A 63,009-nucleotide genomic window follows, 5' to 3' on the forward strand; every position below is an offset into this window, starting at 1 on the left:
TACGAAGTTTCTATCGCTTGCCTAGCCGCTACATATTATGAATCTTATGTAATTCTATGCAATAACTTCTATACCTGGGGTCACGATGAGAAAAGTGATGTCGGGTTCAGCTCCCCAATTCAGATTGTACGTAAAGTGCGGCTCTGAGGAGGGCCTTCTAACGCCCTTGCTCCCTTCCATTGAAACTTCATATCTGTAATCCACCAGTACCGCAAAAGCTTTCATTACCCAATTTCTTCACTTGTCTGTTGACCGGTTAAAAGACATAATCAACAGATCATTATACTGCAGCTCGGTCAAAAGACATAATCAACAGATCATTATACTGCAGCTCCAAGCCTCCAATATAAGAGGTTGAAAGATAGATTTAACAGACAGTTCTAAGGCATTGAGCAGTAAACGCTATATTCGGATCCACTCCCAAACCCCATCGTGCGTCTTATTTTGGTATCTCAGACTTTAGACTTTAAAGGTACTACTTCAATTAGTTCGCTTCTGATTGGCAGCTATACGTGGATGAATTCGGATAATGAGGATTCTATTAGTGGTTTTGTGTATAGTATTAAGGCTACCAAGTCACTATCCGTAGTAGCGTCTTTCTTTCTCCGCCGTGGATTCAATATTGCGGATACCAGGAAAGCTCATATTTAGATAATGAGACTCAAGGAACTCGATCTTCGGCTTATTCAGCTGGTATTCTTATCACTTCACTTCACTAGCCATCTTCTAACAATGATATTTTTTAGGTGGAAGTTATATCTACCCTCGAAATGGCGGGAGGCCTCCCTGGTTAATACGGATGGTGTGGTAGATCCGAATCTTTGACTAGCGCATATCACACATAATACTACAGTATTTCTACTATACCAAGGAATTGCATACCTATATCCCCGCTCGCAAAATTGCCCTATCAAGCTACTATGTATATCATGGGCGGAAACATGCGTAGAGGCAGCGTCCAAGATCGCTACAATCGGACAACAATCTTTATCATTCTCTCCTATATTCATAAATCCTCAACTACCATTCCGCCTCCCTCGCCCATGCGCGATACAATCAAGTTCCTGATCCGCCAGCTTTCGATACCTTGATCGCCAGCCTTCGCGATATTTTCCCCGATGGATTGGTAGTGATAACCCCGCAAGCTCGATTGGTAATAACTTCACCTCAAGCCGAGCAAAGCGGCTCATAGACGCCCAGAATAACTTGGGTGCTGCTCCTCGCCCCAGTCTGGATATCGGGAAGACGGCATACTCAGAAAGCCCTAGAGAGCACAACTTCCGATTGGCATCTCGCTATCTAAAACTTGTCCTTTTCAGTCTGCAGCTGCCCATCTAGTACCCCTGATGAGTACATGACTACACAGAAAATTCATGAATCAGACGGTCTGTATCAATTCAGTCTGGCCTTCCCGCCACTTCGACCCTCCTTCGAGCAGGAATTTCTTGTTTCCTATCGATCGGATCGGCCCTCAGCATATACATAATCTGGTGATCATCAAGCAACCCCATCGTTGGGGATCCAGTCAAACAACCAGCAGTTTAATGTGTGGGAAGCTACTAATACTCCCTACGGAAATAACGTTCTTAGCTCCTAGGACGATTTCTCGCATATTTTTAACCATACCCTAAGTCCTGGACAGAGAATTAGTCACTATGGTGGAACGCATCTTGAGAGCAAAGACGGAAACGGTGTTCCATGTAACCCATTGGGGGGTGGAGAGACGAAATGCGCCACAATCTTGATTCCAAATTGGGAACCGTTTCGTTTTATTTAAATATATTCATATCCTATATTGCGTCGAAAGTAGCACTCTCTGGTATAGCCTTGTACTGGATATATACAACGGGGCCGCGATGGTGACTAGATAGATGGTTAAGCTAGTAAAGACAGAGGGCTTGCTGTTGACAGCTTCCACAAAGTCAACGTGGGCGCACTGATGCGTGGTCTTACCTGCTGGACAGGCCCAATACATTATTTGGGCATACCGTATCAATCTCTCGAATGAACGCGGGCCAAGGCGCTGTTCTAGACGAACCTGTAGACAAAATATATTCAACTAGCGAATCCTCTTCGAATTGGATCAATTTATAACTATTTACGCGTGTCTCATCCCGATCCAGCTAGCCGACGCGTTAGCGGGGAGATGTAGTCTCTGATATCCTAAATAGAGCTGCTGCCTGGCAAATAGACGCGATCTTATCGGTCTCAATAGATTTGATAGCTAAGATAACTAATAAGATACAAGCCTCTTGACCTGCTGATTCTAGAGAGGCTTCGATGTGTTTAGGTGTGGTAGTAGGCAATTGATAGGTAAAGGTAAATTCGCGTGGATATGTGTTGTCTAGTGGAGTTTGCCACTCAGTAGGGTGCGCTATCCGGTGGTGTGTTACATTAATCACCTCTATTTCCAGAAGATACTGTAGAACTATAATAAGCAACATATATCATTTAATCTGTATCAATTAAATAATGATTTCACTGAGCTTTATTTGAAGTATACAATTGTAACAATATTGCATACTTGGTCGGCTAAGCGCTCCCATAGCATACTTGTCTTATTCAGTCTTTAAGCTAAATAGCTGATACTGTTACTTTCGTCCCTAATGATGCCAGCAGCTAGCCACTAGGTGCTCATAATCACAGACACTTGTTGCCGACTGAAAGGCGGTTCCCGGGCCGCAAGTCTTCAAGACAGGCTTCCCACCCACAGGGCATTCATAGAATCGATGACAGTCTTTGGGGTCGGCCCATGCCACAGCACCGGCGGCGGTCTCAGAGGCCGGCGCAGCAGTAACTGAGGTAAAGAGCATGAAAGCCGCAAAAGCGTTCATCATTTGGTAGGTAACCTGCATGGTGTAGGCTATTTATGGATTAGTCAGAGTGTTAGACAAGCATTGAAAGGGTGTTTTAGATATACTCACTTGTATTTGGAGAAAAAGGAGCAAAAATAAATTGTGGGTAGTAAGGCTGAAGGGCTGGTAAGTCCTAAGAACTGCTGGTCGTGGTAAATGATAGTGTGGTGAGGTCAGTCTCAGGCTTTATAGGTTTTGAGCCATTCTATATCGGTTAATTCTACCCCGTAAAATCTCATGACCTACTACATAATTTACTTTCCCCCTTATATCTAAGAGATATGGGCGGGAAACCCCTAGTATTGATGTTACAAGAAGGTAACATTCCTGGGCTCGGTTAAGGGTACCCCTTAAGGTATCACGGGAGAGAAGTATGCCCCATCAAGCGAAATTATACCCTAACATACCTCGCCCTTTTTACTAGAAGAATTTGAAATTTATGTAGCCACTGTTCTGTCTTGCCCTTTCATTCCCTTTTATTTTAGTCATCCTTTAGTGTAGTGGCTTTAAGAGAACCTCCATTGGCGGATATCATCGCTAAATCATGCTCTATCATTACTTCACTCCCTGAATATTCCACCTCCTGAATATTCCACCCTCCGCCAAATCATGTATTATGTAACCTTAGAGTAGTACCAGGAAAGCAGTCTAAACGCAACGTAAATTGTTATTTTCAAGAGTTCTAGATCGGTTTCTGTAAAACCATTGTAGAGAGGGTTGGGCCAAAGGCAAGCGCTTTAGTACAGTCGCTCCAAATATGTCTGAATAGCCCCCGCTTGGTCATTTAACCCTTGCCCGCAAGAGTTGCCATTGTAGCCATGTAGCTATGCCAATATATACGCATTTCTTAGTATGTAGTATACTAGCCTTCTGCCTCAATAATTGCCTACACATGCCTAGGCGTACTCTCTAATAGTCTCTAAAAGATCTCTTGATCGATATAAGACCACATAGTATATGCTCCTAATATTAGAAACAACCATATTCCTTTATCATTAGGCATATAGCTTAGGAAATATCTTCAATAGCTTGTCTTTTAGCAACGCCTACAGATCTTTAACTTGAATCAAATATAGCGAATATAGTAGCTATTCCATAACAATATATCTTTATTATTGTAGGCAACTTTGTACACAGTGTGTTGTAGTATACATCGGAGTATTATCGTATATAAAGATAGCCTTGGATCAGTCGAGATAAGACCTTCCCACAATAGTGTCTTTCCTGCGCAAGTTAGCGCATGTCTAGTAAAAGAGATCATCACGTACTAGTTTTGGTATAGTTCTTGGAACGCATATGTTACCATCCAATCTCTCACCTAGCCAGGAGAGATGCCAAGAGAGACGACCCGTCCAGAGGCCAAGTATACTGCGAGTGTGCTTGCCTGGTTCTCGAGTAGCTCGTATGCTAGCTGCTGATTCGCTGAGGCCATGGGCTGTCATCTTCGCAAGTCGGCGTCAAGATGCATTCCTCGAAGATGTCAGGTGTGAGAACCCAGATATAAGAGTCGATGTACGAAGTGAGTAGGTGATGGAGGCACAGAAGTCTAAACTTAGCGAAGACCATCTCGACACGCTGAGGAGCATGGCTAATCTTGCCTTTGCCTGGGAATATACTTGAAAGGCGGCAAATGCAATCAAGTTGCTGAGAGATTGCTTACCAAAGCAAAAACCCATCATTAGACCTAGTAATCCCCGTACAATGTCCACTATCGAAATCCTGCTGAGATGGGAAACGGAACAGCTGGAAAATTGAGGCAATATAACTGAAGTTTGTGATATTTCCTCTTCGTCCTTATTGTCTTCTTTGTTAGAGCTTTGCTCGATCTTGGGGGAAGTTTCTTGGACTTTTGGTAGGCATTTGGATTATCTGGTGATGTTCCTCCATCTTCCCACGCCAGCTTCGCTGAACATTGTGGACTATTAGATGAATCATGGATCCCTGGATGCGTCTCTTACTGCGATTTATATATAAGGGCCAGATATCGTCCCATTCCATGCAAAAGTTGTGTAAGCACCCTGACAAGGCTGCTTCAAAAGGGCGCACAATGGAAACTAAGGACCAGACTCATGTTTGCATCATTAAGTTGTTGGCACCGAATAGGCGGCTAGAACCCTAACCTTCATTGAACACCAAGTGGGGTCAAGCGACGGAGAACCGGAGGAATGGCCGGAGTCTCTCCCATAGCTCTTTCCCCACGCCACTTTCAATGTGTGAACCAGCAGCTATCGCTACCAGTTAGCGGATCCGGCTTTCCGGACAATATGTCGCCTGACTGAACAGACCTGACTGATGTACCTCGTCTCCGGCGCCAAGCCGACACTTGCACCGATCGCGTTGTGGCGCTAGGAATTTTAAACCTCCATGGCCTCATAGCCTGGTTCCTCCTTGTGCTACCCGACGTTCTGCACGTGGAGATAGCGGAGAGCCAACCCTGCGGCGAGCCACCTCTCCTAGGTGAATCCCCTGAGCTTCTCACCATAATATAAAACCTTGGTCGAATCCCTTCAAGGACCAGCTTACTCGTCATTGGAATGGGATAATCACCAGAGAAGATAGCCTCCTAAAGCACACAAGTTTCTGCATCCTTCCTTTCCTCATTTACCGAGCTACTATCTCCAAGCCGCCAAGATGTCAGCAGCTACAGATCCGAAACAGGATCTGGGTGACCTCGATGAGTTCGACGGCTTTGTCCTGGCAGATGTTACCCCAAAACTCGAAAAATGGTGGTTTCAGTATCCACACCTACTCAAACTGAATCTTCTACTAGTTTGTGCCTTCTTAGCTCAGTTTACATGTGGGTTCGACGGGAGCATGATCAACGGCATGCAGTCCTTGCCTTCGTGGAAAGCTGCGTTTGGTAACCCGGTAAGGTCAGCCTGTCTTCTCGTGCCTCGACTTGACTGCTAATTCCAAGGACAGACGGGTGCAAAGCTAGGCACTCTGGTTAACGCTATCAACATTGGCGTTTTGCTTTCCGCACTTTTCTCCTCCCAGCTGTGCGAGATCCTTGGACGCAAAAAACCCATCACCATTGGTACTGCCTTGATTACGATTGGCTCTGTTCTTCAGGGTGCAGCGCACAGCTTGGGAATGTTCATTGCTGGCCGCCTTATCATCGGTTTGGGTACGGGGATCGTGGCCGTCGCTGCTCCTCAGCTGATGACGGAGGCCGCGTACCCAACCCATCGTGGAAAGATCGTTTCTCTTTATATGACACAGTGGGTCGTGGTGAGTCTCGCTATTTTCTGGACGACAAGCTGAGTTCAATTGTAGTTCTATCAAGGTTAGCAAAGCTAACTAATTACCTCTACTTAGGGCTACTTGATAGCGGCTTGGACTACGTTCGGCACGTTCAAGATGGATTCTTCGTGGAGCTGGAGACTACCTAGTCTCTTGCAGGGTGTTCCGTCGCTCCTACAGCTAGTGATCAGTATCTTTGCACCAGAATCTCCTCGTTGGCTTGTTTTCAAGGACCGACAGGAAGAGGCTATGAATATGCTCGCCAAATATCATGCGGGTGGCGATCGTAACTCGCGACTTATCCGCTTCGAAATGCTTGAAATTCAAGCGACGTTGGAAGAGGAAAAGAAAAAGAATGCTATCCAGTGGGTCGAGTTTATTCGTACCAAGGGAAACCGCAAGCGTCTATGGATTTTGTTATTCATTGGCTACGCTGCCCAGTTGTCAGGCCTTGGTCTGACCGGATACTACCTCTCCAAGATCCTTGATAGTGTCGGCATCACAGATGCACGAACTCAGCTCCTCATTAACGCTATAGCTGCTATCTGGCAGCTATGCTGCTCAGTCTTCTTCGCTATGCTTATCGACCGTTTTGGCAGACGAGGATCGATCACTTTCGGCATGACTGTCATGCTTCTTGTCTTTATTATTTGGACGATTTGCTCGGCTATTAACGAGCAGAAGAACTTTACAGATCACCCTCTTGCACTGGCTGTTGTCGCTATGATTTTCCTGTTTCAGGTTGGCTATCAACCTTTTGCTATTGCCACAGTGCCCTATGTTGTGGAGTGTTCTCTTTTCTCTCTCCGATCCAAAACAGCTATGATTTTCCAATTCTGTGGATACACAGCTAGCTTTTTTACAGGATATGTGAACCCTATCGCCATAGACAGCATTGGTTGGCGCTACTACATAGTCGCCTGCGTCGTTCTGGGTCTTGAATGCGCCTTTGCGTGGTGGTATTTGCCAGAGACCAAGGGCAAGGGCCTTGAGGAAATTGGCGAGATATTTGATGGCGACGAGCTCTTGACGGGTGTCCAGGCAATTAGCAAACATCGCAAGGAGCAGCACGCCGCTGCCAATCTCCGCGAGAGGAAGACTTTTGTGGATCACGTCGAAGTCAGCAACAACCCCTAAGGGCCGAGGAAAATGACGAATAATGGATGCGATGAGCAGGGTGCTCTAGGTTCCGGGCCTAAAAATCATTCCAATTCTATGTCCTGCTCGGAAAGCTTTCGAGGGCTCAGGTTCGAGTTTGGTTGAACATGGGGTTTGAGAGTTCCATCTTCGGCAAACGATCTTAGTTCAATACGACACTCATGGGGGGAGTCTACGGCGGCCGATAGCGGCCACTGGGAAAGTGCACAATTATGCATATTCTAAGACCGGCAGAAAGATTTAGATACCTGAATTACTATTACAACGCCCATATTAAATCATGTACAACTATCTTAACGGCCATTTACCTCGCTGTCGCTATAATGAAGCTATTTTTATGGTGTATCTTGGCCATTTCCGCTGATATCAGGTGGTGAGGTGCTATCTCAACAGCCATTTACCTCGCTGTCGCTATACTGAAGCTATTTTTATGGTGTATCTTGGCCATTTCCGCTGATATTAGGTGGTAAGGTGCTATCTCAACGGTCATTTACCTCACTGTCGCTATAATGATGATATTGAAACTATTTTTATGGTGTATCTTGGTCTATATTCGTCTACCATCGCCGCCGCCGCCTAAGCCGCTGGCTTCGTTGTGATAGAGAAGCTGCTCGCTTCCTCGATAAGGAAGATACTGTAAGAGATATAGTACCCTCTGCTACTACTATAGGAGTAGTATCCTCTACTGCTACTATTGTAGTAGTATCCTCTGCTGCTACTATAGAAGTAGCACCCTGATCCGTATTGTAGTTAAAGAGCCGCTCTATAAATAGCTTATCCTCCTCCTCTTATTGTAGCGCTACCTGTTCGGAGGACCGTAGGATTATAACGTATATCTAATATTTTCCCTTCTCTATCCGGAAGCGCTAGTAAAGTTTACTAAGGCTTCTAAATAGGAAGAGATTCTGTTTAGAGAGAAAGTGTACGATTAACGGCCTTTTCCCTCTATCTTGATGTGTAATATCCTCGGCTAGAAGGAACTAATCTCGTAGCCTCGTTTAGTATCCTAATTACTAGAGTACGTTCCGATCGAGCTTTAAGACGAGGTCTCTTGCGAAGGATAGGATATCGACGATGGTCTCGGAGGAGGGAGAAATGTGAGAAACCGATACTAATAGATGAAATATAGGTTAGCTAGCTCCTTCTAGTAGTAGTAGTACTTACCCTGTAGCCGCTCTATCTCTTTTAGGCTCTCCTAGAGATAGAAGGACGTAGAGATATGAATCTCTTATAGTAGCGGCGGCGGCGGCGGCGGTAGTAGTAGTAGTAGAGGGTGTCTTTCTCGTTAACGTAGATATAAGCTCCTAGCTACGCTTACTGTACTAGAAAGAGAGGAAAAGCGTATATTTAGCTACGCTGGTGCTATAGTTACTAGTAAAACTATAGTTACTAGTAAAGCTATAGCTACTAGTGTTAAAGGTATCGGTGTTAATAGTATAGGTGTTAGAGTTACTACTATTAAGGAAGCTACTATTACCGTTAAAGAAGATAATATAGCTAGGATAGCAGTAGCTATAGCGTCCTATAGGGAGGATTATAGAGATACTATTTCGAAGTGAGATTCGAGATTGATCGGGGCTTTTAATAAGCTGCTCGAGGCCTTTAAGCTTAATATAAGATATAAATTTAATTTTGAACTATATCTTAGCTATCTTAGCTGTCTTAGCTATCTCGGCTATTAGCGACTATAAATATACACTATACGGCTTTATACAGACGCCTAGGATAGGCTCCTCACTAGATTTATAGTAGTATAATACACGAAGCCGAAGTGCTTTATATACCGCTCGGTATAGCTAGTCTCTTTCCCTATAGAGCTAAAGTAGTAGATCTTTAGGGTTAAAGCTAACGCCTATAAGTTACTACCTAATCTACTAAAGCTATAAGCAGCACTATACTAAGGTCGTTAGTAGGAGATATTCTAAAGGATCCTATTCTTCTACGTCTTACTATAGTCTTCGAAGGAGCTCTTAGTTAAAGGATTACTAATAATCTTAAACGTCGGTATAGTAGTAGTTTATAACTAGCTTCCCTAGGATAGTATTTAGCCGGCGAGACTATCGCCGAATTAGATAAATATTCTACGTATTCGTATATAAGTATATACGAGCTCGGAGGATAGGTATATAGATAGTAAGAAGCGATATCTACTCTAGAAGACACTACTTTAAGAAGATCCTATCGCGTTATAGTATATAGAAATATTCGTAGAAGAGGAAGGCGCTTAACCCTACGAGCTATCCCTACTAGGATTTAATCCGTTAATTCTTAGTACTTCGGCCGTAGAAGAAGTAGTCTTTTTACCGAAGATCTTTATTATCTAACGCTAACTAGCGAAGGGCTAGATATATATTACTAAGCATTATTATTTCTATACCTAGATTAGTACGTATAATACGTAGTAGAAAGCCCTTCGAAGCTACGTAGTCGAGATACTAATAAAGTACACTTACTACTGTCCGAGTAGAGATTCCTATATATATCTATATAATAAGTCGAGAGTATCTATCAATAGCAGCATATATCTCGAATCCAAAAGGTTCTAGCTTTATATAACTATTAATATACTATATCTAGTTAGGCCTAGGGTAAGTGTAAGCTCCTCTCCGGCGTTAGAGATCTGATCGACGACGTTTAATAGCTTTAGGGTTGATTATTTAGTAGACCTCCTAGATTCTATCTCTAGAGAAAGATTAGTATTAGCTTCGTGTCTACTTATCGAGGATAGGAAAGACCTTCTTATCAAGGATAGGAAAGACCTTAACTCACCGGGGATAGGAAAAACCTTAGCTACGAAAGAAATAGTATTATAGCCGCCGGCTATAGCCTTTAATATCTCTAATATAATCCTCCACAATCAGAATAGCCTCGATCTCAGCTTTCTACCGCTTACGTTCCTTAGGATCGTCGACCCGAAGCTTTATTCTAAGCCGCTTGCGAGCTCTACGAAGAGAGCGTTCGGATATAGGTATATCCTATCTCTTTAGCACTTAGAGAATCTCTTAAGTGCTTAGAGAGAGGAGAAGAAGCTTATAAATAAGCTTATCTATAGCTTCGGTTATCTCAGCCGTTCGACGGGGGTTCGCTAGGTAGATATTCTATAATTATAGGCGGTTATTAATTATGCGCTTTATAACACTAATACTATAGTTATTAAGCAGGGTAATGCGAATAGCTTTAGCAGAGCGCCCAAGTTAGACGAGATCCTCGATCTCCTGCCTATACGTGTCAAGAGGGATAGGAGGCGTCATTGTAGAGTAGCGCACAACGATAGTAACTGCGAGGGTATTCAGCGACGGCCACAGCAGGGCAACAGCGAGGGTATTCAGCGACGGCCACAGCAGGGCAACAGCGAGGGTATTCAGCGACGGCCACAGCGACAGCGACAGCGAGGGTATTCAGCGACGGCCACAGCAGGGCAACAGCGAGGGTATTCAGCGACGGCTACAGCGACAGCCACAGCAGGGTAATAGCGAGGGTATTCAACGCCTAGCGATATTGAGAGTTAGCAGATTGTATGGTATAAATAGCTTCAGCTTACCACCTGGGATTAGTGGTGAGAAATAGCGGTCAATATGGGGTAAAGTAGAAAGTGGAGAATCTATTTTTGTATGGGAAAGACAGTGTAAAGAACGATTCCTGCGTTACAGAGCGGTCCCTAGGGCGGTCTAGAATATGCCCAAATTGTGCACTTTCCCAGTGGCCGCTATCGGCCGCCGTAGGGGAGTCTCTACTATTAGATTCTTGTATTCGGGTCAAGGTTTTGGTAGGCTCTTTGATGCAACGTTTGGGCACAGATGACGGATTTCTAGCTGAGCATGTTGAACGGACTGAGCGGGCTGATCTAGCAATTATTCTAGCTCTATACCCTTCTGAACAGTGACATGACCCATCTTTGTGTGGCATTCGCAAATTAAAGCATGCGATTCTGCCGCTTCCCCTCGTTCGCAGCGCGTACATGGCCAACTTCTTTCATGAACAGCACAGCGTTGTGAGTTTGAAGATAGCAACTTGATGATTTCGCCAAGTTTAGTTATACAAGAAGTTAGTGGTCTTTGAGAATTTTGGTGAAGCAAAGCCTTGAGTGAGGAAGCTTGCTTTTGGAGGTGGATAGCGGTCATTGATGCTTTCAGTGTAAAATTGTTGGTCTGGTGCTTGGTCAACTATTGAGGATGCAGGGGTATGAAGTTATAGACTATGTCTCGAAAGCACACGCTCTGCGTCGAGAGGCAGTAAACCTGCATCTTCGTCTCACATGAAAATCCTTCGGTTATATTGAGAAAATACTCCAGTGAGTGCCTGCGACGCATGCTTAGACCACAGTTAAATTGCCAGCAGACCTGAAGCCACAACGTCAAGTCCGCCAGAATTGCTTGATAACCTCGGGCCACATGTCCGGCTTCAGTATATGAAGCAAAAAGCCCGTTATCTAGTTCTCATCAACTTTTCCTGAACCCCTGTCCTCTCTCGCTCGTAGCTCTGGTTCACTCCCCGACCGTCGTGGATAGGGTCCTTATCCCGAAATTCTCCTATCCTCCCAACCAAGCTGTCTGGGCGCATTAGCTTCCCTATAAATTTCATAGGAGCCTTCTCCTTACCACTTCAGCATCCCAAAAGCTCCACCAGTAGGATCTGGAGACAGGTTTTCTGAGATCCGCCACCTCTGCTGGGGTGAGCGCAAGTGGAACTCTGAATGTGCCTCATTGCAGCATCAACATAGCAGTGGATCGATCCCCATCGTTGACAGACTTGGGACTTCCTTGAAAAATGAGGTCCAGATGACAGTCCAAATGAAAGCCTGGCTCTCTGCGGCCTTGTCTCCGGCTAATCCTCCGGCGCAGGATGACTGAGCTGCAGGCCGGTCGGGACACCCGCTTTCTGTCCCGGGGAGTAGGCCATGCTGCCATGTGGGAGCTGCTCCAGGTAATTCTCCCATTTTTAGGTAGGTGGAAAGGGCGAATGAATTTATAATGCTCCAACGTTGGCCCTGTTCTTCTATTCTGTCTATTTGCAAGTATCATTGAAATTAGGGACCGCAAAAATGGAATACGGAAGGTGAGTTCCTTTCATTCAGTTGATTGAGCTCATCATGCTCATAAGCTCTAAAGGGTAGGAGACTCTGGCCTTTACGTTTCCAAAATTATTCTCGGTACCGCTAGTTATGGATCTTCCCGCTGGCAAGACTGGGTTTTGAACGAGGAAGATGCCTTGCCGTTGCTAAAACATGCCTTTGACGTCGGAATTAACACCTGGGATACAGTATGTTGTCTTCATGTTTCGATAAATAATAGCTCTGACAACTTGCCTTCAGGCCGATGTGTACTCCAATGGTCGATCCGAGGAAATTATTGGCAAGGCACTCAAACTATATGATATCCCTCGAGAGAGAGTCGTGATTCTCACAAAAGTTTTCTACGCACTTGACCCCGATGGACAACCTCCGATAGCTAACTTGATGGACAAAGCTCAGCCAGACTTAGTCAATCGTGTGGGGTTGTCACGCAAACATATTTTGTCTGCAGTGTCTGAAAGTGTGCAAAGACTAGGAACCTATATTGATATCCTACAAATCCATCGCTTTGACAAAGACGTTAATCCTACTGAGGTTATGAGGGCTTTGAATGACGTCGTCGAAAGTGGACAAGTACGATACCTGGGCGCCAGCTCCATGGCAACGTGGGAGTTTCAAAAACTACAATATATTGCGGCAAAGAACGGCTGGCACAATTTCATATCAATGCAAAACTACTACAACCTCCTGTATCGTGAGGAGGAACGTGAAATGATCCCATTCTGCCGAGATAGTGGCATCGGCCTGTTTCCGTGGAGCCCCTTGGCGCGAGGTGTACTGGCTCGGCCCTGGACTGAAAAAGGCACTTTTCGCGAGCAGACAGACAAGTTGTTGCAGAGCCTTGTCCGTAAGAACGAGACTTGTGCAGATAGGGAGGTCATCCAGCGCGTTACTGAAGTTGCAGTAAAAAGGGGTTGCAAGATGACAACTGTTGCCTTGACATGGTGCTTACAACAAGGGATGTATCCAATCACTGGCCTTGGAAGTATGGAGCATATAGATGAGGCTCTCCATTCAATCTCTTTTAGATTATCACCGAGCGAGATGAAATATATAGAGGAGCCATATCGACCAAAGCGTGTAACTTACTGAACACACTCGCGAGCGACTCTGGGAGATTGAAGAGAAAGGAATCATGTTTTAAACCTTTCAAAACCGATCGAATCCAAAATCTCATGAGTGAAAATATAAATGTATTCAGTAGGAGGAGTGATAGGTAGATCTGCGGGTAGCGGGTCGCGGGCGTACATTTCCTTCCTCACTTGATCTTTGAACTTGCTTAGGGGTTGTTTCACTAATCAGGAGCGACTTATCCAGGATATCCTGTACTGTTTGTTATTATCTTATTATATCTTATCTTGGGTCAAATTCCCACTTGTCCTCTCTGCAAAACGCACATTGACAATTTTGACTTCGTTAGCCTTTAACCGATGTGGGGTCTTGACCGGCCCATTTACCGGCCTTCCTCCCCGGTCTTCAAGGAATGGGGTTTACTGAGGTTTTCTCAGGGGTAAGTCCGTTTATTCCAGGTCCCCCACACTCTCCTGCATAAGCTTTGAGTTTGTCATCATTGCTCACAACGCTGTGGGTCTGGGGTTAGACTACGAACAGGATCCTAACAAGGCGACGGACTCCATGCCTCTCCCCGAGGGCTGGCCAAGCGGCCAACACCCTCCGTGACACTCCGATGTTTAGTCCGAATTATTCTTCCGACAAATTCAATTTGAGTTCTTTTGACGAGTATATTAAGATATTGCAAGCTGCTAGGTGTCACCTGCCCCCAGCTCATCTAACACTTGAGTGTTCAACTTTCGTTACAAATTGCAACTAGTGATGTGGAAGGTCCGTATTCGATCTCTTCGTTCTGAAAGGTGATCATTGGAGACCCCTTGACCTAACCCATGGGCTCCTAGTTAATGTCCTTTGCCGCGTGGGCTATTGCCATGTCATGGATATCCGCATGTAATGCGGTTGTCCACGACATCCCAGGGCTTCTTGCACCGATTCAGCAACTTGGCACTCAGAGTGGCGTCGATGCGACTGCATATTTCAAGGCGAAGCCAGGCGATTTTGTCCATCCAGGAATCTGGCATACTCACGAGGATCTTGAGCGCATGCGCGACGGTGTGCTGAAAAAAAGGAACCCTGGGCATCCGCATACGAAGTATTCAGCACCGACATTTACTCTCAGTCAAACTACACCATGCAAGGCCCGAAGGCGTATCTCTCTCGTGGAGCGATTAGCAACTACTCTTCATTTACTTACGATGTTCGTGCCGCATGGCAGAACTCTCTGATGTGGTATATTACTCAGGATCAAGCCCACTGGAATCTAACTTCTGACATCCTCAACGCTTGGGGCTCCCAGTTGGTGGATATTGTGGGTACCGATCGGTCGCTTCTGATTGGTCTTGAAGGAGACCTTTTTGTGAATGCTGCTGAAATCATGCGCTGGGAGGGTAACTGGACAGAGGCTGGCGCCGCCTGGTATGGTGGCTCTGGCTTCAGCAACCAGCTATATTGGCTTTTCTCACGCCAGGCGGCAGTGATCGGCCAGGCTAATTATGGAATGATTAGCATCAAGTCTCTGCTGAGCTTTGCAGTCTACCTCGATGATGTTGATCTGTATAACTATGCTATCAACGCATACATTAACGACCGCTGTGCTAGCGTATTCTCGCTCTATCATCCGAGCACTGGCCAAAGCTCAGAATCGGGTCGTGACCAAGGTAAATCCCTTTTCAACCCTGCACGAAGTATTCTATAATTTCCCAGTGAAGCTTACTTAAGGGTCCTAAGGCCACTCCATCTCTGGCATCGGGTGGACGGCTCTGGCAGCCAAAACTGCACAGAGTCAGGGTTCCGACTTGTTCAAGCTGGGAGATAATCTTCTGCTCAAAGGATCAGAGTACTCAGCCAAATACAACCTGAATTATACAGTCAAGTATGACCCGTCCTGGTTTCGCTGTGAAGCGGTGCTTGTGGATGGGCCATGGGCGGAAATCTCCGAGCAAGGTCGAGGAATTAGCAATCAACGGCCCATTTGGGACATGATGTATTATGAGTATGTTGTCAAACGAGGTCTCCATGCGCCTTACACAACTCAAGCGTCCACAGCAGAGGGCTTCGAGGGTCGGGTCTTCTCGAACGTAGATGACCTGCCCAGCTGGGGCTCCCTGGTGTTTGCTTATTAGACGTTTCTGTCTTGGATGTTAAGCAGCACAGCGGATTATGTACCATACTCCTGAATGTCAAGTGTTGCTTTGTGTGCGAAATTTCGTTTCAGTGTCAAGTTATCTCTTCCTACCCCCCTCAATCTCGTAGACCTTGGATGCTCATGATCTGGGCCAGAATTTGATCAGAGCATGAAAGTTGGATTCAGGCGCGATACTGGCTTCCTACCATGGACGGGATTCATATAGTGTAGCTGGAAACTTGTGGTATAATTTAGGGAAATGGTCAGTCTTGTGACGCATGACAGAACGATGGACGGAGATCACCTGATGGACGCGGAGTGATGGAAACACCCGACCGAGCTAACCTAATAGGGCCTGTTTGCATGAGCTCTCTACAAGATAGTTGCCAGAGCCTCCGTAGTTTCTTCCTTCTTCACCTTCGTTGTTTCGTGAATGCACCTGGTTACTTTCTAGTTAGCTCTTTCTATAATCGTAACATGCAACGAAGGTCCTTTTTTACCTTTTCCTGTTATCTTTGAGTTATACAGACATAGACAGCACGCTGTCACCGTCTTACTTAGAGCGACGCCCTACCCTAAACCGAAACCGACGAATCCTGAACGATTCTAACCGAACCGAACCGAACCTTCCCCTGCTAAGATAAGCCGACGTTATAGTACGATCCCGTTTAACGATCCGACGCCGTTAGAGCACTACGGCTAATAAGCCTTACGACTAGACCCTAGAGAACCTAGCCGGAGAGCACGAAATGAATAGTAATAACGATAAAATCGCTAGCGCCGAACCTACCGGATAGTAGGGACTAGACGAACCGATCTCTTTCCTCTCTAAGGGGGACCTTAATCTTAATTTTATTAAGAATTATACGCCTAAATAACTCCTTAACCTCCTCCGCCGAGAGTGCTGCGAAATTCGAACTCTTACTAACTAGCGGGATACTATAAACGCTAAATACGGGGAGGTATAATAGGATCTTAAGACTATTACCCTAAGGGCTAGTTAGCTCGCTATAAAGATTATCGACCTATAGGAGCGTAGGTAAGACCGTCCGTCGACCTACGAGTCCCCGATAGCTGTATCTCGCTATACTATAAAACTCCCCGACCCCTCTCTCTTTAGCGACGGTAAGACCGTACGCTTCGACTAGTAGGCGAACTAGATTCGATATAAGCTACGTAGTAACGCTAACTACTACTTAACTCCGTCCGACCGAATCTACTATATTTCGAGCCGTACCGAGGGTAAGGCCTTACTCTATATTAGTCCCTAAATAAGAGATAGAGCGTCTAACCCGTACGGCGACGTAGAGGATATAATTAAGTATCTCGAGAGTATCTTCTTAAACCTAAACCGAGCTACGGAGGTACTCTACGAATATACCTACCTAACTATAAAGCCTAAGGATAATTTTGGCGACTTCCTTACTGATTTCTCTCGCTTAGCTAAAGAGGCTTAGTAGCCTAAGTAAAACCGACTCTGCGACCTTTATAGTAAGCTACTACCGATGCTCTAGACCTAGACGATATACCTACTCGATAACCTAGACGTTAGCTTTAAGAGGTTTATTACTACCTACTAGTGTATAGCCCTAAACCTAAGCTTATTTTATAAGTAGAAAGAATCTCGTCGTACCTAAGCGGCCGTAACCGTCTCTAGATTAGCCTTAGGCTTAGCTACGACTACCGTTTCGCGTAGACGCCCTATATCATCCCTTTTTATTAAGCGTAAGGGTGCTACTCCGGCTTATAAACTAATAACCGCGGAGGAACGAGCGACCTACCTAAAGGAAGGTCGATGCTTTAAATATTACGAATAAGGATATACCTTACGCGATTACCCGAAGAAGCCGATAACCGTCGCTTCGATCGATACTACTAAAGAACTCGCCGATTACGAAGCCCCTACTACTGCTAATACCCCTAAATCGGGAAATGCCTAAGCCTAGGGAAAGTCTCCTTCTTAGGTAGTATAACTTTATTACTTTTTGCGCTGAATCTATAGAAGTTATTAGGAAGAGGAAATAGTTTATCTTTTAATACCTAAATAGCCTATAATAGATATTTATTCTCGATTTCTGCGCTTAGTGATACTAGAGTAGATAGATTTATATATATCGATACCCGATTAGCCCTGTAGGCCGCGAAGGCCTTTAGGTAGCTAGTGATACGGCTAGAAAAGGAGGTACCGACCCGAGGGTTTAACGACTACCCTAGAAAGCCGATTACTTATACTATTAAACTGATACTAATAATTAATAGCTACATATAACGCCGCTTACTAATATTAGTCGCTGATCTTAGTAAGTACGACCTAATCCTCGGACGTAAATAGTTTATAGAGTATAAGGTCCTTCCCGACTACGCGAAGCGCCGATTAATCTAGCCAGAAGAATAGAGCCTATAGGATGAAGTAGCTAGTTAGCTATCTACTATCCTCCCCTAGATAATCTTACGACGGCCTAATCCTAATTACTAACGAGATACCGATCGACGCGACTAGCTTTTAAAAAGATCGATCGCCTACCGTAATATAAGCCGATAAAGACTACGGCCGAAGACTATAAGAGTATACTAGCTAAAATAGAGTGTATACTAAAAGAGGTGTAACCCCGTTCTTCCTTAGAAAGATAACGACTAACTCTTTAGACCTATACCCCCCTATTAGAAGCTATCGCGATGATTAGTGCTATAGGATTCTACCGATATATATAAAGGGGTAGTAGCGAAGTCTTTCTAACCTTACTCGAGGAGATTAACCGGATCCTAGAGAATAAACGACACGAGCGTTAATCAGAAGAACGTAAGATAAAGCGTATTATTCCTAAGGAATATTATAAGTATACCGATGTATTTTTATAGTAAGACTCCGATACGCTACTACTACACCGAGAGTTTACCGACTATCGAATTATCCTCGAGGAAGGCCTAATCCCTAGATACTACCCGCTCTATAAGTAATCAGAAGAAGAGCTTTAGGCGGCTAAGGCCTATATTATAAAGAACCTTACGTAAGGGTTTATCGAAGAAAGCAAGGCCCCCTATACTTCCCTAATCCTAATAGTCCGGAAGCCCGGCGGAGGACTCCGGTTTTATATCGATTACCGTAAGCTTAACTCGATCACGAAGAAAGATTATTATCTAATTCTACTAATTAATAAGATCTTCTAACGGCTAGGTAAGGCTAGATACTTTATAAAGTTAGATATCCGGTAAGGATTTCACAGAATTCGTATAGATCCTAACTTAGAAGACCTTACTACCTTCTATATATAATATAGGTCCTATAAGTATAAAGTAATACCCTTTAGAGTAACGAATAGACCCACTACGTTCTAGCGGTTTATTAATATAACTCTTAGTAGATACCTCGACGACTTTACTACCGCTTTTATCGATAATATCCTAATCTATAGCGAAACGATAGAGGAATATATCGAATATATTAAGAAGGTGCTTTAAAAGCTTCGAGAAGCCGGACTATAGGCAAGCCTAAGTAAATACGAGTTTTATACGTAGATAACCCGGTTCCTTAGCTTTATTATCGGCACTGATAGTATTAAGATTAATCCGGAAAAGATTATAGTGATCGTCGACTAGTAGCAGCCTACTATAGTTCGCGGGGTACGATCTTTCCTAGGATTCTGTAGGTTCTATCGATAATTCGTAAAGAACTATAGTCAGATTACGAAGCTACTAAATCGCCTCACCGAGGATAAGACACCGTTCGAGTAAAGTACGTAATATAAATAAGCCTTCTAAGAACTTAAGAAGATAATAACGACGGCTCCGGTATTAGCTTACTACGACGCATCGGCCCCTATAAAGGTCGAGACCGACGTATCAGATAGGTATATCGGAGGAGTCCTCTTATAGCTCTAGCCTAATAGCTATTAGTACCCTATCTGTTTCTATTCGTTAAAACTAACTACTACGGAGTAGCGATAGGACACATATAACTATAAGATATTTATAATCGTTAAGGCCCTTAATCTTTAGAGAGCGGAGCTAGAGGGACTACAACGGGACGACTGATTTAGTATCTTCTCTAACTATCAGTCGCTTTAATATTTCATAACCATAAAGAAGCTAAACGCCCGTTAGGCGCATTAGAGAGAATTCCTATCGAGATTTCACTTCCTAATACGCTACTTTATAGGAAAACGAAATATCATCGCTAATACCCTCTTACGAAAAGACCCTAGTACTTATAATAGGCAGAACCAAATCCTCCTCCCGTACGAGTGCCTCGAACAAGGTATATACCCCGATAATAATAACCCTTAACCCCCTCTAGCTAGAATCGCTCCGGTAACGATAACAAACCCCGACGACGGATCCTAGACTATCTCCGATATAACCGGGGTAGTCGTATACGTTCTCTATACTAATCAGACTTATCCCTCCCTCGACGTAAACCGAAACTAGATAAGAATAAGCGAGGATAGATATTAGGAGATAAGAGATAGTCTTTTACTCTACGAAGGAAGACTAGTAGTACCAGATGACGGAGACCTTAGGGCATACCTACTTAATAAGGTCTATCGTTAACTATACACTACGTATCCTAGCGAGACTAAAATAAAGGCCCTTCTCTTAAGTCGCTACTAGTAGCCTAACTAGGCAACCGACGTCGAACGATACGTAGATAATTATCGAATTTACAAGCGGATAAAGACATAGAGAGACCGACCCCTAGGGTTATTATAACCACTCCCTACCCCCGATCGGCTATAGCAGTATATCATAATAGATTTCCGGACATTCCCTAAAGACAAGCATAGCTACGACGCAGTATTCGTAGTATACTATCGCCTTAGCAAGCGCTAGGCCTCTATCCCCTATTATAAGACGACTACAGCCGCAGAAATAGCTCGATTATTTATTATATATCTCTTCCGATAGGTAGGTATACCTAACTCAATTATATCGGACCGTAGAGAATAGTTTATATCGGCGTTCTAGACTAAGTTCTGCCGAATTCTTTATATTAAGCGTAAGCTATCTACCGCTCACTACCCGCAGACCGACGGCCAGACCGAGATAGCTAACTAATAGATAGCCCAACGACTAAGAGTGATAGTCAATAAGCACTAAGATAACTAGTCCGAATAGCTACCGATAATTAACTTCGCCGCGTCCGCGCTACACCAAGACTCGACGAAAAGGTCCCCCTTCTTTATAGAAAGAGGATACAAGCCTAGAATATTATTCGATTAGGACCTACCTACCGACGCTTCTCTTTCGCCGTAATTAACTAGTAATACACAAAACTTTATAGAACGAATCGAACGAATCTAGAAAGAGACTACTAAAGTAATCGACCACACATAAGGGCTCCAACGTATATAGGCGAACAAACACCGCCGCGAGGTAGATTTCGACGTAGGAGATATAGTCTATATTACTACATACTATTAGGGACTAGACCGCCTAAGCCGGAAGCTATCGGACTAAGCCAGCGGGCCGTATAAGATTATCGCCAAAAAAAGCCATACGTTCAGGCTCGAGCTACCCCCATCCATTAAGGTACACCCAGTCTTCTCGCCAAATAAGCTACGCCGTACATCGAAGACCGATCCCTTACCAGATCAGATCGAAAATCCTCCACCGCTAGTCCTAGTTAATGATCAGCAAGAATAGGAAGTCGAAGAGGTCCTACGGTCACGCCTACACTACCGAAAGCTACAGTATAAGGTTAAGTAGCTAGGCCACGACAAGGACGACGCTTAGTATTACGTAGCCGACTTCAAAAATACGCCGCTAAAACTAATAGATTTCTACCGACGATACCCTAACTCCCCCGGACCCCCAAAGAACCTACAGATCTGGCTAGCTACAGCAGAAGTCGACGAATTCGTTGGTAACCATATCGACGATAATATCCTAGAGTCTCGGGGCGAGCCTCTTTAAAAAGGAGGGCTATATGACGCATAACAGAACGATGGACGGAGATCACCTGATGGACGCGGAGTGATAGAAACACCCGACCGAGCTAACCTAATGGGGCCTATTTGCATAAGCTCTCTACAAGATAGTTACCAGAGCCTCCGTAGTTTCTTCCTTCTTCACCTTCGTTGTTTCGTGAATGCACCTGGTTACTTTCCAGTTGGCTCTTTCCATGATCGTAACAAGTCTAAACCCGGCTCATATAACAGGATTTATGTGTATGGTCCCTCGCTGTTAGACAGAAAATAGAGATCTCATCATTCCATCGGAGACCTTTTATACGATGCGTCATCTACCATCATCAGGTAATCTAAACTCGGCATAATGGAAGTCGGCAGGCTCCGTACACTTCCGAAATTTTGCAAAGGCGTACAAGCCTAGCAACATGCCAGAGAACGCCATCCCAAGAGATGGCGGTTTTGTCATTGCTTCGGTGCTCACTTCTCCCAACCAATGAGGCTCCACAATCTCGCCCCCCATCTTATCAAGCTCTTGGAACCCAAACTCATACTTGGAGTCACCGCATCTGATTAAGAGAACAACATCTGAGTCAAACTTGTGGAGCCTGCGCTCAACAATCTCGCAGTCTGCAGATCTGAAACGGACAAGTCTCGCTTTGGCGGCCGCATCTGCGTTCTTATCGTCGTACACTTTGCGGATTCCAATACTGCTGTAAGTGAGATAATTCCACCAGACCACCGATCCCGCCTCTTCATGCTCCTCTGTTGGATGGAATGAGAGCTTTGTCTCCCAGACGCATGACCTATGTGTCTGCTTCCGTAAAAGCAAGGTAGGACTAGCCGGGTCGGAGAGGTTGTAAGGTCCTCCATGTAGGCGCAGACGACCTTGGCCTTTCAGAATAGAATAGTCGAGCTTTTCCGCCATGTCTGTTATAATTCAGTGTAAGAGATTATGTTAGAGCTGAGTCGCACAAGATAGGAGTAACATAGCCGGAAGATTGAGCAACAGTGAGGCTGTGTGGGGCGGAAGTGGGGTCATACGTACTTTTTCTGTACCACCCCAAGGTCAATGAAGGCCAGGAGAAGTCGTCTCTCCACAGAATTCGCGTATAAGGAGGCTCTGGCTCAGGGCCAAGGCAAATCATTTGTCCATGGTTGATGACTGGCCAGCTGTCGATCCATTCCACCTCGGCCAGGAATGTCTCACGCCCTGAGAACAATAAGATCAGCTCTTCATAGCAATATATCTCAACTTCCTGATATATACTTACCAAAAACGGAATCTTGCCACAAACTGTCGCTCTTCCGGACCGGTCTCACTCCAAGAAGCACGGCCCACCATTTTCCATTCACATCCTCGACAAAGTCTGCATGTCCTGTGTTCTGTACTTCATGATTTGTACAGCTGTGTAGTATAGGGTTGTTTGGGAAAGAAATCCAGGGCCCTAGAATCCCATTCTCGCTCCGAAACACACACACAGAGTGCCTGGAGCCAGTGCCACCCTCTGCTGTAATGAGGTAAAGATACTGTCCTCGTCGAAAGATATGCGATCCTTCAGCAATTCCAGATAATGATTCACGAATCATTGCGGGTTTGGTAATTGAGTCCCCCGTCATTAAATTTATCTTGCAGACGTGTATGGCAAAGTCAAGCCGTGATAGATCCGCATCGGGTGATCGATCAGCCTTAACGTGAGTGGTAGACAGGTACACACCCCCATCATTATCCCAAAAGAGCTAGACAGTTGGTTAGTATCAGGTGTTTAGTAAGGAGTATTTCACGGGGTCGAAATCAAATAGGAGAGGCTTACATCTTGATCGAATCCTACCATGTCAAAGAACACGGGATCTGACCAAGATGACGAGTCCCATATATTCTCTGTCTTGATATAGAACCCACGTGGAAATGTTCGTTCGCCTTGTTGAGGACGGAATCGGTCAAATATTGACGTGGTTAAATAGAACACATCATTGTGATATCTCAAGGTTGGCGCCCACACCCCTCCTCCTGGTTCTGGAGCTGCGAGGCGGATCTGACTATTTCTAGTCAAGGCATGGCCAATAAGCTTCCATTGTTTCAGGTTTTTGCTGTGATATATTGGTACTCCTGGGAAATACTCGAAGCTGGATGTAGCAAGAAAGTAGTCATCACCAGCACGCGTAATAGAGGGGTCTGGATTGAAACCAGGCAGAATTGGATTGGGAAGAGTCATGTCTCTCAATATCTCGGCTTATAGTACCCGTGTTAATGCGAGAGTGAAGATACGGTACGTTTGCTGAAAAAATTCTGTCCAACAGTCTGCGCATAGCGTGGGCATCCGGCAGGCCATTTTGCCGCCGTTCTTTTATCCATGAACCTTCCTCGGCATACGGGTTAGGTGACGGAGGTCAAGATCCCTTTCGCCTTTACTCCTTAGCGTGGACTGGGCATATCTTCCCCTACACGCGGTGGATAATCTCGTTGGCTTTGAAAGGGGAATCGAGAATGTCTTAGACACTCCCCAACTCCTATACTTGATTAGTGGGTGGCCAACTACTTTAACTTTTTAATTGTGACACAGGAAATAGTTGAGTCTGCTAATTGGAAACGCTTCAGCTTTTGAAATAATGTTCAGGATGCCACTTGTGAGTGGAAGGGGAAACTGTTCTCATCGTCTTGCGTCTTGGATCATGGGCATTTGATTCAGTATTCCCGAGTTTATTTTTGAGTACTGTTCCGAAGCACGTGAATCACGATCAAGACCCGATGATAAGTTGCGAGGTGACGATTTTGGAAATCTATTGTTACTATCTATCTTGGCTCCTTCCTGGGTTTAGGAAAGATTTCTCTCTGTGGTCTGATCAGTGTTACCGATTGGAAACTTCAGTCGATCTCGGGCATTCCTCCGCCCGCTCTTCCGGTCACGTGCGAAGAAATAGCTCCGCTAAATGCTCCGACAGGCCGCAGTCGTATCGTAGTAGGAAAGAAGACAGACTTCCTGGACACAAACCAAGACCAAGAATAGAGAGCAACATCCAGAACTTCCTCTAGAGAAAGCTATTTGGATTAGTCATCGGCTTGCCCACGCGCGCGGCTTTTAGCTGCCACTTTGTCCAATATTCTACTTGTACGAGCATCAGCATTAAAGCTCATGCAGCTTCCTATTCCTGAGATTCATGGCACCAGTGATTTTTATTGTCCCTGGCTTGTGGGAAGGCCCTGAAGTCTTTGAACCGCTCAAGAAAGCACTCGAGAATGCTGGGTTATCTGTTTTCTCCTCACGGCTCGTGAGCACTGGCACAACAGCCGCTAGTGGCCTCACAGTGAAAGACGACACCGCTGCTATTGCCCGAGACCTCGCTGCTACTGTCGAGCTGGCTGGGTCGGACGGTGTTGTTGTATTTCTACATTCTGCAGGCGGGTTCCTTTGTAGTGCAGCTATGCAGGGCCTCACAGCCAATTCAATGAGTGTGACGGGTAGGAAGGGCGGGGTTAGAGGCATTATCTTCATGTCATGTGCTTTTGGGCCAGAGGGATTTGAAACTAAACCTACATCAACGATGCAATACTTCGTGAGTATCGCACAATCCTCTTCGCTAGTGTGCTATCCTGCACCTATTCCATTGTGTCAAATATAAATAAATTCTAACTTTTCGGCAGAATAATAGCTACTTTACATGTATTGACCCTCGAGGTATTCTTTTCAACGACATGGTTGATTCGGAGGCTATGAAATGGATCGCTAAGCTGCAGTGCCAGCCCGCCAATTGGGACGGAACGACGAACTACTGTGGGTGGCGCGAGGTTCCTAGCGTATATATCATTCTCAAGAAAGATAAAGGAATTCCGCCTGAAGTCCAGGAGCAGATGGCTATATTAGCTGGCAGCAAGGTTGTCCATTTAGATGCAGGACATATGGCGCAGCTCACGAAAATGACCGATGTTGCCCAAATTATTTTATCGGTCACTGCAGAATTCCAGTAACTGGGCATTGTTTTCAGGAGAATGGATTGGCATTCAAACCTTATCTTATGGTTTCAAATTTTGTTAATCTGGGGTCCATAGGGATCCACGGCGGATCGCTATTCAGAGTGCTAAATACAACTTGATGAGTGGCCCGAGAATGCACGTCGGAGAGTGTAAAATTTTAATTCCTCCTCAAGAAGTATTGGTAATAAAATTTCTTAACCTCATCAGGGCACATATTAAATTGTGATGCGCTACTACTATACTACTATATATTGGATCCTAAGTCATATCAGGCTGTCGGGAAATATAATGGTCCTTTTGGAGTACGTGAGAACTTAGGTGACTTAGGCTGGGATCTTTACGAGACTAGACCTGATTTAGATCCGGGATGTATGCCGGGCCAAGGTGACGGAGTCGAGTTTACAAATGAAAGCCACACATAGTTCTTCAACCAGACATCAGTTCCCTATCCTTCCACGGCGCTGAACTTAGCGACTACTCCTCTAGATTTTACGAGTGGAACCATCGTGCCTACGACCGGTCAGTTCTATCATGTCACTGGCAGCTTCCAATACAGTCCTGGAATTTCAACAGACCAGAATGGCGAGCCCCGATTGGCCACGAACATAAGGTTCCAACCGAACTAAATCCGGTACGCATCCCGATCCCGAAAAATAAAAGCACCGAACCTACTGTGGGTCTCGTTTATGCAGGGGATGACAAAGAACAGACCGAATTCCCTATCTAGACCAATATCGGGGTATTTCCGCAGGGATAAAGCTTCACATATCCTTCTGATCAATGGGGATGCAACATCGAAGCTGCACCCCTGTTCACGAGATACACACAGTATCACCTCGCATTCAGATGGTTCTCCGGTTCTTGCCGCTCCTCATCGTTGGGACCACGGCGGCTGCGACGCCGATTCAGACAGCATATTCGACTTGTAAGAACATTCCAGGTGATGGCGAATGGCCAGGCCCCGGAGTGTGGCATCATTTAAACAACACAGTGGGTGGGAGGCTTATTGGGACTATCCCCGTGGCACATATTTGTCACAATGCTGGCATTTACCCCGCGTTTAATGAGCCGGCATGCGTCGCGCTTCAGGAAGCGTTTAGCGATGCAGGCGCACAGACACTGTATGATATTCATCAATCCATCAATCCATGAAATCCTACGATCTGCCCTCTTGGAGCTAGGAAAGATGATCCAACGCTTACGCGATCCTGAACAGCGAACCACAACCGGGTGAAATGTTAAATCCCTACTTTATGGATACATCCTGTTCTCCGTTTACATCGCAATCCCTGCCTTGCGAGCTCGGCAACCGTGCTGTCTATTCTATCAATGTGACTGGCCCCGCTGACGTGCAGGCTGGCTTGAGATTCGCCAGCGATCACAACATCCGTCTCGTTGTCAAAAGTACAGGCCTTGAGTAAGACTAGCCCGAACCCCGTTTCTTTCTGTGGCATATCCAATATCCACCGTTGCTGACGCAAGGCAAAGTTATATGGGCAAGTCAAGCGGTCATGGAGCACTATCCTTATGGATGTACAACCTGAAATCCATCGACGTGATCCACCACTATGCGAGCACTCACTATCTGGGGGCAGCTGTCAAGCTCGGATCTGGAGTGATCGCTGGTGATGCATATGAAGCCCTAAATGGGACAGGATATCGCATTGTCGCGCCAGAGTGTGGCCTCACCGGCATCGCTGGCGGCTATCTTCAAGGTGGCGGCCACTCGCAGCTTGTCACCAAGTACGGAGCGCCCGCTGACCAAGTCCTCGAATGGGAACTGGTGACGCCCGCCGGAGAGTATCTCACCGCCACTCCAGAGCAGAACACAGACCTGTACTGGGCGCTCGCTGGCGGTGGTGGGGGAACATACGGGGTTGTGCTCAGCGTGACCATCAAAGCGCACCCCGACGGGCCTGTTGCCGGAGGGACTTTGATCTTCAACAATACCAATGACGCCGCGTTCTGGGAAGCCGTCGGCATCTGGTTCCACACAAGCCCATCATTCGTGCAGAATACTACCAACAATGTTCAGTTCCTGGTTACAAACGCCACCCTCGAAGTGTTTAGCTTCGTTCTGCCGGACCAGAACACTTCCGCCATCCACGACCTCGTGGCTCCCTTCCTGGCAGACTTGAAGCGCCTCAATCTCGTATACGAGTTGAAAACCACCCAGTCGAGCACCTACGCCGACAGCCTGGCTACAGCGTACGGCCCCTTTCCTTACGGGAATCTGTGCCCGACCTACCCCATCATCTCTAGCCGGCTCATCCCGCGCACGACGGTGCTCAACTCGATATCTAATGCCCATCTGATGGACACATACCGCTCCATCACGGCCGATGGCACCTGGTTCATCGGGTGCTCCATCATCAACGTTGCCGAAGGGTCTCCCATCCGTGGCCCGCACCCGCCGAATGCAGTCCATCCAGCCTGGCGCAAGGCCATCGCCTACTGCAACCCCAATAACCCCTGGGACTGGCATGATCCAGAGAAGAGCCTCGCCCTGAAACGGCAGCTTGTGGATGAGTTCTTCCCAGCTGTGGAGGCAGCGACGCCCGGGTCTGGCGTCTACCTCAATGAAATGGATCCGTTGTATACCGGCGATTGGAAACAGACGATGTACGGGGATAACTATGACAGATTGCTAAGAATCAAGCATGCACATGACCCGCATCGCTTGATGTATGCGCAGTTCGCGGTGGGTGCGGATGAGTTTACTTTGGATGATGAGGCAAGGCTGTGTCACGCTTGATAGACTTGGATGTTCTAGTCATAGGAGATGTTTTTCATACGAATCATTATAGAAAAATTTAACCAACATGAAGGAGATCGATTGAAAATGAGACCTTGATAACGTGGGGACAAGATGGTTTTCATAATATAGGCGAATAGCTACTCCGTCAAACCATTCGCTCTCTCGGTATAGAACAATGATCCATCATAGCATTCGTACCAAGTTAGTTCTTTGTTTAACCACTAAGTTTCGTTAAAGCTCAACTAGTATGCATCAGTATATTCCCCATATGGTTTGTCCTTCGTTGTTAGCTATGCCAAGACCAGGTATGGAAGCAAATGGTGAGATCTACGCCAAGGATGAGGCATATGTGAGCTCTTCTGAAGCAAAGCCGAAACTCAGCTTGCATACGGTACGTACGATTGCCTAGCCAATTGCCTAGCCTTGCGTATATATATCTTCACAAGCCCGACAAGGGAGCCATAACTCTGCCCCAGACTAGTTACGCGGTGATTATTGACATAGGTACAAGTCAGGCACTCGGCTTCCGTCAAACTGGACACAGCCTCCCGTCTCGTCGCGTCTTCCAACCCTCACTCCCGACCGCGATCCGATTCCAAAACAGTCCCTTCGGATCATACTTCCTCTTGATCGCCAACAGACGCGCATAATTCTGCCCAAAGAAAACGTCCTGCCAATCGGGCTGCTGGAAATCCGCCTCGTTGATATACGCACCCGCATTGGGAGTGACCTTCTCAATGATCGGCATGATGTGGTCAGTGATGTAGTCTTGCTCGGCCGTCATCTTGGAGAATGGCACCTCAAAACTGTAGGGGAGGGTATAGGAAGACATGACGAGGGTATCGCGCCATTGTGGGAGGACGGCTCTGGCCTCTGAGCGAAACTTCTTTACGTTGGTTGCTTGGCCGATCACGCGCACTCCCAACAGAAGGGTCTGGTTGATCGCGTCCCCAAGGTGCTGGAGCATATCTCGATGGAGCAGGCGGCCTCCCATGAGGTACTCACCGGCCGAGCCGAAGACTCCCACGGGGAGGGGGCCGTAATACGAGTCGTAGTGCTCGTTGTAGGTGTCGAACTGGGTATAATTAGGCTTGAGAATGACACCTAACGGAGCCACGGCCTTGATAAATGGGGCCAGGATCGTTTCCATATCGGACTGTGTGAGGTTGTAGCCCGTAATGGAATAGACAACGAGGGTGTCGTTCTGTGCGTAATACGTTGCCATACCGCCGGCGTCCAGAATCCCAGGCAGTGCAGCGTGCCAGGCATTGACAATCGCTGGGTAATCGAGGTTAGGCTGGTCCAGAGTGAACCCGGCGCCGCTGGTGATGGCCTCGGGGTGCGCTTTAAGGGTGACTGAGATCACGACGCCGTAGTTTCCTGCGCCACTACCACTCAAGGCGAAAAAGAGATCGGCGTATTTTGACGAAGTCGGGCTGGCCGTCACGAGCCTACCGTCGGCCGTCACGACCTCAAACTCCAGCGTGTTGTCGGCGGACAGGCCGTACGCCGTGCTGAGAGGGGAGTGACCGCCACCTTGCGTATACCCTCCAGCGATGCCAACGGTCGGGCATTCGCCCGTCACGGCCACCAGTCCATGGCTAGAGAGGCTCTGAGACACCTCAAAGCCTTGGATTCCAGCACCGATCTTGATGGCCTTGCCGGTGTATTTGGCATCCGCCCAGTCTTTAATCTCAATGCTCTTCAGGTTGTGCGTCCAGACGGCGAGTGCCCCAGCCCCAGTGGAACGTCCCATGTAGTCATGCGCGGTGTTTCGAATCACCAGTCGGATGTTGTTTTCGTGGGCGAATTGGAGGGTCGCTGCTACATCGCTAGGGTCGCTCACGTTCACCGCATATCGCACATAGTTTCCCATCAGGCAAGGCGATGTGTGAGAGGTGAATGGATCACAGCTTTGGTTGGCATAAATCGGGTCTTGAATGGATGAAGACGAGCCAATACTGCAGGACTCTCAATTTCAATATCCTGTAATGAATTCCAGTCTTTGCGAAGGTGTAAACTCACTGCACCTCCGAATACTTCCACTGCGACGCCAATGCCGCGCATAGCGATACGTTATAGTTCGGAGCATGGCATGGAGCGCCCAAAGGGACCGTCTTGATCAGACGGCCGCGTACTGTGCTATTGAAGCCGTCCCATTCCTGCTTGGACGGCCAACACGCATCACCGGGGAAGCACTTGCATTGGGCACTGGGCTTAACACCAACGGCCCCGACAGCGGTTATGAAAGCGCAAAAACTGCTCAGGAGGGACGGTCTCATCTTGGAGAATTTTAAGGATTAGACTCCCTAGCATTGTGAAGATCAAGCCGTGTTTAGACGGTCTTATAGGATTCAAATCTAGAGGATGTGGAAAACGAGGAGCATCAGAGATTCGGCCATTTACGATTCATCGCATTCATTTCTGTCAGGTGGAAATTATGAATCACGAACATCGGTGGTTTGTCGGCAATTTCGGTTAATTGCAAGGTGGAGGCCTCAGGCCCTTCTACATCTAACTGCATCTAACTGTATCTAGTCTAGGGAAGTGATCAGGCTGGAGCTCCAACAGCGGCGATCAGTTCCTTGTCAAAAGAAAACTGATTGCGGAACCGCTTCACCAGCAGCGCCCCGACAGTCTCGCGATGAGGGTCTGACGGGTTCAGCGGGTTCGTCGCGAACAGATCGCCGTGGAAGAATGTGGCGCACGACAGACGCGCCTCGTTATCCGCAGCATTGATGACCTGGTGCTTCGCACTCTTGTACTGACCCCCTGACCACTTTCCAATCATGTCGCCGCAGTTGATGATATAGATGTCCTTCGCGGCCTTCACCGGCAGCCACTGCTCCAATCCCTCGTGCCAGACCTGAAGACCGTGCTTTCCAGCCTCCTGAAGAAGGACGGTGATGCCGCCGAAGTCGGTGTGAGGACCGACTCCAAACTGACCGGGGAGATCGGAGCGATGAGGGGGATAACGGATCATCTTCAACACCACCATCGGGCGCTTGGCAAACTCTTCCATGAGGGAGACAGGATGCCCGAGGCCAAGGAGAAGGATCTCCCAGATGAGCTGGCCGAGGTGGTGGGTGGATTGATAATATTCCCAGACGGGATTGCGGAATCCCTCCTCGGGGAGAGGCGGCCAGACATTCGGGCCGTAGAAGCCGGAGTGCTCTACGACGGGGTCCTCTCGCCCGATGTAATAAGCCTAGGCAAGAGTGTGTTAGTCGCAGTTGTTACAAAAGCAAAAGATAGTGAGTGTCGCATCGACTTCGTACCTCTTTCGAGTCCGGCAAAGGATCACCGTCCCGAAGCGATGCTCCAGACTCTTCATATCCTCGGCGACAAGGGTTCTTCAAGAACGAAAGCTTCCGTTTCTCTTCCACGGGCATATTGAAGAGAGTGTCGATACTGTTCAACATACTCTTTTGCTGGTCCAGGGGGATTCCATGGCCGGTCGCTTGGAAGAATCCATACTTCGCACACGCGTCTCTCACCTCCGCGATGACTCGCTCTTTGTCTCCTGGCTTTTGCGGATTGATGTATCCACTCAAGTCGACCAAGGGGAGAGTCACTTCGTCTGTCGCCATGGTTTCCGTGGATTATTTCAACGTGGTACGTCAAAACAGAGCAAGATGACAAGAGAATGCTGCCTAGATAAGGATGTTTTCAACACCTACAAACTTACACGCGTGGTATTATACTCAGCCCGCCTGCGAGAGTGGTCAAGCCAGCTAGGCCCGGGTTCAATACACCGAGAGAGTCCTCTTAAACCTGGTGCTTCAGGTCACCTAATATTTCGGCGGTTTCTTGATCTGCTCAGATAGCTTGCTGAAGTGGTCGAATTCCCCGGTCATACCTAAATCCATCGATTAGTTGTGCCAGACCAGCCCTCCAAGAGCGTCCCTCGTCAGACTATCTGCATCTTTGTTATTATTAAGCGCCGAATCTATCGGCCATGATCCCGGAATGCTCATCACAGCGTCATTACGCTGTTATGATAATACAATCTCTTGATTGTCAAGAAAGTATTCATTCCCTTCAAATCCTTATATGACCGGATATTGGATTGGTTTTCGATTTTCGTCTACTATTAATCAATATATCTGAAGCTATCCTTGATCTACCTTGGATTTGTATCATGAAAGTTCTCATTGTTGGAGCCGGCATCGGTGGCCTGACCCTGGCTCAGAACCTCCGACAGCTAGGCATCTCGTACGAGATCTTCGAGCGTGACATAGACGAAAATGCGCGCTTCCAGGGATGGGCTATTGCGCTCCACACGTAAGAGCTGGATCAAAAGAGTTCAAAGATAAAAGACCGCACCCTGAACAAAGATATAGTGTTGTTGACACCTTTCTGTCCTCTCTTCCGTCCGACCTACCTGATGTGAGAGAGGCAACCAACCACCTAGCCCCGTTGAACATTCCGGCTCAGTTCCGTTATTATTATGCTGGCAAGGACCATGGGTTTGGATTCGAGGTATGTGATTACAGCGGCTCAACATACGAAGTTAGGAATTACCTTTAACTCGCCAGTTGCGGTCTCGAGCAAATAGGATTCTCCTGAAATGCCATTCATCCGTGCCGAGCGCTCTCGGCTTCGGAAGTGGCTCTTGACCAATCTTCCCATTCAGTGGGGCAAGCATGTCACTGAAATTCATCGTGATGACACAGGCGTAGAGGTCTTTTTTAAAGATGGCACGAGTGCTAAGGGTGACATTGTTGTTGGTGCCGACGGGGTGTATAGTCCCGGTACATTGTTCCAATTTGATAGCCCAACAGAGAAACCCATCGATGTATCGACAATGTTCAGCTAACTGTTAACCCCCTTTTCATCAAGTCCGAACACACCTCCTCCAGCGTCCCAGCAGCGACCTCCTCCAGGTCGTCCCGCTCAGTGCCATCGTGGGCGAACTGACCCTCTCAGGTGAGGCCTTTGAACGCCAACTCGCTCTCGGTCACAGCGCGTATAACCTCATCAACCCCGAACTCGGCTTCATCGGTTTTGTCGGCCTTCATTATGTACTCCCCGATGGCAAGTCCGCTCGCTTCTACTGGATGTTCATGCAACCCGATGCCGAAGTCAACGATTCACAGCACTGGCTTCAAACATCCACCCAGCAGGAAAAGCTAAGCCACGTCCTCCAGACCACGGCGGGCCTGCCGCCCAAGCTTCGTGAGATCTTCGAACTGACCACTGCTGAGGGGATTCGAAAAGAGCCACATATCTGGCGGGACCTTGAACTCGACAGTCTCCCTTCCAGCCGTGTCGTGCTCTTGGGTGATGCGGCGCATGCGATGACCCCGTCCCGCGGCGAAGGTGCATTCCATGCTTTCATCGATGCGATTAAATTGGCCAAGGTACTTGGCCAGCTGGATGCTGACGGGGACGTCCGTGACATTACTGCTGTGAAGACAGCGGTCGCAGGGTATCACGAGGAGATGTTAAGAAGGGGGGTGCGGCGGTCCGCGCCTCAAGGTCCTCTTACCAGGATGCCCAGAAGCGTGCGGAGGATGGAAATCACTTTATTACTGGGATGAAGCAGCTGTCTAACGAGCCGATTATGCTTGCAGCCTGATGCCATCGCCTGAGATAAAGGTGACATGGCATAGACTCACTCGTTCACTCGTGTTCCATAGTTTTGGAAGCCAGTGTCTCGTGCACATACGCAGGATCAATTATTCAATGATATACAGTGCCACCTGGGCATCTGGCTAAACCTGATTATAGGAAGATGTTTCCTATTCGTTGGGGGCCATTCTGCTATTCGTCTGATAGTTGGTAATTCCCGAACACTCCGAATTGTTTCCATTTACAGAGTAAAAAATCTTCTGGAATGTTAGTTCTACAGATGGTGCCGGAGGGTACGCACATGTGCAGACTGTATGTCTTGAACGTAATAAGCCGTAGCAATAGAAACTAGTACGCGATCTCGCGCTAGTTTATCGCGTATGTGAACCCCCTGTTTTCGATGCAACTTAAAACACATTCTTGGCTCCACTACGACCGATTTGAGCAGTCGGCCATTTATGACGTCAAAAACCGCCGAGTCTACCTAGAGTAGTCCGTTTCCAGGTTGGGGGGCTGCGTTCGGACATTCGTTCAAATGTCCGCTCAAAAGAGGGAACGAAAAGTTCGGTTGTTACGATGTTGACAGAGTCCTAGGATATAGTACGGTATGGCAGCGTATGCGGATAATCCAATAGAAATCATAAATCTATCTGGGTGCCAGGTTGAATGGCACCCCCTGCGGCCGTGTTTCCATACAAAATACTAGCGATTTCGAGTAAGGCTTGGACTTGGCTACGTGCCGGTAGGTCCCGCTCAGTACTGGCGGGACCACTTCACTTGACAGATTTGTTTGACTATCGGGCCATTCTTAGTCTTGCATGAACAATTTGCCAACCTACCTGGGGTGAGTGGCCGCTGTTAGACAGTAGCAACACTGGCTCGCAGATTCCCAAGGCCGAGCAGCGCGAGATTGCTAATCAAAAGACCGTATCACCAAGGCCTTCAAGTCCTGCAAGATCGGCACTGATTGACGAGTCGCGGAGGGGCAAGTAGCCCAGCCCCACACGGGCGGCTCGGCCCATCTCCCCCAAAGTTGACCCAGTCCGAAAAGCACCAGAGTAAATGCGTTGTCCCATATCACACCTGGATCTTCACAGCCATCTTCTCATTCTTGCTCATCGCAGTTTGATGGAGTGCGATAAGGGTTGGTGGTAGAGTATCTCAATTGAGAGAAAGATGGTGGAAACCGACTTGATATACACGGTTAGAGTCCGTTTGGACCCACTCTAGTCCTGATTGGGCAGGGCAGGTATTCTATTTTGTATGTGCATTGGGTTGCACTGTCTATAAATTACAGAAATAGTTACATAACAGGAATGGCCTATATGCCTATGGAAATACACTGCATTTACCAGCCAATAAGAGTAACGGCATCAGAAAGGGGTAATGCAAAGATGAGATGAAAAGAGTGTTGATTCTGATGAACTATACTACTGAACTCATAGGGGGTTGAAACACCCATGAGAATACCCGTGACTCGGAGGTTACAGGACATATCCGAGATATGGCCCAAGTATACGTAATCTAAAGACGGGATTGGTATGTACATGATAGCAGATCTTCCGCAACCTTGGAGGTACCGTTTGAGTCAATTTGATGGCGATCATCATTTTCCCGACATTACAGCTCATCCCATCCAGATTCAGTGTTGGGGCTTGGCCCACGGTCTCCTTGAATCTCTCTCACGGTCAATTTTCCAATACATTCAAGAGTTGCTATTCATAATCGCTACCTACCTTTCCATAAGTTGGTCATATATCTCATACCAACTAGAGGAAGCTTGAAATGTCATAGTATATGAAGGAGTACCTGAAGAACCTCTATGGATATTTGTTAGGTGAATTGTGTAGGATTGATTAAAAGGAGATGATCTTTCTGACTATCTGAAAGTGTATCTGCTACAGGTAGTAGACAGCGGCCAAGGCAAGAATCCATCTGACCGAACTGGAGGTATCATAAATTATATATGCCGATAACCACCACGAAAATGCCCGCAGATATGGTAGGCTCCCTGTACAACAACAGCAACTTAAAGCGACGGAAATATGCAATTTTGTAAGCCTATGCCGTTGACGGCCACCGCAACTCCCAGATTCGACGGCCGCGGCGATGAAACAAAATCTGGTTTTCAACCATATGTCTCAAATCAGAGGGATATCAAGGCATGGCCATGGGAGGCGCCTCATCCTTCTCCGAGTCCTTGGCTGGTGCATGAGTCGGGAGTCTGCTCCAAGGAATGATAAAGGTAGACAAAAAGGCGAAACCAGACATGCCGATTGCAACCCCAAAGGTAGCCTTGAGTCCTCGCATGTAGGCAAGAAGGATTCCAGGGAGCTGCTCGGAGGTAAACACATCTCGGAGCTCTGTTGCACCCGTGGCGCCCACAAGGGCTGCGTCTACACCAGGAGCTGTGAGGGGTAAATTGGCATACAATCTGTTGATGAACGCTGCCTGTCCTGATGAGGTGGTAAATGCGCCTCCTACGGTTTGGAAAACTAAAAATAAAAATAAAAATAAAAAAGCGTTAGCGAGTGTTTCGACGCGGACGTGACATTGGAACATACAGTAAAGATTGGCCGTGACGGCTGGGATATCTTCTGGGCCCACGTTGGCTTGAGCAATGTTGAGACCGTTCTGAACGGAGAAGGCGATGGCAGATCCAGCCAAAATCTGATACCCAATCCACTTTCCACTTGCAGTGTCCATGTCGAGAGTGTAAAGTAGACCAATCCCAATTGTGGCCATCGCCGAGCCAACGAGCATCGTCGGCGCTGCATGGCCGGTTTTGGAGACCGCGACACCACCAACAACGCAGAAGATGGCGACTGAGATAACCATGGGGAGGTTGTCAACACCGGACTCGATCGGGCTTGCACCCTTGATACTTTGGAAATAGATGGGCAGATAGTAGAGGATCAGAATAAGGTCGCCCATGAAGAAGAATTGGTACGGGGCGACACTCCACAACGATCTTCGCTTGAACAATCTCGGCTGTAGCATGGCATACTCATCCAGATAAATCTCCCACCCGATCAAGGCAATGGTGATGAGAACAAACCCGACGAGTAAGCCAATAACCTCGCTGCTGTTCCAGGGATGAGTGTTGCCGCCATACTGAAGGCCCAGAAGAATGCAGGTGATCGCTCCCATGGCCAGAACCACACCCACTGGGTCGAGTTGAAGCAGCTTCTCCTTGAGGCTCACCTGCGGGGGCTTGGCAGCACTGGGTAGATGGAAAAAGAAGAGTACCAGCAGAGCGGCGAGGCCTCCAATCGGCAAGTTGATGTAGAAACACCATCGCCAAGTGACCTTGTCAGTGAAGGCACCACCGATCAAGGGACCCAGCACGGCGGCAAGACCATAGGTGAGCCCAATGACTCCCATGAGGATCGGTCGCGTTTTCGGTGGCGTACTCAATGCAACGATGCTGGTTCCTCCGACCGAGATGCCTGCACCGCCCCAACCAGCGATGGCGCGACCTACAATCAAGGCCTTGGAAGTGGGTGCGGCACCACAGATCAGACTGCCAATCTCGAATATGATCATCGAAAGAATGAAGGTGTACTTCAGGTCGAAATACCTGAAGGCTTTACCCCATGTGGCCTCGAGACCGCCAAAGGTCATGAAGTAGGCGGCGGCATACCAAGAAACATCGTAGAGACCATGGAATTCGTCGGTGATCTTGGGTACTGCAGTGCCGACGATCGTCTGTCGTGGTGTGTTAGTGATCGTGGGATTGATCGGATTGACATTTCCTCGAGCGTCGGGGAATGATTCACTTACTTGATCTAGAGAGATCAAGAAGACGCCCATGATCGACGCTCCAGCAAGCAGGACTAGGGTTAGACCCTGGGGGTATTCCATCTTGGGATCGGTCTCCTCTGAAGGTGCTGGTTGCTCATTGTCGCTGCTATCGGTCGGGATTTCTTTGGATGTTTCTGTATCACCGGGCACTTCCTTCTCCAGTGCTGCTACCATTTTGGGGGGTTCGGAACCCGTCGTCTAGATCTGAAGTTGTGTGATACTGTGAAGGCGGTTCAAAGCGAAGAGGCGAAGATGATCCGGTTATAGAATATCTCGGAGGAGGGTGAAAAAAATGTCTAAATCGAGAAATAAAGAAAAAAAACTTTATCCTAATTGAAAGTGTGAGTTCTTGTTATACAGGCACGTTTCCAAGAGGGAGATACCTTGTCTTTTCAGGTGCTTCATCCTTCCACGCTTGATGGTTCTCTGATGCAGTCACCAACTAAGTATCACACAAAGCTCGAAGGGGCAGCGGTGATCCCTACATGCCGCTTAGAAATCGATGTTTGAGCCCCTGGACAGATAATGAGAGGTGTCACTAAATTACAGATAGAATACAGATAGAACAAAGACCTCTAAAGGTCGGCCTCGGAGGCACGGGCTTCGGCAATCCCCGATGTATAGATTCCCATCACCGAGCCAATAAGCACCATCTGTCCAATCGGGCGTCTGCAGCCAAGGATTCGGTGGTGTGACTCCATTTGTAATCACCGAGTTGAATGGCTGGCGCTCTGGTGGTTTTGGAGGGCGATCATTCGGATTAGAATCGGAGATCAGCCCCTTCTTCTTCCCCGGCGATTTTTATCAACGGTCCTCCTTCGTGCTGCGATCCATTCACCACCACTCACACTATCCGCGACTTTCTTATCCGCCACAACTGCAGAAGAATTTATCTAGCTCAGTATGGCTTGGTACTTTTGTTTATTGCCGACGTAGCATTCGATCGTCGCGTAAATCTTGTCAATAGTTCGCCTATAGGAAGAGGTTTGCGTATCTCCCTGACCAAACAGATCTCTGGGGAAAAAAAGAAAAGAAAAAAAGAAAGAAAAATGTCGCTATGTATTTGCCTAGCAAATCGTTTCAGCCATCACGCCATGCCAGGGGTCTGTCTTGGCCAAGGAGGAAGTCCAGACACTATGCAGACCAATCAGCAATGTGGATACACCCGATCGAGCAGGGCCAACAACCCTGCTAACATCTGAGCTGCTAAGCTGCAGCTGGTTGATTCCCGCCCAAACGGTCGAGGATGGGTACGGCCAACACATCCCAGATCTTACGAAAGAGGCGCGGTGTTGTTTGTCGTGATCGACAAGCACGCGTTCGGCTACGTCCAGATATGGCAACCCGCATTCTCAACAACCCGAGAAATGTGGGAGTTCACCCTGTCCCTTGGGCCCACGTTACACCGGTGTCTCCACCTCACAGGCATTCGCATGCTGATTCCATTGACGGCCTCGTTCAATATGACTACCAGAGCTGCGATTAAGCAAGCCCCTCCCTCATGCAGAAATTCCAAGGTGGCTTAGTGGTGCCTCCCATGGCCGATACTGAAGAGATCTCTAGCGGTAGGAGGCCCAGCTCACATCTATAACAAGGTATCACCGGTTTGAACCCGGTAGCCACCGAACCCTCTATCCCTCGGGCTAAAGGACGACCGCGACGGAGGGGTTGTTGGACCGGATTGCACGCCCATTGCCAGGGGGAGATAGGGGGTTTATGGAGCACAGTTCTCATTCATAACTCTCCCTCTCGCTGTCTCTATACGTAGCTTAGTTGGAAGTTTCTCTGAAGGTTTGTGAGGCTTTCCCTTCAGGGGTCACCTGCCTATGCATGGCGATGCAAAGTCTACGCGGCAGGTGGGGCATAATACAACCCGCAACTTCTACGGTCTCCTAACGAGGATGCACGGCCGGTATCTAGTCATCTCAGAAGTCTATATAGGGCCCGAAACGTGGGAAGCTGCATTAGACTATAATAGAAATATCACATCATCATCATCATTATCATGCAGAAATTCCAAATCAATTCCTTGCAGGTGGCCAGGTGTGTTGCCACCACTCCCTTTTGGGTAATTGGTTTATCAAAGGATTGGTTTATCAAAGGGTATCATGGGGCATCATAGGGCATCACAAAAAAGGAAACCACGTAGTTGATGGTTGATTGTGACGTTTGATAAGCCACCATTCGTTTCATCCCGCGTTTTTTAAAGTCTGTGCTGCAGCACGTATTCCGAAGATTATTACATGCATGCGCAACGCTATCCCATCAACACTCAATCTGTTCACATGGGCCGGGCCGAGCACCCCCGAACCCGAAGTTCAGGGCTCGCCGTTAGTGTGGAGAGCGGAGCTCACGAGAATTGAGTCTATTGGCCATTTTTAGTAATACGAGGATTAGTCCGCATTGAATGGGAAGGGGGTGGGGGAAGGAGAGAGAGAGAGAAAAGAAGGGCAAGAAGAAGGAGAGATGAGCGAGAGGTCTCCCTTCGTTCGGCTAGTCCCAATCTGGTCCTGAACAACCAGTCTACCTCGATTAGTTAACGTGCTCTCGAATCCCTGAAGCATTGCTTTCGCAGAACCGGGTCTTTTTCGGATTGATCATGGGTCTTACGGGGATCGTAGATCGTGCGGTTTTCCACCTTCGAGCGCGGTATGTCGACAGAGGACCTGGTGGCCTTGTAGATCGTGGGGTCTACTCGAAGATACACAGCTTTCTTCAGACTGCAACAGTCGCGCACACTACCAAATCATGATACGAGGAGGCAGTGAGAACGGAACAGACCCACCTAAGACCAGCCACTGAGGCGGATACGATGCATGCATGACTGAAAAGGTGTGATTGAAGGAATGAAAATATCCAAATGGGGCCGAATGGGTGAAATCCTATCCGTTCAATAGCATTATATGGGCTTATTCCTGTCTTCACCTTTTCACTTTGTACCTTGAAATCTTCCTTTGGAGTGTTTCGGAGATCTGGTGTTCGCAATCGCACTCGAGCCCCCTTCCATCAACGATGGCACCACCTGCAGAGGAGCTTGCAGCTGCAGAAACACCACCTGCCCCATCCACCCTCCCTCATAGACAGTCATGTGACCGATGTCACAAGCAGAAACTCCGGTGTATCCGGGAAAGCAACACCGGCGTATGCGACAGGTGCCTGCGAAAACGGGCACAATGTGTGTACAGCTTCAGTTTGCCCAAGGGTCGTCCGACGATGTATCGGTCGGGTGGGCCAAATGGTATGGCACGTCGAGGGGCAGCCAACGCGTCTGCAAATAGCCACCCAGCAAGTCCGCCAGCCGAGTCCTCCGAACCTGTTGGTAGGTCCTTATCAATCCTAGTTCGGATCAGTTAGGCAATTGGAAGGGGTCTAACATCGAGAAGCATCAGGTAGCTACGTCAACGTCGAGGACAGTAACATGATGAATGGAGATGCGGTTCCAGTGGCCAATGCATGCGGGGATGAACACCCCGTATTGACTGGGGTCATGGAAAGTGACCCAGCGTTGGCACATTTGACCTGGGACGATATGCAACTGGACACCGGGTGGAGCACCCAGGACGCCAGTCAAGTGGACAAGTTATTGACCTCGATCGATGCCTTTTGCAACGATGGCACACAACATGGACCCAATCCAAGTTCTCCAGACAAACTCCACTTTTCTCCAAATCACGCCAACCTCCATGCATATGATCATCCCCAGCCTCATGGTGGTATGGACCAGAATCACAATGGCAGCGGCAGAGACCAAATCGACGTGGGTGGTGGCTTGATGAACCTGGGTCTGGACAAATCGACTCCCATGCCCAGTGTCGCCCTGAAACAGCTGTCCCAGCTCAGCGCAAACCTGGCCTCATTGCGGAACGCAAGCTATAATATGGCCAAGGCAGCAGAAGCGTCCTCGTTCCACTCCACGAATGACAAACGATCCGCCTTGATTGATGATTCGGCCTTCGACTTCGTCAGCGCATGGCTCGTTCATGGCCATGGGTTTGGGAGCGTGAACGAGGATTCTCTAGCCCATGTCACTTCCAATAACCAGGTCCCTTATCCGACCCTGGTCCCTGCAGCATATGGAACCAGTCGAATGCTGCGAGAAGCCTTTTGTGCCTCGCACAGGCTGTTGGAAATCCTGGGACAATTGCAGTTTAACCTGGTGACTGACCCTTTCCACTCTCCCTCCATGACTCCACCACACAGGCCGTTCATGGGTGTTTCTGGCCAAGACGGTGTGTCGTCTGTGCCGCCCAATGGCATTGAGTCTTCTGCTCGACTCGATCCAGATCAGAATCACGGAAAAGGCACTATGCAAGCCATTCACCACCTTGTTTTGGCCTGCGATGTACTACTTCTGGAGATATATGTGGCAGTGCTCATCGTGATACAACACGATGTAGGCCCATCAGCAAATGTACCGGCTCTGGGAGACGTACGGCTAGTGCTAGTCGTACAGCTCTGTTCCTATCTCATTGAGCGCCAATTGCAAGCCGTCGATGCCTACCTAGCACCTCACAGTCCTTTCAAATTGCACGGGGGGGCCGGGCTGAGTAACCCGAATTTTGACATATCGGGGATAGTTGGGAACCCCTTTGACAGGGACAGAGACGTGTTGAACGATCTCAGAAACCAGGTGCGGCGGAGACTCACCCACCTGCGTCAAACCCTGCGATGTAGCCTCTAGGCAGCATGATATCTCATGAGAATCAAAATCATGGGAGTCTCCCAAGAGAAATGGGGGGCGGAACGATTTAATAATCTTGTTTCGCTACACCTTACCCGAAAGGGAACATCGGCTGTGCGTTGTTATTTGTCATCTCTACGCCGACTCCTTGTTCCAAGGCGACGATCTGTGGGCAACAGGGCTCAGCTATCCCGGGCTTTGAACAACACTAGAATGTTCCAACGGGTTCCGTTTATAAACCCCGTCAGGGTGAAGATCGACAGGTCCCTGAGGCCACAGCCATGGTGGCCAGTCTTGTGATTTCGAGATATTTTGGTATACGTTTTGCTGCTATTCACCTATCACCGGTGCTTTTGGGGCTTTAGAGCATAGATCTTTAGAGTATACCTGGCTTTCACTAGCTTTCTTGTTACTTACTAGGATATGACTACTCCGTTACGAAGATATGATAAATTTAAATGATACAACCCATTTTATATTCATTACAACGTCATTCATACTGCTAGGCTTGCTTAGAAATCATCTTCGCTAACCGATTTAGCTTTTCGGTGACCTCGCCCCACCATTCATCCCCCTAGTAATGTCGGTGCCTACTTGTTTCAAGGCATATATATACAGGTCAGCCGGCGGACAAGAAGTAGAAAGAGAGCTAATAAGGGTTTTGTTTACGTTATTTGTGTGCCACAGTATGGCTAACTTCTCGACGGCGACCTACTACTTACTATTAGTTGATCAAGCCTAGCTCTTTATTGACGAGGCTGCTTTCCCTTCCCTAGGGTACTATGTATATATATTGGAATATGGTGGTGGTTAAAAGTGGGTCGGGAAAAACTTGTGACCACCTATTTAACTATGACTCGAACAGGATTCCAAATACTACGATGATGATGGGCAGCCTTGCCGACGTGCAATAGATTCGCTAGATACTAGTATTTGAATTGCATTTTTATATCCATTTCACACAACTGCCATCTAGTATACTGCGCTTCTAGATGCCCGTCATTTTGAGGGTTCTGCTCTCGTTCTCTAGGGTTTCTAGGGTTTACGCCCTGCTCGCATTGGACCTGTAAGCAGAATTAAGAAATAGGTACGTAGTAACTTGAATTTCATGGTAATCTTCAAACTACGGAATGGTGAGCCGATCGCGGTGAAGCTCAGTCTATGTATGCAGTTCATCAAGTCTAGGCACCGTGAAGTTTCACTGCTGTATGGTAAACTTAATTGTATTTGTATTTCTTTGTGTTCTGCTCTATGCAAGCTGAAGGTGTTCTCTACGGAAGCTGGAAGGGGTGTCTCTCCAGGTACTCCTCGAAAGTGGAGAGCTTGCCCCGGGCGACCGCCGCAGCCTCAGCAACTAACTCCTCCGTACCAGGACCGAAGTATCCATACTCATCATAGAGGCTAAAGCCCTCCGCAAAGACATCCTGGAAGAAAGGCAAACTTGCCTTAAAATCGTCGACGGAGACCTGCTTGTAGACGATGGTCTTGCCAGAGCTCTTGGATAGGAGAGCGGCGATCTCTGTGATAGTGTATAGCTTTGTAGCGCAGTGGAGTCGCTTTCCCTCAAACTTGGTGGGATCAGCAAGGATAGCCCCCGCGAACTTGCCGGCGTCATCGACCGCGTCAAGTAGAGGAAACTTCGCCTGGGGCGATATATGGCGGGCCATCACATAAGTACCATCATCGGCCGTTGTGGGGAATAGGAAGGGTTGCGACTGGTAGTTCTCCATAAATGACCCAAGAGATAGAAATGCGCTTTTGATAGGAAGTGTGCGAATATACTCCTCTGCGGCAGCCTTAGCATCAAAGGGGACGACCGCGGTGTATTTGCCTTTGGAGATATCCCGAACGGAGGGAAGAGTGCTCCAGATAATATATTCGACGCCTTGCTCCACAGCCACATCGGCGATCCGTTTCGCGTTGCCGAGCTCGACTTGGAAAGCGTCGGGGCCGAGGGAAGGAGTGGTCATGGCGAAGACAGTGTGCACACCTGTCAAGGCCGTGGCCAGAGAGGTAGAGCTCGAGATATCGCCCTCCACAACCTCGACATTCTTTTTCTTCAACTCCTGGGCCTTCTCGGAGTTGACATCGCGGGTGACGGCGCGGAGCTTGTACTGCTGGGAGAGCTCTGGGTCATTCAGGACATGGTTGAGGACTGAGCTGCCCTGCTGACCGGTGGCACCGAAAATGGCGTAAACTTTAGACATGTCGGGTTATCGGGGTAAGCTGGATAAAGGAAGAATGGGAAAACAGAAGACGGAAGGTTCAATGAGGAATTTCAATTTGGGGCATTAGGGAACAGTCGGCGTAGGTACTTAAGATCGAACCCGTCCATGATGCATCGGACTAGGGGTTCAGTAAGGCCGAGGCTTATCAATCACGCCAATTGGGGGCTGAAAGAAACAAAGAAACATCCCTGCTTGAAATCAAATCACCGACCGCAGCAGATGCACATTCCACACTTGAAGAAGTAAAACCATCATGCCCCATTCCAATCTTTTGATTGAAGCGGTAACTTTACGTCTCCTACGTCGTATCACACCAAGTCAGATCTGTTAAAGCGATGTTCATGTTTAAACGAATTGATCGGCCTCTTTTGTGCCAACCGATTGGCTTCAGATTGGTTTCAGAAATTCGGCCTTTTTTTACGTCAGCATGTTTGATAAGCGATGTCTAGATTCGGCCATTTCGCTCCGCCATTTTGTTGATAGTGCGGTTTCCTGCAAGATAAGGTCGGCGCTAATTGATGGGATCGACCCATTGGATGGTGACATCCTGGGATGTAGGTATTCCAGCGCCGGCGGATAGGCCAACCGAAGAGTAGTGTCGAATTAAGGAGTAAAAGCCCGACGTCAATTGTAAGAACGTGAAAGAAAAGTAAAGCAGCATGCCTTGCGTCTATTGACCTTCCTTTGTAGACATTTCATTCTCAGCTCATTCCACAAATCAAAAACACAAAACCTGCACAACCTGCAAAATCCGCCCCCTCCCCCCACTACTGCGCGTATAGCGTATACTCTGCCTGAGGCTGCCTCTATCCAAGTCTCCAACCCAACCCCCCAGAATGTCTGTATCGCAGTTGTTACGCATCTGGTGGGCCTTTGATCCGCCCAAGATCGAGAAGAGTAAAGATGCCCTCAAGTTTGGTATTCTGGGAGCGGCAAATTCAGCGTGAGTAGCATTCGACACGAAGCCAACATCGTTGCAGTATAGCCATGACTGACAACTCGCAGTGGTATGACCTTGACCATTCCCGCCAAGATGCATCCCGAAGTGGTGCTTTACGCTGTGGCTGCTCGTGACCGAAAGCGAGCGGACGAGTTCGCCAAGAAGAATGATATTCCCGTCGTTATGGACACGTACCAGGGTGAGTAGTCTCCTGCATCTCGTCTCTTCATTCCTTTTTCTGACCATGTCCTGCCAGAACTTCTCGACGACCCCAATGTGGATGTCATTCTTGTACCTCTGCCCAATGCCCTGCACTTTGAATGGGCTGTCAAGGCCATCAAAGCCGGCAAGCATGTTCTTCTTGAGAAGCCGTCGGTATCTAACGCCAGGGAAGCCGAGGTTCTTTTCAACCTCCCGGAGCTTGACCAACCCAACGCACCGGTCCTGCTCGAAGCTTTCCACTATCGCTTCCACCCCATCTGGTCCATCTTCCGTTCACTGATCACTCCTGCCGATGTGGTTCATGTCGATACTTATTCAATGATTCCCTGGTGGATGGTCACCAAAGACCACATCCACTTCAAGCACCACCTTGCGGGTGGTACCATGATGGGAATGGGAACGTACAACTTCGCCGCCCTGCGTCTTATCTTTGACGACGAGCCCGTTGAGTGCTTCTCCGTCGACACCAAAGCTTTCACCGAAGGTGTCCACCATGACTGCGACTATGAATTCAAGGCCAAGTTCCGCTTCCCGAACGGCGGAATCGGCGAGGCATACAGCACCCTCCAGGGCCCCACTTTCTGGCACCCATCCTACGCGACGGTTACCCATAAGAAGGTTGAGGCTCCGGATGCCAGTCTCCCTCCTTCCCAGCAGAAGTTCGTCACTCGTGAAGTGACCATCAATGGATGGTGTCACGCTATCTTCTGGCATCGAGTTGATGTCAAGGAATCCTTTGAGATCCGGGACAGGACTGATGGCAAACTAATCAAGAAGTGGACGGAGAAGCAATCGCAGAAGGCCTACAAGCCCCGTGACGCTACTGGCGAGATTTCCAAGCTTGATGGCGAGGATCACTGGATGTCGTTCCGGTACCAGCTAGAACAGTTTGTGAACCGAATTAAGGGTCGCCCCACTCAGTACTGGATTGAGAGGGAGGATTCGATCAAGCAGATGAGGATGCTTGATATGGCATATGAGAAGAGTGGACTCGGATTGAGGCCTACTTCCAAGTACATTGCTCATGTCAATTAGCAGCAGACTGTGAGAGCACCGTGCGCGGTAGCGTGTGAGTGGGTAGACATTGCGAATGAACGAGAAAGGCATTTTCTATTTTACTTTCTAGAAATTAATATATTCCCTCCTGTGGTAGAAATCTTCATGTGAGTCCCGGGTGCACATCTGGCAAGCAGATCGGAGAATGTCAATAAGCACCGAAGACAGGTTGAAGATAAGACGTGATCATCGGTTACTAGGATACGACAATTGCCGAGTAGTGCTTTCAAAAGTGAATGACCAGCACGGCATCTTGACAAGCACCATAGGTAGTCCTTCCTCTGTCCCATGGGACGTGTAATATAGAGAAATTCGACAAATGGAGGAACATGTGAAAAAAATAAATAATACACATTATGACAAGTGGATGGATATTCTACAACATGACCTAACGAACAAGAATCTGGCAAACAGGCAGAATCAGTGAGAGCCTGGCTACCCTTTAAACCCTCTAGGGATGGGCTATTCGCCGAAAATCATGTACCTTGGGAAGTCATGGTTTAGTAGAACTGTACGTAAGGCTTGAATGGAAGGGACCTATAGCCTCGTGTCCTGCTGCATGCTATGCAACCCTTTCGGCTGAAAATACATTCGGCGGATCCGATACTTCCCAGTAAATCACCTACTTAGATAGCGGAGAGAATTCCCAGGCCAAAACTTAACCTTATTGGTCAACCAGCACCGTCTGTGTCGGGGCTCGTCTCCACTGGTTGTGTCGGCGGAGAGTGAGAGGGCATATGAAACCTTTGATCTGAGTCGCTGGTCGGCGACAATGATAAGGGGCAATTAATCAATGGAGAGTCCGAACGCAATCTACTTCCATAACGGGGCTCAAAGATCTTTAATAATAGAGTACTTGGTTCTGTTGCCTGCCATTCGAGCTATACACGAGCCCAACTACTGCAATACCCATGCCATAGACTTCGCAACCCTTGGGAACTTCAATTAAATTCCTCCTCCCGAATTTCCATTCCTTCCAACACAAAAGGAATTTATCTTCTATAGAAACACACATTCAGTCTTCAGAGATGTCGTCTACGCAACCCGAACCTGTTGCTATAGTGGGGAGCGGCTGCCGCTTCCCTGGAGGTGCCAGTTCATCTTCGGCATTGTGGGAGCTCCTGAAGAATCCTCGCGACGTGGGCAAGGACATCCCCCCGGAGCGATTCGATGCTACGACCTTTTTCCACCCAGATGGCAGCCATCATGGCACATCCAATGTCCTACGATCCTACCTGTTGGAGGAAGACGTGCGTTCATTCGACGCAGCCTTCTTCAACATCAGCCCCAATGAGGCAGACTCGATGGACCCCCAGCAGCGCATCCTGCTAGAGACCGTTTACGAAGCCCTGGAAGCGGGAGGTCATACTCTCGAGTCCTTGCGGGGATCAGACACGGCAGTTTATGCTGGAACCATGACTGCCGACTACAATGATACCCTGACCCGGGACCACAACACCATGCCGAATTATTTCGCAACTGGCACAAATCGAGCAATCATCTCCAACCGGGTCTCATACTTCTTTGACTGGCATGGGCCCAGCATGACCATCGATACCGCTTGCTCGTCCAGTCTGATCGCCTTGCACCAGGGTGTGAGGACCCTACGTGCCAACGAATCGCGCATCGCCGTGGCATGCGGCACCCAAGTGCTTCTCAACCCGGAGATGTATATCGGCGAGAGCAAGCTGAAGATGTTGTCCCCCAACTGCCGCTCCCGGATGTGGGATGCAGATGCGGATGGCTACGCCCGTGGCGAGGGCGTGGCAGCCGTGGTATTGAAACGGCTTAGTGATGCAATTGCCGATGGAGATCACATCGAGTGTGTTGTCCGTGAGACCGGGGCCAACCAAGACGGCTTTTCCAATGGGCTTACAGTTCCCAACTCCGATGCCCAGGCAGCGCTGATCCGCCAAACGTACGAGAGAGCTGGTCTAGACCCTGTGAATGACCCTCGCGACCGGCCACAGGTGAGTAGAAATAATGCCCTACACCATTAGATCTGGTGTGCCCGGCACGCTGACACAAATCAAACAACAGTTCTTTGAAGCCCACGGCACAGGTACTCAGGCAGGAGATCCAAGGGAAGCTGCCGCTATCCACGACTGTTTCGGTCGACACATTACCAGCTCGGAGTACCCTCTGTATGTGGGATCAATCAAGACCATCATTGGACATCTTGAGGGCTGCGCGGGTCTCGCTGGCGTTCTCAAGGCCTCTGGCATGATTCAGGCCGGACTGGTGGCTCCGAACATGCTATTCGAAACCCTCAACCCCAAGATCGAACCGTTCTATAAGGGCCTGCATGTTCCCACAAAGCTTAGCACTTGGCCTGCATTAGAAGAGGGAGTTCCTCGCCGAGTGAGTGTGAACAGTTTTGGTAAGGATACTACTCCACAGGAGATGTTTCGTCTATCCTGGCAGCCTCAAGATGCTGACAAAGACAGGCTTCGGTGGCACCAACTCCCACGCCATTTTGGAGTCGTACAACCCCCCCGCGAGTCCTGCATCATCCGGTCCGTCTTTGACCCCGTTTGTATTTTCAGCGGCAACGGAAGGCTCTTTGATCGCTCAGTTACGGGCCTTTTCTGACCACCTGAAAATTCACCATGATACTATCAATCTCTCTGACTTGGCGTGGACTCTACACTCCCGCCGAAGCCAGTTGTCGACCAAGGCAGCTTTCTCGGCATTGACAATCGAGCAGCTCGCGTCGAAGATCGAAAAAAGTTGGCAGAGGTGCAGCAGAATCCCGCGACCGTTGTTGGCCTCCGCGCCTCCGCCAAGGCCATCCCTCGCCTTCTGGGCGTGTTTACCGGCCAGGGTGCCCAATGGCCATCGATGGGCGCGTATCTCATCCGCGAGTCGGAATTTGTTCAAAAGAGGATTCAAGATCTTGAAACCTCGTTGAACACGCTGCCACCGGCCGATCGTCCGACATGGAGCCTCCGAGAGGAGATGCTGGCTGGAGCCGACGTCTCGCGCATTGCTGAGGCTGCGTTGTCGCAGCCGCTATGTACTGCTGTCCAGGTTGTCCTCATTGATCTTCTCCGGGCTGCCGGCATTACCTTCGCAGCTGTCGTGGGGCATTCCTCCGGTGAAATCGCGGCGGCATATGCGGCTGACTTCATCTCCGCCCACGACGCGATTCGCCTTGCCTATTATCGTGGACTCTATGCTCGCCTAGCTGGCAATGAAGCGACCGGCCAAAAAGGTGCCATGCTCGCAGTTGGTACCTCGTTGGAAGATGCCGAGGACTTCATCAATTTGCCTTCTTTCAAGGGTCTCTTGGCCATCGCTGCCCACAACTCTCCTGCCAGTGTGACCTTGTCTGGAGATGCCTACGCCGTCGTGCGCGCGACGAAGGTTTTCGACGATAGCAAAAAGTTCGCCAGAGTTTTGAAGGTTGACACTGCTTATCACTCGCACCACATGTTCCCATGCGGAGAGGCATACGTCAAGGCCTTACAAGCATGCGATATCCGTATCAACCGAGAGAGATCCAAAGCTTGCTCCTGGTTCTCCAGCGTTACGGGATCAGTCGAACCAATGGAGCCGATTGACGAACTTCAGGATGTCTACTGGAGGGACAACATGACCAACACGGTGCTATTCTCGGATGCCGTCAAGAACGCTGTGGCCAGTGACGAACAGATCAACCTCGCGGTCGAGGTCGGGCCTCACCCGGCACTGAAGGGCCCGGCTTTGCAGAACGTATCGGACGTGCGAACTACCCCTCTTCCCTACACTGGTCTTCTATACCGTGGGAAGAACGACATCGAGTCTTTCGCTGAGGGACTGGGTTTCGTGTGGACTCAACTCCCACAACTGGTTGATTTCCAGTCATTTATAAAGGCCATGGCTACGCAGGAATCAAACCCTCCCAAGCTAGTGACTGGGCTGCCCTCATACCAATGGAACCATGGACGCTCTCACTGGAGCGAGTCGCGCATATCGAGAAAAATGCGAACGCGAAAGCACCCGCACCATGAGATCCTTGGCTTCCTTTCTACCGATTCCAATGCACAGGAGCTGCACTGGCTGAATGTTCTCAAGCCATCAGAGGTTTCCTGGCTAGCCGGCCACCAGTTGCAAGGCCTCACCGTCTTCCCGGCTGCAGGCTATATTGCCATGGCTCTGGAGGCATCGAGACATGTTGCTGGAAACAGCCCGGTCAAGCTTTTCGAGCTCTATGACCTTGCCATTCCGCGCGCCCTCACGTTCGAGGAAAAGGACAACTCGGGCGTTGAAACTCTCGTCACGCTGACGGGAGTGAAGTATTTCCCGGACCAAACCGCTACGGCGCATTTCGCTTGCTACTCTGTCCCAGTTCTCAGCAAGGGATCAGACCAGGATATGGAACTCATGGCTAGCGGAACGGTGAAGATCGTCTTCGGTATTCAAGATGTAGAAGCGCTGACTCGCCTACCATCGGACGATCACAACATGGCCAACATTGATCCCGACCGTTTCTATTCCGCCATTGCTGAGCTCGGATATCACTATAGCGGGCCGTTTAAAACCTTGGCTGAAACGAAGCGCAGACTCAACCGATCTTCCGCTCTGGTTGATTCGTACCCCTACACAGACGCGGATGTTTCTGACTACCTGGTTCACCCAAGCACTCTCGATGTTGCCTTCCAGTTATCTATCCTCGCCTACTCTGCCCCGGGTGATGGACGGCTTGCATCGCTCTTCGTCCCGACAGGAATGAAAGCTATTCGCATCAACCCGGAAGTGTGTGCTTCCCTCCCCACCTCCGGCTCTAAAGTTCCTGTTATCGCAGCGCTCGATCCCGAATCAGAGGGATTCACTGCCAGTATCGATCTTCTTAGTGAAGACGCCCTAAATGGCATGATCCACGTGGAGGACATCGTTCTCAAGCCTTTCGCACCCGCTACTGCGGCTGAAGATATTGTCATGTTCACTAAAACCGAGTTTGGCTTCGCGCTGCCTGATGGAACTGCCGCTGAGAACCTCGCAAGTATGGTGTCGCAGATAACACACCGTTATCCACACGCGCGTATCCTTGAAATATGTAAGATCAGTCTTTCTGCATTTGACACTCCTCGAATTAGCTAACCCATATATAAGGTGCTGGAACGGGTGGCGCCACCAATCCGATCCTTGAAGGCATCGCGGGGAAATTTTCCTCTTATACCTACTCGGATGCATCCCAGGACTCATTCGCCGCAGCAGAAGAACTTCTCAATGCACACAGCGACAAGTTGTCGTTCCTGGCACTGGACATTGAAAAGGCCCCCACCGAGGAAGGATGTGAACCTCACTCCTACGATATCATCATCGCATCCGACGTGTTTTCTGCCACCTCATCGCTCCAGACGACCTTGAAAAATGTGCGACAGCTTCTCAAGCCAGGTGGCTATCTCGTTCTGTCGGAGCCGACTAGCCCGGGCTTTAGTACCGCAGCTAGCATTTCTGGTGAGCGGATTGGCCAGAAAGATGGCTACACTGACCGGCAACCACTGACACTAGGGATGTGGCATTCCGCGTTGCGCAAGAACGGGTTCGGTGGAGTTGATGCTGCTACTTCTGATATGGACCGCGTCGCTACTCCATTCTCAGTCATGGCGTCCCAGGCCGTGGATAATCGAGTGGAGTTTCTTCGTCGGCCGCTTTCCATCCCCTCGCCACCAATCCATATCGAAAGCCTGGTGATTCTCGGGAATGGGACCCTTGAGACCGTGCGGCTTGGAGAAGAGGTGGTTGAGAGCCTAGGGCGCTTCTGCGGCGAGACGATCGTTCTCAATGGCCTACCCACCGAGGATGAGGCGCTGCAGTTGAACCCAATGAGTACTTTCGTGAACCTGGTTGATCTTGACTCCGCAATTTTCAAGGATATGACCCCTGAAAAGATGGACGGCCTGAAGCGAATGGTGGAGCTGGCAAAGCAAATCGTTTGGGTCACGCAAGGCGCCCACACAGACCACCCATACCACATGGCAAGTGTTGGTTTCACCCGCACTCTCAGACAAGAGGCCGGGCAAATCACTTGGAACCTTCTGGATGTCTCCGATCTGCAGCACAATACGGCCAAGGCTATCGCCGAGTACCTTCTGCAGCAGAGCGCTCTAGATGAGTGGGAGGCACCGCCATCGGCACTCGGCGATCGGGAACACCGGGAATTTGCATTGCTTTGGTCAAAAGAGCCCGAGGTGTTCCTTGACCACGGAAAGCTGAAGATTCCTCGGCTGGTGGTGAACAATGAGCAAAACGCCAGACTGAACTCGTCTAAACGCGTCATCACCAAGACAGTCCCGATTTCTCACCCAAACATCACCGTCCTTCCGCCGTCCTCCCTTGTGGAGCTCGTTGGTGGCAAGCGCAAAATGAACTCTGGAGATTCCGTTAAAGTCGAAGCCTCAAGTGTGATGGCGATCCGTATATTGGAGGGAATTTTCTTGTACCTCGGCGCCGGCAAGGGCACAGATGGAAAGATGCGCATTTTTGTCTCGACCACCCACTCTTCTAAGGTCTCTCCAGTTGCGAGTGTAGTAGCGGATTCGAAAGCTGAGGCTGACAGCGTTCTCATCGCCGTTGCGAGTGAGCTCCTGGCTGACTCCCTGCTTCATCAAATCCCCACTGCAAGTCACATTCTTGCTCATTGCTCTGGGAAGGATCGATTCCTCGTTGCGGCCCTGTCCAGGCAAGCTGCCGCTAGAGCAGTACGCGTCGAATTCACATGCGATGGACAGGACAAACAGCGAGACCCATCGTGGATCACCCTGGATGTACGAACTCCCAACCATTGCGTGCGCGAGAGGCTCCATCAAATCAAGCCTACACATTTCCTCGACTTGACTGCTTCAACCTCACTTAGCGAGACCGGTCTGCGTGTTGACCAATTCTTGCCTTCGCGATGCAGTCGGATCAGCCTTTCAACTGCCATAAGACACCAGTCGTCATCACTCGCTGTGTCGTATAATAAAGCAGGTCTGGCGGGCCGACTCGAAGATGCCGTTTCTCGGGCGGTCGTCGTCCCAGATGACGTTGAGGACTTGGTTACCTCGGTTGACTCCCTTAAAGCGCTGGGCCAAAAGACCGCAACAAATGTTATCACATGGCCTGTGGATTGCTTTGTCGAGGTCGAGGTGTGTCCTTTGGATGCCCCAGCTCTCTTCTCCAAAGACAAGACCTATATTCTTGTCGGTCTCACCGGCTCGATGGGACAGTCGATTTGTGAATGGATGGTATCGAATGCTGCTGGGTGTGTCTGCTTGACAAGCAGACATCCTAAGGTGGACGAGAACTGGCTAAAGTCCTTCTGTGGAACTGGTGCCACCGTCAAGATTCTCTCCATGGATGTCCTCGACAAGGAAAAACTGCAGAGTGCCGTGGATGAGATCCGGAAGACATGCCCACCGATCGCTGGTGTCGCCAATGGAGCCATGATCCTCGAAGACCAGCTTTTTGCAAATATGTCAGCCGAGTCAATGCAAAGAGTCCTCGGTCCCAAAATTGACGGTTCCAAGAACTTGGATGATGTCTTCTACTCCGAGGACCTTGACTTCTTTGTCATGTTCTCATCTATCGCCTCCGTCTTCGGCAACATTGGTCAATCCAATTACAATGCAGCAAACGCATTCATGGGTGGACTAGCTAGACAGCGGAGAAGACGTGGCCTGGCCGCCTCTGCCATTGATATCGGCCAGGTGACAGGTATCGGATTGATCGAGGCCGCTGCTCAAAGTGTCCATGACCAGCTCAGGAAACTCCGCCTGGCGCTCGTTTCTGAGACGGTTCTACGTAAAGCGATTGGTGAAGCCATTCAGGCCGGTTACCCAGGACCTAATGATTACGACTACATTCCCACAGTCACCACTGGGCTCCGCATTTACGGTGACGAGGAGAAGGAAGAGGTCACAGGTCCTTGGTTCTCTAACTCATTCTTCTCGCATATGGTCTCGCAAAGTGACACCTCAGCATCAGGATCTGACGAACAGGATAAGAGAGCACTGCCTGTTCGCCAACAGCTTGCAACGGCTACCACGGAGAGAGAGGCTCTCGATATATTGCAAGGTATGTTTACCCTACGTGTGATTCTATCAGCAGAAAACTAATAAGAACGCAGAATGTCTTACCACAAAGCTGCGCGTCATGCTACAGTTGGGAGATCAGGAAATCCACCACGATGCTCCTCTCGTTGAACTGGGTATTGATTCTTTGGTTGCCGTGGAAGTCAGAACCTGGTTCACCAAGGAGTTGAAGGCGGATGTGCCTGTTCTCAAGATAATCGGAGGCGCTTCTCTGGCTGAGCTGTGCCAAGGGGCCTTTGATAAGCTTCCCAAGGAGCTTGCTGCTGTTATTGGAAACCGGGGCGAGGAGTCTGAATCTAGCAAGCCAGCTGCGACATTCTCCAAGCCGCAGTCACTGCCCGAGGTGCCACAGACACGGGAACAGAGCATTGATTCCGAGTCTGCCTCAACATCTGGGGAAAACTCTATTCCCAGCCCAGAAAGGGAGCCAGCTACCATGACTCAGACAACCATAACCACTCCATCCATCGCTTCCGATGAGGGCGACTTCCCTAAAGCCTCTATTCCAGTGACACCGGAACGCCGGAAGTTCTTGAAGAGTGAGCGCCTCTCATTGCAACAGTCACGATTCTGGTTTTTGCGGCACTTGCTCGAAGACCCCACGACGCCGAACGTGGTCTTCGAGTTCCATGTCACAGGCAACTTGCATGTCGGTGCCCTGGAGAGAGCCATCCGCGCTGTGACGACGAGGCACGAATCATTGCGCACGTGCTTTGTCGAAAGTGAGACCGATGCCGGTGAGGCTTACCAGAAGGTCTTGCGCAGCTCCCCATTGCGACTCGAACGCAAGAAGATCATATCCGAAGCAGAAGTTTCTGCCGAGTATAAGAGGGTGAAGGAACATGTTTTCGATCTGGAAAGAGGTGATGTAATGCGCATGGTTCTTTTGACGCTGTCATCGGCAAATCACTATCTGCTCATCAATTACCATCACATTGTCATGGATGGCGCCAGCTTCAACATCTTCATTGAAGACCTGGAAAAGGCTTACAACGGTCAATCTCTCGGAGCGCCTCCCCGACAGTATCCTGCTTTCTCGGTGGCTCAGCAAAAAGCCCTTGATATGGGTGAGATGACCGATCACCTCAAATACTGGCAGGAGGTCTTCCCCGCCGGCGAGCAGCCTCCTATTCTTCCACTACTCCCAATGGCTTGTACAAGCTCCAGAGTGCCTATGAAAGGTTTCGATACCCACCAGGTGGCCTGCGACCTTGAGCCCGAGTTAGTCGCGCGGATCAAAGCTGTATCCAAAGCACAGCGGTCTACCCCCTTCCATCTACACCTGGCTACTTTCAAGGCCATGCTATTCCGTCTGGCCGGGCATGACACCAAGGACCTTACAATTGGCATTGCTGACGCCGCCCGTAATGAAACCGGCACGGAAGACAGCATTGGATTTTTCCTCAATCTTCTGACCCTTCGGTTCCGCCGTCAGTCCGAGCAGAGCTTTGGTGATGCAGTTGCGGAAGCCAGAGATACGGCTCACGCAGCGCTAGGCACCTCGCGCTTACCGTTCGATTTACTACTTACAGACTTGGGTATCGCTCGCTCTTCGTTGCACAGTCCATTGTTCCAGGCATTTTTGGATTACCGCCAGGGCATTCAGCAAAAGTACCCCTGGGGTAATTGTCAATTTGAATTCCAAGAGGTCCATCCTGGACGGACAGCGTACGACATCACCTTGGATGTCACTGATTGGAATGCTACAGATACACTGGTCATGATTCGAGTACAGAGCGGTCTCTATGACTTAACGGCGGCAAACCTTTTGCTGAAGACATATGTCCACTTCCTTGAGGCTGTCACTCGTGATGCATCAGTGTCTTTGGAGACTACTCCTCTCTTCAACGATACCCAGCTAACCAAAGCAGTCGAAGTCGGGCGCGGTGAGCCTCGTTCATTACCATTCAATGTCGTTAAATTGAATATACTAACTCTTTTGCAGGTCTCAACCTGACCTCTGGCTGGCCTCCAACGCTCCCCCGCCGGATCGACCAGATTGCTGAGGAGAACCCGGACAAGGTTGCTCTGATGGACGGCGCTGGCAAGGTCCTCACTTATTCGGGCATGGTTAACCGGATAGAGGCGATAAGCGAGGCCCTTCTGAACGCTGGCGTGCATGAAGGCTCCCGAGTGCTTGTTTTCCAACAGCCTGCGGCGGATTGGACATGCTCCATGCTTGCCATCATGCGCATTGGTGCCGTTTATGTGCCACTGGACCTCCGCAATCCTTTGGCCCGTCTTACCATCGTTTCCAAGGATTGCGAGCCGCACGCCATCCTCGCTGATGAGACCACCAAAGAAGAGGCCCCAGAGCTACAAGCAGTGGCACCAGGTTCCCGGATCATCAATGTCTCGGATCTCGCTGACGCAGCCGAGTCCCCTGTCTCCAACCGCTCAGAGCCAGACTCCACCGCAGCTATACTATACACCAGTGGCTCAACGGGCAATCCCAAGGGCATTGTTGTCACTCATTCAGGTCTGCGGAACGAGATTGAGGGATATACCAAGACATGGGGACTGAAGGCAGAGCGCGCTTTGCAACAGAGTGCCTTTACCTTCAATCATTCCTCGGACCAAATGTATACCGGCCTTTGCAACGGAGGCATGGTGTACATTGTCCCCGCTGATAAACGAGGTGATCCGATTGAGATAACCAAGATCATCCAAGAGCAGGCCATTACCTATACCAAGGCTACGCCATCCGAGTACTCACTCTGGATGCAATACGGCAGCGAGAGCCTTCGCCAGGCACACATCTGGCGTTTCGCTTTCGGTGGTGGCGAGCAGCTAACTACAATTGTCACTCAAGAATTCGCCAGCCTTGCGCTCCCACAGCTCCGTTTCTTCAATTCATATGGCCCAACCGAGATCTCCATTTCTTCCCATAAGATGGAAATCCCCTACCTTAAGACGAAGACTCTGGAAAGCATGGGCCGGATTCCATGTGGCTATTCCCTCCCCAACTACTATACTTATGTCGTTGACGAGCAGCTGCAACCGGTTCCCATTGGCATGCCGGGAGAGATTTGTCTAGGCGGTGCCGGTGTCTCCCGTGGCTATCTAAACAACCAGGAACTCACTGGCAAACACTTCGTCACGAACCCGTTTGCGACACCCGATGATGTCGCCCGCGGCTGGACGCGGATGTATCGTACCGGTGATATTGGCCATTTGCAAGACGATGGAGCCATGGTTTTCCATAGCCGAATGGCAGGTGATGCGCAGGTCAAGGTTCGTGGACTTCGGATCGAGCTGAGCGATATCGAAAGCAACATCGTCTCCGCCGCGGGCGGTGCGTTGCGAGAAGTTGTCGTCACTCTGCGCGATGGCGATTCGCCATTTCTGGTCGCCCATGTTGTGTTCGCGCCCAAGCACGATGTCTCGGACAAGGCAGCCTTCCTGCACAACTTGCTTGGTCATCTTCCTCTCCCTCAGTACATGATACCAGTGATGGCCATCCCGCTTGACAAGTTCCCTCTCAGCAACCACTCTAAGGTGGACCGCAAAGCAATTCAAAAGATGCCACTGCCTGACCGCGTTCTCCAAAAGCAGGACTATACTGAGTTGACTGAGACTATGGTGCAACTCAAGTACGTGTGGCGGGATATCTTGGGGAACAATGTTGACAAACTTGGGGTTGACCTGGGTCCTTCAACTGACTTCTTCGCCGTCGGTGGTAATTCCCTCCTGGTCATCCGTCTTCAAGCCCGCATTCGCCAGACATTCAACGTTGCGCTTCCGCTCGTCAAACTACTCGGTGCTGGCACCCTCAGCGAAATGGCGCGCAGTATCGAAGAAAGCGCCACTGTTGACTCCATCGACTGGGATCAAGAGACCGCCCCGCCCAGCATCCCCAGTTTCATCCGCAACCTCCAACCCAAGAGCACAACGGCCGCCAAAACATTCTTGGTCACCGGCGCAACTGGCTTCCTTGGCCAATCCGTTGTCCCGCAGCTCGCGGCCCGATCCGACGTGGCTGAGATTCACTGCGTCGCTGTGAGAGACAAGCCCCGTGCACGCCCGCTTTTCTCTGCTCCAAATGTGGTCTATCACCCCGGCGACCTATCTCTTCCACTTCTCGGGCTTGGTGTTGATGAATTCTGCGAGCTAGCAAACCAGGCGGATGTCATTCTTCACCTGGGTGCCGTCAGATCATTCTGGGACAACTACAACGTGCTGCGCCCCAGCAATGTCCACCCTATCAAGGAATTGGTCAAGATGGCCGCCGCGCACCGCGTGCCCATCCATTATATCTCGACTATGGGTGTTCTCCCCGAGATACTTGCGACCGAAGATGCCGGCTCTGCTGCCGCCCATGTGCCCCCTGTGGATGGAACCGAGGGCTACGTTGCTAGCAAGTGGGCCGGCGAGCGTATTCTTGAGCGCTCCACGGACAAATTCGACATTCCATCCTTCACCTACCGCTTCCTCCCCGCGTCACAGGAAGAGCCTTCTGAGAAACAACGGTTGATGGACGCGTTCATCCAGTACGTGGATACAACTGGCAAGACACCCGACATGAGCGTCTGGGCCGGCCGTGTGGACCTGATCCCTAGCGAGCAGATTGCTCTGTCGCTCATCGATTCTGCTGTCTCTTCGTCTACTGCTACTGCTGCAACCCACTTTTCGCACTATGAAAGTTCCCTGGCCGCCTACACGGACGACTTGGCCGCTTACATCCAGCAGGAGCGAGGACATCGGCATGACCTAGAGCCGATGCCCGTACTGAAATGGTTTGGTCTCATTAAGGCCCATGGATTTGACTACCTTCTGGCGTCGCAGGAAGCGACTGTTGGGGGCAGTGGGGAAAATTTGGGGGCCCTTCAATCACGTCGTTAAAGGAATAAGTTTTTCCATCTTATTGAATTAGAATGTCTTCCAAGCGCAAGCCTTTTTCTTGTTTGTTTTAGTTGGGATGATAAATATTTCTTTTGTGTACAAATTGAACAAATTAGTTTTACCACCATTCTCCAGAACTAGTTAATCCTCTCTACATACACAATTTATTCCATATGTTATTCATGGTCAGATATCTGAAGTTTGAATATAGCTCCTGATACAGAATAACCCATCACAGGTATGATAACTAGAATAATACCACTTAACTAGTAATACTAGACTAGCTTCTGGGCTCATCGCAAGTGCTGTAAAAGAAGCCTAGAACCCCTAATTTAATATAGTGTATAGACCTTGGCAGAGTCCGTCCATAGATACCCCTAAGGTATCTATAACCTGTCTATAGACGGCCCCCTAGTGTCTAAAGTCTAACTACGCTAAGTCTAGTCTAGCCTAGCCTATATACGCTAAGTCCTAAACCTGTCTAAACCTACCTATTTATATATAAAATCCTCTATAAATCTAATTACTTAGTAAAATAAAAGACTATTATTTACTATTATTCTAGTTTATTATATAACTAGATCCTAGTATTATTATCTTCCTTAAGGAAATTTTATAAAATATCTATATATCTTTAATTATTTATACTATTACCTTCTAATTAATTAAAAAAATTAATATTATTATTATAGGCTTATATTTTCTAAAATATAATATTAGTTAAGTAATATTAAACTTAAAAATATATATATTATCTTAAAGACTATACTAGGAATTCTCTAAGTAAGTACTTTTAGTATAAATCTAAAATTATAGCTAATTACCCGTTAAGTTTTATATAGATTTATAGATTATATCTTTATTTTAACTATAAAATTATTTAAAATATATTATTTTATAATAAAATAATAAGAAATCCTATTTATCTTAAATTACTATATTTTAATAGCTATTAAGATTAATATTTTAGACTAAAATAAAAAGGTCTAAAGGGTAAAATCTTTTAGATAAAAGAACTTACTAAAGTCCTAGAGTATTAATCTTAAGTAAATTTTAAGGATTTATAGGTAGGTTTAGATAGTCTAAACCTACCTATCTAGAAATATATATAGTATAGCTAATTAGATCTTAGAGTTTTTTAGCTAAAATTACTAATTTATAATATATTACTTAAAATCTATACTAATCTCTATTACTATCTTATATATAAATAGATCCTTAGTTACGATTTCTTTATCTCTATTTATCTATCTATTTATAATTTATAAATTATTTCTATCTTTTTAATTCTATTTTATAAATCTTAGCTCTTTTTTTATCTATCTAGGAAAATATTATAATAAACTTAGGATTATTCTTTATTTTTTTATAGAGATAATATTAACCCTATCCAACGGGGGTGTGCCCATCCTACCAGAGTGGGCACCCTAGCGTCATTTTTCCTATAGTAAAAAAAAGTGGGGGGGGGGTAGGATGGGCATATTTTCAGACCCAGGATGGGCATACCTTTTATGGATCGTACGAGCTCAAAATTTCAAAAGTTTTAATTAAGTCATTAATCTTTACCCATTTTAAATTTTAGAACAAACAGAGAATTTTAAAGGGTAGTTACAGGGTTTAGAAATATAAAGATTTGGGGGAAATTATTTTGATAGGGTTGCGACCGGGGCTTATATAATCCATCGTACGACAGCGGATTCCCTATAACTAAGTTATATTTTAGTAGCAGGATAATTTATACAAGCATTTCAGTTAATTTAGATTTATTCAGACTTTTAAAGGGTAGTTTCTAAATCTCTAGATCCAAGGGAAATTATTTTAATGGGGTTATAACTAGGCCTTTTATAATATATCGTACGATAGCGCATTCCCTATAACTAAGTTAGGGCTATAATAGTAGGATAATTCAGAGAAGCATTTTAGTTAATTTAGATTTATTCAGACTTTCTAAGGGTAGTTTCTAAATCTCTAGATCTAGGGGAAATTATTTTAATGGGGTTATAACTAGGCCTTTTATAATACATCGTACGATAGCGCATTCCCTATAACTAAGTCAGGGCTACAATGGCAGGATAATTCAGAGAAGCATTTCAGTTGATTTAGATTTATTCAGACTTTCCAAGGGTAGTTTCTAAATCTCCAGATCTAGGGGAAATTATTTTAATAGGGTTATAACCAGGCCTTTTATAATACATCGTACGATAGCGCATTCCCCATAACTAAGTCAGGGCTACAATTATAGGATAATTCAGAGAAGCATTTCAGTTAATTTAGATTCATTCTGAAGTTTGTAAAATCACTAGCTAAGCCATAAAGCATATCCATCCCTCTCATAACTAGACTATTCTTACTCTATCCCATATCTATAAGGGAGAAAAAGTATTAGTCTATATCGTACGGTATACAGGGCGGATCAGGGGGGTAACTAACCACTCAATATTCGTCCGAACCGGCGTCATCGCTATCGTCGGTGATCAGGAGAGGGTTCTACGCCGAACCCAGGGTAGGCATCGATAGGCCAGCCGAGGGGGCCATACTAGTGGCGCTAGGGGCGGCGGGGAGGCTCAGCCTATCCAACGGGGGTGTGCCCATCCTACCAGAGTGGGCACCCTAGCGTCATTTTTCCCATAGTAAAAAAAAGTGGGGGGGGGGGTAGGATAGGCATATTTTCAGACCCAGGATAGGCATACCTTTTATAGATCGTACGAGCTCAAAATTTCAAAAGTTTTAATTAAGTCATTAATCTTTACCTATTTTAAATTTTAGAACAAACAGAGAATTTTAAAGGGTAGTTACAGGGTTTAGAAATATAAAGATTTAGGGGAAATTATTTTAATAGGATTACGACCAGGGCTTATATAATCTATCGTACGATAGCGGATTCCCTATAACTAAGTTATATTTTAGTAGCAGGATAATTCATATAAGCATTTCAGTTAATTTAGATTTATTCAGACTTTTAAAGGGTAGTTTCTAAATCTCCAGATCCAAGGGAAATTATTTTAATAGGGTTATAACCAGGCCTTTTATAATACATCGTACGATAGCGTATTCCCTATAACTAAGTTAGGGCTATAATAGCAGGATAATTCAGAGAAGTATTTTAGTTAATTTAGATTTATTTAGACTTTCTAAGGGTAGTTTCTAAATCTCTAGATCTAGGGGAAATTATTTTAATAGGGTTATAACTAGGCCTTTTATAATACATCGTACGATAGCGCATTCCCTATAACTAAGTCAGGGCTATAATTATAGGATAATTTAGAGAAGCATTTTAGTTAATTTAGATTTATTCTAAAGTTTATAAAATCACTAGCTAAGCTATAAAGTATATCTATCCCTCTTATAACTAGACTATTCTTGCTCTATCCTATATCTATAAGAGAGAAAAAGTATTAGTCTTTTAGGGTTTAGGGTTTAGGGTTTAGGGTTTAGGGTTTAGGGTTTA

The 63,009-nt window shown here is 48.0% G+C and overlaps 14 protein-coding genes across 14 annotated transcripts; 8 read left to right on the forward strand and 6 right to left on the reverse strand.

The window, feature by feature from the left end:
- Window positions 1-2,603: 2,603 nt before the first annotated feature.
- Window positions 2,604-2,855, reverse strand: N7482_010804 (chitin binding peritrophin-A domain-containing protein; the record flags this gene model as incomplete). The annotated part of the gene is made up of 1 exon (XM_056692918.1): window positions 2,604-2,855. The coding sequence occupies one exon, from the start codon at window positions 2,853-2,855 to the stop codon at window positions 2,604-2,606; it is 252 nt and encodes an 83-aa protein (XP_056538119.1).
- Window positions 2,856-5,486: 2,631 nt separating this feature from the next.
- On the forward strand, window positions 5,487-7,235 carry N7482_010805 (hexose transporter protein; the record flags this gene model as incomplete). The annotated part of the gene is made up of 3 exons (XM_056692919.1): window positions 5,487-5,723; window positions 5,778-6,086; window positions 6,174-7,235. 3 exons carry the CDS (start codon window positions 5,487-5,489, stop codon window positions 7,233-7,235), a joined length of 1,608 nt encoding a protein of 535 aa, XP_056538120.1.
- A 5,062-nt stretch (window positions 7,236-12,297) lies between these two features.
- N7482_010806 (aldo/keto reductase) lies at window positions 12,298-13,471 on the forward strand (the record flags this gene model as incomplete). The annotated part of the gene is made up of 4 exons (XM_056692920.1): window positions 12,298-12,311; window positions 12,365-12,515; window positions 12,568-13,230; window positions 13,433-13,471. 4 exons carry the CDS (start codon window positions 12,298-12,300, stop codon window positions 13,469-13,471), a joined length of 867 nt encoding a protein of 288 aa, XP_056538121.1.
- A 772-nt stretch (window positions 13,472-14,243) lies between these two features.
- N7482_010807 (uncharacterized protein) lies at window positions 14,244-15,521 on the forward strand (the record flags this gene model as incomplete). Its single annotated transcript, XM_056692921.1, has 3 exons — window positions 14,244-14,451; window positions 14,493-15,056; window positions 15,127-15,521. The coding sequence occupies 3 exons, from the start codon at window positions 14,244-14,246 to the stop codon at window positions 15,519-15,521; spliced, it is 1,167 nt and encodes a 388-aa protein (XP_056538122.1).
- A 6,236-nt stretch (window positions 15,522-21,757) lies between these two features.
- N7482_010808 (glycoside hydrolase family 43 protein) lies at window positions 21,758-23,642 on the reverse strand (the record flags this gene model as incomplete). Its single annotated transcript, XM_056692922.1, has 4 exons — window positions 21,758-22,356; window positions 22,475-22,639; window positions 22,701-23,166; window positions 23,241-23,642. The coding sequence occupies 4 exons, from the start codon at window positions 23,640-23,642 to the stop codon at window positions 21,758-21,760; spliced, it is 1,632 nt and encodes a 543-aa protein (XP_056538123.1).
- A 943-nt stretch (window positions 23,643-24,585) lies between these two features.
- On the forward strand, window positions 24,586-25,393 carry N7482_010809 (alpha/beta hydrolase; the record flags this gene model as incomplete). Its single annotated transcript, XM_056692923.1, has 2 exons — window positions 24,586-24,981; window positions 25,070-25,393. 2 exons carry the CDS (start codon window positions 24,586-24,588, stop codon window positions 25,391-25,393), a joined length of 720 nt encoding a protein of 239 aa, XP_056538124.1.
- An 852-nt stretch (window positions 25,394-26,245) lies between these two features.
- N7482_010810 (FAD-binding oxidoreductase) lies at window positions 26,246-28,154 on the forward strand (the record flags this gene model as incomplete). Its single annotated transcript, XM_056692924.1, has 3 exons — window positions 26,246-26,520; window positions 26,616-26,816; window positions 26,888-28,154. 3 exons carry the CDS (start codon window positions 26,246-26,248, stop codon window positions 28,152-28,154), a joined length of 1,743 nt encoding a protein of 580 aa, XP_056538125.1.
- Window positions 28,155-28,686: 532 nt separating this feature from the next.
- N7482_010811 (FAD-dependent oxidoreductase) lies at window positions 28,687-30,439 on the reverse strand (the record flags this gene model as incomplete). Its single annotated transcript, XM_056692925.1, has 2 exons — window positions 28,687-30,118; window positions 30,183-30,439. 2 exons carry the CDS (start codon window positions 30,437-30,439, stop codon window positions 28,687-28,689), a joined length of 1,689 nt encoding a protein of 562 aa, XP_056538126.1.
- Window positions 30,440-30,708: 269 nt separating this feature from the next.
- Window positions 30,709-31,747, reverse strand: N7482_010812 (isopenicillin N synthase family dioxygenase; the record flags this gene model as incomplete). The annotated part of the gene is made up of 2 exons (XM_056692926.1): window positions 30,709-31,365; window positions 31,436-31,747. 2 exons carry the CDS (start codon window positions 31,745-31,747, stop codon window positions 30,709-30,711), a joined length of 969 nt encoding a protein of 322 aa, XP_056538127.1.
- A 980-nt stretch (window positions 31,748-32,727) lies between these two features.
- Window positions 32,728-33,700, forward strand: N7482_010813 (Monooxygenase FAD-binding; the record flags this gene model as incomplete). The annotated part of the gene is made up of 2 exons (XM_056692927.1): window positions 32,728-32,911; window positions 33,000-33,700. The coding sequence occupies 2 exons, from the start codon at window positions 32,728-32,730 to the stop codon at window positions 33,698-33,700; spliced, it is 885 nt and encodes a 294-aa protein (XP_056538128.1).
- Window positions 33,701-35,888: 2,188 nt separating this feature from the next.
- Window positions 35,889-37,709, reverse strand: N7482_010814 (MDR family MFS transporter; the record flags this gene model as incomplete). The annotated part of the gene is made up of 2 exons (XM_056692928.1): window positions 35,889-36,226; window positions 36,296-37,709. 2 exons carry the CDS (start codon window positions 37,707-37,709, stop codon window positions 35,889-35,891), a joined length of 1,752 nt encoding a protein of 583 aa, XP_056538129.1.
- Window positions 37,710-40,547: 2,838 nt separating this feature from the next.
- N7482_010815 (Zn(II)2Cys6 transcription factor domain-containing protein) lies at window positions 40,548-42,216 on the forward strand (the record flags this gene model as incomplete). The annotated part of the gene is made up of 2 exons (XM_056692929.1): window positions 40,548-40,854; window positions 40,919-42,216. 2 exons carry the CDS (start codon window positions 40,548-40,550, stop codon window positions 42,214-42,216), a joined length of 1,605 nt encoding a protein of 534 aa, XP_056538130.1.
- Window positions 42,217-43,487: 1,271 nt separating this feature from the next.
- N7482_010816 (NmrA/HSCARG family protein) lies at window positions 43,488-44,423 on the reverse strand (the record flags this gene model as incomplete). The annotated part of the gene is made up of 1 exon (XM_056692930.1): window positions 43,488-44,423. One exon carries the CDS (start codon window positions 44,421-44,423, stop codon window positions 43,488-43,490), a length of 936 nt encoding a protein of 311 aa, XP_056538131.1.
- Window positions 44,424-45,280: 857 nt separating this feature from the next.
- Window positions 45,281-46,641, forward strand: N7482_010817 (Gfo/Idh/MocA family protein; the record flags this gene model as incomplete). Its single annotated transcript, XM_056692931.1, has 3 exons — window positions 45,281-45,387; window positions 45,450-45,583; window positions 45,641-46,641. 3 exons carry the CDS (start codon window positions 45,281-45,283, stop codon window positions 46,639-46,641), a joined length of 1,242 nt encoding a protein of 413 aa, XP_056538132.1.
- Between the last annotated feature and the right edge of the window lie 16,368 nt (window positions 46,642-63,009).

The sequence above is a fragment of the Penicillium canariense genome (assembly GCF_028826845.1).
Source record: "Penicillium canariense strain IBT 26290 chromosome Unknown utg000009l_segment0_segment0, whole genome shotgun sequence".
Taxonomy (NCBI): domain Eukaryota; kingdom Fungi; phylum Ascomycota; class Eurotiomycetes; order Eurotiales; family Aspergillaceae; genus Penicillium; species Penicillium canariense.